The 72089-nt window shown below is 39.5% G+C and overlaps 2 protein-coding genes and 1 pseudogene across 4 annotated transcripts; 2 read left to right on the top strand and 1 right to left on the bottom strand.

Moving 5' to 3' along the window:
* The first annotated feature begins 4315 nt into the window (after window positions 1-4315).
* Window positions 4316-6399, top strand: LOC119523313 (annotated as a pseudogene).
* A 43982-nt stretch (window positions 6400-50381) lies between these two features.
* LOC119522798 (ADP/ATP translocase 2-like) lies at window positions 50382-51599 on the bottom strand. Its single transcript, XM_037821441.1, has one exon. It carries the CDS (start codon window positions 51526-51528, stop codon window positions 50584-50586), a length of 945 nt encoding a protein of 314 aa, XP_037677369.1. The 5' UTR covers window positions 51529-51599; the 3' UTR covers window positions 50382-50583.
* Window positions 51600-59460: 7861 nt separating this feature from the next.
* ARMCX2 (armadillo repeat containing X-linked 2) lies at window positions 59461-63949 on the top strand. 3 transcript variants are annotated; one of them, XM_037821348.1, is made up of 5 exons: window positions 59461-59543; window positions 59802-60213; window positions 60772-60835; window positions 61122-61190; window positions 61568-63949. In XM_037821348.1, exon 5 carries the CDS (start codon window positions 61701-61703, stop codon window positions 63543-63545), a length of 1845 nt encoding a protein of 614 aa, XP_037677276.1. In that variant the 5' UTR covers window positions 59461-59543; window positions 59802-60213; window positions 60772-60835; window positions 61122-61190; window positions 61568-61700; the 3' UTR covers window positions 63546-63949. The 3 variants fall into 3 exon arrangements, with proteins under 3 accessions (XP_037677276.1, XP_037677274.1, XP_037677275.1); XM_037821346.1 differs by having other exon boundaries at window positions 59802-60835; XM_037821347.1 differs by having other exon boundaries at window positions 59802-60835; window positions 61122-61194.
* The last annotated feature ends 8140 nt before the right edge of the window (window positions 63950-72089 follow it).

Raw genomic sequence — 72089 nt, 5'->3', positions numbered from 1 at the left:
TGTCATTCTAATTCACATCACCCTGCCACTTTCCAGTCCTGAATCAGCTTTCCCTCTGCTGCACCAAAGGGTTCTCAGTCTCTGCTTCTAGTGCTGTTGCTGCCACTGGACAATATCCTGATGACAGGATGGTCAGGGCTTCATTTACACTTTTATGAACCCCAGGCTCAGCTGGATTCTCTGTCCCACTCTGCAACCCTTTCACTTAGTCCAGTAAACTCCCTATGCTGTGATCTATGGAAGAATAGGACACTCGAGTTTTCACAAATTAAAAAAAAATTCCCTAATGGCCTCATGATTGATTTGAATAGCCTGATCAAAGGACCGTACTACTGAATTAGATCCCCTCTCACTAATGTTAAAAACACATACATAATTTGGCATCCTTTCTTCTACCTTAGCCATGTGTGAAACAATATTTTTGAGATACTGACCTATAACCTTGTTGCTTCTCAGATATTTTACCCTTTAGCCTTCCTGCCATTCAATCAGATATCCGTGCTTCAGTGAAGGCTTGTAACAGGACTTCCTGGTTTTTGTGTTCCTATAAAAATCTGGTTCCATTATTTTAGGAGCTCTGAGGCAAACAACAAGAATAATAGGGAAACAGATTTCCCATAGATTAGAGAAAATGCCTAATGGAGAGGGGAGGGAAAGAAAGGAAGTGATGAAAGCAGAGATTCCAGAGACAAAATGAATGCAAGTTGTGCCAAGGTGGATGAGGCTCTAGACAGCCTTACAGGGTTTCTGTACCTCAGCATGAAGAAGTAGCTGAAAGAGATTTTGGAGCTGAAGAGGTCATCAGACAAGAATAAGGGACTTTCAGTAGCAATCTCCATGGACCATGAACCGAGACCTTGGTGATCAATGACTCAAAGACCAAATGGTCTATCTCCAACCAATATCTTGGTTCCCGTCCTCTGTTTGCACTAGAATTTAGACACAATCTTGCTTAAAGGGGAGGACCCCTCAATTTATGGAAATTAAATTTCTTCCACCTCAGGGGAATGATAGGCTCAAAATTAGGTTGAATTAGTAAAAATCAGGTTGTATCAGTAAAAAAGTGTTATTTCTTGCTCATGAAATTAAATTCTTAAAAAAATAAAGATAATATTTGCATACCTAAGTTTATGAATGCTGCTTCTATTTTTTTTTTTTTTTTTTACTTTTCCCGAGTCCCTCATGGGAGCTATGCAAATACATTTTAATTCTCTGCCCAAATTACTTTGGGAGGTATTGAGATTTCACGCTAACCTTTACAACCCAACCAGATCTCATTCCCTATTCAAAGTTCCATGTAATTATGGTGCTTCAATAAATTATTTAGTATGCTACAGAAAATATAGGTTTTGCATTGAATAAACATCTCTTCCTTTGGTCTCACACAGAAGTTGAAGTTTTAAAACACCATCAATATCTTCCTTAGTCCTAACCAAGTCCATTTCATTCATATCTCTAATTGAAGTCAGGTCTCTTTTTCAGCCTCTTTAACATTTGCTGTATGGGGTAATGCTGACATTCATACTGCTCAACTCTGGCTCTGAGGCTCAGGTATCACACAGATACTCAAAAAGTTCCAGGGACCAACCAGGTTATACACAAAGAGCTCAGCATCTCAGAATTTAGAGATAACCATTACAACTCAGGAATAGATGTGACTGCTGTAAGAGTTTACAATCTAGGGACCTTTTCAGTAAGCCTTTCCCTGATAGCCTGTGCTCTAAAATTCAATTCTCAGAGTTTGCACATTATAGTTAGTCTGTATTAGTGAGATGTTATAATGTTTGTCTTTTTGTTTCTGGCTTATTTCACTCAAAATGTTGTCCTCAAGATCCATTCACCTAGTTGCATGCCTCACAACTTCATTCTTTCTTGCAGCTGCTCAATATTCTATCGTATGCACACACCACAGTTTACCATCCTGTTCATCAGTTGATGTACCCTTAGGCCACCTCCATCCATTGCAAATCATGAATACTGCTGCCATAAACACCAATGTGCAAATGTCCATTCATGTCCCTGCTCTGTTCTTCCAAGTATATACCCAAAAATGAGGTTGCAGGACCTTATGAGTACCCCATACTTAGCTTCTCGTGGAATCACCACACTGTCCTTCAGATGAGCTATACCATTCTGCTTCCCCACCAGCAGGGAATAGGTACATTCCTTTCTCCATGTTTTCTCCAGCAGTTGTATCTCTCAGTTTATTTTTTTTGCCTGCACCTTTTTAGAAATATATTCACATACCATACAACCATCCATTGTGTACAATCAATTGTTCGCAGTGTCATCATAAAGTTGTGCATTCAGCACCACAATCAGCCCTTGAACACATTCATTACTCAAAAAAAATTCAAATAAGAATTATAAAAAGGATAAAATAAAAAATAAAAATAGAGTAAAATAAAATACAATAAAACGGTCAGAAAACAACACCACCAAGAATCCCATACCCCTCCCTCATATTCCCGTTATACACATTTAGCTTTGGTATATTGCCTTTGTTACAATTAATGGAAGCATATTACAATGTTACTGTTAACTATGAACTCTAGTTAATGCAGATTGTACTTTTTCCACAATACCATCTATGCTGGTTTGGATGTATTATGTCCCCCCAAATGCCACATTCTTTAATGAAATCTTGTGGGGGCAGATGTATTTAGTGTTGATTAAATTGTAATTCTTTGAGCATTTCCATGGAGATGCAACCCACCCAACTGTGGGTGATAACTCTGTATAATTTCCATGGAGGTGTGGCCCCGCCCATTCAGCATGGGCCTTGATTAGTTTACTAGAGCACTATATAAGCTCAGACAGAAGGAGCGAGCTTGCTACAGCCAACAGGGACACTTTGAAGAACACACAGGAGCTGAGAGAGGAGCTTCAGCTTACAAAGACATTTTGGAGATGGCCTTTGAAAGCATATTTTTGCTCCAGAGAAGCTAAGAGAGGAAAAATGCCCCAAGAGCAACTAAGAGTGATATTTTTGAGAAGCTGAAGCCTAGGGAGGAATGTCCTTAGAGAAAGCCATTTTGAAACCAGAACTCCAGAGCAGAAGCCAGCTACATGCCTTCCCAGCTAACAGAGGTTTTCCAGATGCCAATGGCCATCCTCCCGCAAAGGTACCCAATTGTTGTTGCATTACCTTAGACACTTTATGGCCTTAAGACTGTAACTGTATAACCAAATAAATCCCCTTTTATAAAAGCCAATCCATTTCTGGTGTTTTGCATTCCGGCAGCATTAGAAAACCAGAACACCATCCCATTTTCACACCTTGAAAAATTGACACTCATTTGTTCTCCCACATGTACAAACATCTTTATGTATGTACATTTAATCACCATCATTGATCACTAAGGTATCACTAAGTTATACAGTCCAAGTCTTTATCTTCTAGCTTTCCTTCCAGTGTCACACATGTCCCGAGCCTTCCTGTTTCAACTTTACCCATAGTCACATTTGTTCCATGTGCTTACAATATTGTACTACCATAACACAATATTGTGTTATCCATTTCTGGATCTATACAATCAATGCTGTTGAACATTCTGTGCTCCTTCAGCAATCAAATGCCTGAATTTTCCTTTCTTTCTATCTCTTGATAACCTGTGTTCTGTTTTAACTCTCAACATTGCTCATTAATGTTAGTTCATATTAGCGAGACCATACAGAATTTGTCCTTTTGTTTCTGGCTAATTTCATTCAACATAATGTCCTCAAGGTTCATCCATGTTGTTATATGCTCTGCGACATTATTCTGTCTTACACCTGCATAATATTCCATCATATGTATATACCACGGTTTGTTTATTCACTCATCTGTTGATGGACATTTGGGCTGTTTCCATCTCTTGACAATCATGAATAATGCAACTATAAACATCAGTTTACAAATATCTGTTTATGTTTCAGTTTCAGTACCACTGAGTATATACCTAGTAATGGAATTGCTGGATCACATGGCAATTCTATACTTAGCTTCCTGAGGAACTGCCACACTGCCTTCCAGAGTGGCTGCACCAGTCTACATTCCCAACAACAGTGAATAAATGTACCTCTCTCGGGAGCCAGAGGAGGAAGGCAGCCGAGACGAGGAAGAGGACGCAGTTTCGGGCATGAACGTTGGGGTGACGGGTGGCTTGTTGGGCGCGCCGGGGCCTCAGGAGCCCAGAGGCCCCCCTCGGTGATCCAAACCAGAATATCACATTGCGTTTAGCCTGCCTTGTTTTTAACTGCAGTTCATGAACATGTGGTGCCAACAGGAAGTTCCTCATCCAGAGTCATAGTACACATGAATCTGGATTGCTTTTATGCACAAGTAGAGATGATCTCAAATCCAGAACTAAAGGGCAAACCTTTAGGAGTTCAGCAGAAGTATTTGGTGGTTAACTGCAACTATGAAGCCATGAAACTTGGAGTTAAGAAGCTTATGAATGTCAGAGATGCAAAAGAAAAGTGTCCACAGATGGTATTAGTTAATGGAGAAGATTTGACCCGTTACAGAGAGCTGTCATATAAGGTTACAGAGTTATCAGAAGAATTTAGCCCGGTTGTTGAGAGACTTGGATTTGATGAAAATTTTGTGGATCTAAGTGAGATGGTTAAAAAGAGACTTCAACAGCTTCAAAATGATGACCATTCTGCAGTCACTGTATCAGGTTGCATATATAACAGTCTATATACCTATATGACATCTTGCACGTCAGACTACTTATTGGATCTCAGATTGCAGCAGAGATGCGGGAAGTTATATATGATCAATTGGGTCTCACTGGCTGTGCTGGAGTGGCTTCTAATAAACTATTGGCAAAGTTGGTTTCTTGCATCTTTAAACCAAACCAACAAACAGTCTTATTTCCTGAAAGTTGTCAAGATCTCATTCATAGTTTGAACCACATAAAAGAAATGCCTGGTATTGGCTATAAAACAACCAAACGTCTTGAAGCACTGGGTATCAGTAGTGTGCATGATCTCCAAACCTTTTCATCCAAAATATTAGAGAAGGAATTAGGAATTTCAGTTGCTCAGCATATCCAGAAGTTCAGTTTTGGAGAGGATAACTCTCCTGTAACACCCTCAGGACTACCTCAGTCTTTTAGTGAAGAAGATTCATTTAAAAAGTGTTCATCAGAAGTTGAAGCTAAAAAAAGATTGAAGAACTACTTGCTAGTCTTTTGAACAGAGTATGCCAAGATGGAAGAAAGCCCTATACTATAAGATTAATAATCTGTAGGTATTCATCTGAGAAGCACTAAAGTCATGAGAGTCATCAGTGCCCTATTCCATTCCATGTGATTCAGAAGTTAGGGACAGGGAATTATGATGTGATGACCCCAATAGTTGATATACTCATGAAGCTTTTTTGAAATATGGTGAATGTGAAGATGCCATTTCACCTTACCCTTCTACGTGTGTGTTTCTGCAATCTTAAAGCACTTAATACTGCTAAGAAAGGACCTATTGATTATTACTTAACACCATCATTATCAACAACTTCATGCTTTGGCAAGCGCAGTTTTAAAATGAAAGACCCTCATATGGAAGGTTATTCAAAAGACAAAGAAACAAACTGGGATTTTCTACCAAGTGGAAGAATTGAAAGTCCAAGGACTGGGGAGTCTCAACTAGATACTACAAATTTTTCTAAAGAAAAAGGCATTAATGAGTTCTTACTCCATTCACTTCTGGAGAGTATTAACCAAGAAGTCTTTAAGCAGCTTCCAGGAGATATTCAAGGAGAAATCCTTTCAGGAAAATCTAGAGAAAATTTCAAGGGAAAGGAAGTTTGAGTTGTCCGTTACATGCCTCCAGGGGAGTATTACCTTTCTTTTCTAAAAAACAGATGCAAGATAGTCCCTCAGGAGATATTCAAGAAGAAATCCTTTCAGGAAAATCTAGAGAAATTTTCAAAGGAAAGGAAGCTTGAGTCCTCCGTTACATGCCTTCAGGGGAATATTATCTTTCTTTTCTACAAAACAGATGCAAGATAGTCCCTCAAATCCCAGAGACCATTTACCCAGTAGTAAACAGGTATCCTCTGTATCTCACTGTGAACCAGGAACATCAGGCTTGAGTAGCAGTAGGTCCTCTTATCTGTCTAGCCACAAGGATTATCAACATTTAGACAGTGGAGTAAAAGATAAACGAATGAGTCAAGGACCTAAAGAATCTCAAGGATTCCATTTTTCAAATACAAACCCTTCTGTGTCTATTTTCCATTCATTTCCAAATTTGCAAAGTGAGCAACTTTTCCAAAAAAATTGCACTACAGATAGCCATAAGCACCCCATAGCAACAGGCTTTCATCATGAAGCACTTACAGAAAATAAAGAGCAAGGTTCTGTGGAGGAGAAAATTACTTTTCCTTCTGACATTGATCCTGAAGTTTTCTGAGTTACCAGTAGAGGTACAAAAAGAAATGTTGAGACTGAGTGGAAGAGAACAGGATCTTATTTCCAAATTTTACATAAATAGGCATGTTCAAAAAAAAGAAAGGTTTAAAAAGCAAGGGAAATGCCTTTGTTCTTCTAAGATTAGCAGTTTACTAAGATTTTCTAAATTAAACCTTATCAGATATTCAATAATGTAGAAATCTAATGTAAAATGTTTCCAATAAAGCAAGAAAACTTAGGGGAAGTAAACTCCTGAACAAAGCATAAAAATAGTCATAACAGAAGAAATAGTGTAAAATATTATCTTCCTCTCATTTCTAAAGCTATTTTATGTTGCTTTTCAATAAAAAGAATGTCATGGTTAAAAAAAAAAAAATGTACCTCTCTCTCCACACCCTCTCCAGCACTTGAAATTTTCTGTTTTTTAAATTTTATAATGGCCAGTCTACTAAGTGTGAGATGATATTTCATTGTGGTTTTGATTTGTATTTCCCTAATAGCCAGTGATATTGAGAATTTTTTCATAGTTTTTGAGCCATTTGTATATCCTCTTCAGAAAAGGATCTGCCCATGTCTTTTGCCTATTTTTTTTGCATCTTTAAAAACGTACATTATATATTTTTTTCTTTTTTTTTCTTTTTAATTTTTATTGGGATTGTTCAGATACCATACAATTATCCAAAGATCCAAAGTGTACAATCAGTTGCCCCTGGTACCCTCATACAGCTGTGCATCCATCACTGCACTTAATTTTTGTTCAATTTTTAGAAACTTTTCATTACTCCAGACAAGAAACAAAGTGAAAGATGAAAAAAGAAAAAAAAAAAAAAAAAAGAAAAGGAAACTCAAATCCTCCCATATCCCTAACCAACGCCCCTCGATTGTTGACTCATAGTGTTGGTATAGTACATTTGTTACTGTTTATGAAAGAATGTTGAAATACTTCTAACTGTCGTATATAGTTTGCAATAGGCATATATTTCTTCCCTGTATGCCCCTCTATTATTAACTTCTAGTTGTATTGCCATACATTTGTTCTGGTTCATGGAAGAGTTTTCTAATATTTGTACAGTTAATCATGGACATTGCCCACCATAGGATTCAGTTTTATACAGTCCCATCTTTTGACTTCCAACTTTCCTTCTGGTTACATATATGACTCTGAGCTTCCCCTCATTCACGCACCATTCGGCACTGTTAGTTATTCTCACATCTTGCTACCGCACCTCTGTTCATTTCCAAACATTTAAGTTCATCCTACTTGAACATTCTGCTCATACTAAGCAACTGCTCCCCATTCTTAAGGCTCATCCTATATTTTGGTACCTTATATTTCATGTCTATGAGTTTACATATTATAATTAGTTCTTATCAGTGAGACCCTGCAATATTTGTCCTTATGTGTCTGGCTTATTTCACTCAGTATATTGCCCTTGAGGTTTTCTCATCAACCCATTTTTTTTTTTTAATATGGTTTTGTTCACACACCATACATTCCATCCTAAGTAAACAATCGATGGTTCTCTGTAAGGTCACATATTTATGCGTTCACCACCTTCACCACTATCTATATAAGTGCATCTACATTTCTTCCACAAGGCAGGAGGGAGAGTCAAAGAAGGTAGAGAGGCAAAAGAAAGAGGAAAAAAAATGACAGCTAGGAAGCAGCAAAAGGAAAAATAACCTTAAATCAAAGTAGAGTAAAGAATCAGACAATACCACCAATGTCAAGTGTCTAACATGCCTCCCCTATCCCCCCCTCTTATCTGCATTTACCTTGGTATATCGCCTTTGTTACATTAAAGGAAGCATAATACAATGATTCTGTTAGATACAGTCTCTAGTTTACATTGATTGCATCCCTCCCTCAATGACTCCCCTTTTTTAACACCTTGCAAGGTTGACATTTGCTTGTTCTCCCTCGTAAAATAACATATCTATACATTTTATCACAATTGTTGAACACTCTAGATTTCACCAAGTTATACAGTCCCTTTCTTCTGGTGTCTCACATGCTCCCAACCTTCCTCTCTCAACCGTATTCATAATTATCTTTGTTCATTATACTTACATTGCTGTGCTACCATCTCCCAAAACTGTGTTCCAAACCACGCACTCCTGTCTTCTCTTATCACTCTGTAGTGCTCCTTTAGTATTTCCTGTAAGGCGGGTATCTTGTTCACAAAGTCTCTCATTGTCTGTTTGTTGGAAAATATTCGAAGGACAGCTTTGCTGGATATAGGATTCTTGGTTGGCAGTTTTTCTCTTTCAGTATCTTAAATATATCACACCACTTCCTTCTTGCCTCCATGGTTTCTGCTGAGAGATCCACAGTCTTATTAAGCTTCCTTTGTATGTGATGGATTGCTTTTCTCCTGCTGCTTTCAGGATTCTCTTTGTCTTTGACATTTGATAATCTGATTATTAAGTGTCTTGGTGTAGGCCTATTCAGATCTATTCTGTTTGGAGTAAACTGCGCTTCTTGGATCTGTAATTTTACGTCTTTTGTAAGAGATGGGAAATTTTCATTAATTATTTCCTCTATTATTGCTTGTGCCCCTTTTCCTTTCTCTTCTCCTTCTGGGACACCAATGATACGTACATTCTTGTACTTTGTTTCATCCTTAAGTTCCCGGAGACGTTGCTCATATTTTTTCATTCTTTCCTCCATCTGCTCCTTTGTGTGTAGGCTTTCAGGTGTTTTGTTCTCCAGTTCCTGAGTGTTTTCTTCTGCCTCTTGTGATCTGCTGTTGTATGTTTCCATTGTGTCTTTCATATCTTGTGTTGTGCCTTTCATTTCCATAGATTCTGCTAGTTGTTTTTTTGAACTTTCAATTTCTGCCTTATGTATGCCCAGTGTTTTCTTTACAGCCTCTATCTCTTTTGTGAAATATTCTCTAAACTTTTTGAATTGATTTAGCATTAGTTGTTTAAATTCCTGTATCTCAGTTGAAGTGTATGTTTGCTCCTTTGACTGGGCCATAGCTTCGTTTTTCTTAGTGTAGGTTGTAGTTTTCTGTTGTCTTGGCATCTGACCTCCTAGGCCATCCCAATCAGGTTTTCCCAGATGAGAACAGGCTCAGGTCACAAAAGGAGGAAATATTCTGTATCTGGTTTTCCTGATGGTTTTTCTTAGAGGATTGATACACCTGTGCTTTTCTGCCTGACAGGTGCACTTGTCAGCCTGTCACCGGCTGGTCTAAGAAGGTGTGGCCTGTGGCTCTCCTCCCCCAGGCTTTGGGGTCTGGTTCTGGAAAGGTGGGCGGTAGAGCTGGGCCCCTCCCTTTCCTCTTGGGAAGCTATGCCCCCTCCAGAGAGGTCATCTGAATATCATTAAGTTCTTTGTTTCTCTGACTCTGCTGATCAAAGTGTTTTGATTTTAAAGTGGCTGAGGCTGTCTTTACTGCAAAGCACTGTGGTCTGTAAATGGCTGAGGTTTCCTCTACAGAGAAAGAAAGGAAAAGAAAAGCTCCCAGGTTCACCTGTCAGCCAGAGATAGCACCCAATCCTCTGGGCTCCCAGTCCTGAGACAGATATGTCCCTCGACTCTCCCAGGGTCAGTTGTCACCAAAAGCCTCTGTCTGCTTGTTGAGGATTTGCTGTCTATATTGAGCGGTTAACATTAAAACTGCAGTTGGAGCTGGGCTGAGAGAGTGCTGCTCTCTAGCACCAAGAGGCTTCCATAAGGGAGGGTCTCTCGGCTCTTGGCTCTCGGCATGGATCTGCAGTTTAACTTACAGATTTTATGCTGTGATCTTGGGCATTCCTCCCAATTCAGGTTGGTGGATGATGAATGGACAGTCACGTTTGTCTCCCCACAGTTATTCCAGGTTACTTACTAGTTTTTTGGTCACTTATGGATTGTTCCAGGGGGGGACTAACAGTCTTCTACTCCTCTCTGTGCTGCCATCTTAGCTCCTCTCTTTTGCCCATTTTTAATTGGGTTATTTATTTTTTTGTTGTTGAGTTGTAGGATCTCATTACCTATTCTGGATATTAAACCCTTATCTGATATGTGGTTTCCAAATATTGTCTCCCATTGCATAGGATGCCTTTTTACTTTTCTGACAAAGTCATTTGATGTACAAAAGTGTTTAATTTTGAGGTGATCCCATGTTTTTATTTCTTCTTTCAGTGGACATGCTTTGGGAGTAAGGTCTAGGAAACCACCACCTATCACAAGATCTTTAAGATATTTCCCTGCATTTTCTTCTAAAATTTTATGGTTTTAGCTCTAATGTTTGGGTCTTTGATCCATTTTGAGTTAATTTTTGTATAAGGTGTGAGATAAGAGTCCTCTTTCATTCTTTTGGATATTGATATACAGTTCTCCAAGCACCATTTATTGAAGAGGCTGCTCTGTCCCAGTTGCCTTGGCTTGACTGCCTTATCAAAGATCACTTGTCCCTAGATGTGAGGGTCTATTTCTGAACACTCAATTCAGTTTCCCTAGTCAGTATATCTATCCTTATGCCAGTACCATGCTGTTTTGACCACTGTAGCTTTGTAATATGCTTCAAAGTTAGGTAGTGTGAGACCTCCTACTTAATTCCTCTTTTTCAAGATATTTTTGGCTATTTGGGGCACCTTGCCCTTCCAAATAAATTTGTTTATTGATTTTTCTATTTCTGCAAAGTAAGTTTATGGAACTTTAATTGGTAGTGCATTGAATCTATAAATCAATTTGGGTAGAATTGACATCTTAATTATATTTGGTTTTCTAATCCATGCACATAGTATGTCCTTCCATTTATTTAGGTCTTCCTTGATTTCTTTTAGCAATTTCTTTAGTTTTCTGGGCATAAGTCTTTTGTGGCCTTGGTCAAGTTTATTCCTAAATTCTTGATTCATTTGGTTGCTTTTTATATGCAATTTTTACTTGATTTCCTTCTCATGTTGCTCATTACTGGTGTATAGGAACACTACTGATTTTTGCATATTGATCTTGTACCCTGCCACTTTACTGTATTCACTTTTTGGCCCAAATTGCTTTGCTGTAGATTTTTCCAGATTTTCTACATATAGGATAATGTCGTCTGCAAACAGTGAAAGTTTTTCTTCTTCTTCTCCAATTTGGATGCCTTTTATTTCTTTTTATTGCCTAATTGCTCTAGCTAGAACTTCCAGCACAATGTTGAATAACAATGGTGACAGTGGGCTTCCCTGTCTTGTTCCTGATCTTAGAGGAAAAGCTTTCAGTCTTTCCCCATTGAGTATGATATTAACTGTGGGTTTTTCATATATTGCCTTTATCATATTGAGAAGGTTCCCTTCTATTCCTATCCTTTGAAGTGTTTTCATCAAGAAAGGATGCTGAATTTTGTCAAATGCCTTTTCTGCATTGATCGAGATGACCGTGTCATTTTTCCACTTTGATTGATTGATGTGGTGTATTACATTAATTTATTTTCTTGTGTTGAACCAGCCTTGCATACCTGGAATAAATCCCACTTGGTCATGGTGTATAATTCTTTTAATGTGCCGCTAGATGTGATTTGTGAGTATTTTGTTGAAGATTTTTGCATCTATATTCATTAAAGAGGTTGGTTTGTAATCGTCTTTTTTGTAGTATCTTTGTCTGACTTTGGTATTTGAGTGATGTTAGCTTCATAGAATGAGTTAGGTAGCTTTCCCTCCTCTTCAATTTTTTGAAGAGTTTGAGCAGGATTGGTACTAATTCTTTCTTGAATGCTTGGTAGAATTCACATGTGAGGCCATCTGGTCCTGGACTTTCCTTTTTTGGGAGCTTTTTGATGACTGACTCAATCTCTTTAATTGTGATTGGTTTGTTGTGGTCATCTATTTCTTCTCGAGTGAATGTTGGTTATTAATGCTTTACTAGGAAGTTTCCCATTTTGTCTAAGTTGTCTAGTTTATTAGCATATAGATGCTTGTAGTATCCTCTGATTATCTCCTTTATTTCTGTGGGGTCAGTAGTTATGTCCCCTTTACCATTTCTAATTTTATTTATTTGCATCTGTTTTCTTATTTTTTGTTGTTGTTGTTGTTGTTAGCCTAGCTAAGGGTCCATTGATTTTACTGATTTTCTCAAGGAACCAACTTCTGGTTTTATTGATTTGCTCTATTGTTTTTCATGTTCTTGATTTCATTTGTTTCTGCTCTAATCTTTGTTATTTATTTCCCACTGTTTGCTTTGGGGTTAGTTTGCTGTTCTTTCTCTAGTTCCTCCAGGTGAACAGTTAATTCCTCAAATTTTGCTCTCTGTTCTCTTTTAATATAGGCATTTAGGGCAATAAATTTTCCTCTCAGCACTGCCTTTGCTGCATCCCATATGTTTTGATATGCTGTGTTTTCAGTTTCATTTGCCTCAAGCTATTTACTAATTTCTCTTGTAATTTCTTCCTTGACCCATTGGTTGTTTAAGAGTGTGTTGTTTAGCCTCCATACATTTGTGACTTTTCTGAACTTCTGCCTGTTATTGATTCCCAACTTCATTCCATTATGATCCAAGAAAGTGTTTTTTATATTACAAAATTTTAAATTTGTTGAGACTTGCTTGTGACCCAACATGTGGTCTATCCTAGAGAATGATCCATGACCACTTGAGAAAAAATGTTTATCCTGCTGTTGTGTGAGGTAGTGTTCTATAAATGTCTGTCAAGTCTAGATCATTTATCACACAATTCAACATCTCTGTTGAATATTGCTTCTTGAAAGAGCTTTCTCCTCCTTTGTAACATTGCTACTACAATAGTAACAGTTTATAAAACAGTGGCTTTCAAAGTTTTTTCTGCTAAGTCCTAGGTGTCAAGCAAGTTTCTCATGGGGATCTTGATAGAGATTGAGAGGATAACAAGTTGGCAGGAATCTGGGCATCACCTAGCACAGCTTTCTCTAGAGTACTTTCTCTTTTATCTATTTAATATATTGATGGTTATCATAACATTACCATTAAATAGAATATTCAGTTACTCAAGATGTTGGGAGGCCATTTATGTAAAGGGTAAAAAAATTCATAGCCATACTATGAAATATGTCCACACAGGCATGACAATGGTTTGCCTAAATGAATTTCAAAACAGTTCCGAAAACATTTCCCTAATGTTTTAAGCAATAACAACAAAAATGTAGAGCTTCTTACAGAGGTGACTATTTTGAAGCTTAGTATTTGTTTGCATTTTAAGTTCTCAAGTTTGTTAAAGAAGAAAGTCATTCTTTTGACTTCATTGTCACATGTCACATTTTCACTGACAATACGGCTCTGGTGAAACAGGATTAATGCTTCTCTTCTTTAAAATGCAAAGGCAAATGAGATCTCTGTCTTGAGGCTTGCTCTTATGAAGCTTGTTACTGCAAAGAAGAGGATAAACCTACTTATAATTGTGCCTAAGAGTCTCCCCCTGAGTACCTCTTTGTTGCTCAGATGTGGCCCTCTCTCTCTAGCTAAGCCAACTTGGTGGGTGAACTCACTGCCCTCCCCCCTACGTGGGACCTGACTCCCAGAGGTGTAAATCTCCCTAGAAATGTGGGATATGACTCCCAGGGATGAATATAGACCCAAGATTGTGTGATTGAGAACATCTTCTTGACCAAAAGGGGGATGTAAAATGAAACAAAACAAAGTTTCAGTGGCTGAGAGATTCCAAATGCAGTCGAGAGGTCACTCTGGTGGACGTTTTTACTTACTATGTAGATAACCCTTTTTAGGTTTTACTGTATTGGAATAGCTAGAAGTAAATACCTGAACCTATCAAGCTGCAACCCAGTAGCCTTAACATTTGAAGATGATTGTATAACTATGTCACTTACATGGGGTGATGGTGTGATTGTGAAAACCTTGTGGTTCACACTCCCTTTATGTATTGTATGGATGGATGAGTAGAAAATGGGGATAAAAACTAAATGAAAAATAGGGTGAGATGGGGGGATGATTTGGGTGTTCTTTTTTACTTTTATTTTTTATTCTTATTCTGATTCTTTCTGGTGTAAGGAAAATGTTCAAAAATAGATTGGGGTGATGAATGCACAACTATATGTTGGTACTGTGAACAGTTGATTGTACACCATGGATGACTGTATGGTATGTGACTATATCTCAATAAAACTGAATTTTAGGAGGCGGGGCAAGATGGCAGACTGGTGAGCTGTATGTTTTAGTTACTCCTCCAGGAAAGTAGGTAAAAAGCCAGGAACTGCGTGGACTGGACACCACAGAGCAATCTGTCTTTGGGCATACTTCATACAACACTCATGAAAACGTGGAACTGCTGAGATCAGCGAAATCTGTAAGTTTTTGCGGCCAGGGGACCCGCGCCCCTCCCTGCCAGGCTCAGTCCCGGGGGAGGAGGGGCTGTCAGCTCCGGGAAGGAGAAGGGAGAATTGCAGTGGCTGCTCTTATCGGAAACTCATTCTACTGATTCAAACTCCAACCATAGATAGACTGAGACCAGACACCAGAGACTCTGAGAGCAGCCAGCCCAGCAGAGAGGAGACAGGCATAGAAAAAAAACAACACGAAAAACTCCAAAATAAAAGCAGAGGATTTTTGGAGTTCTGGTGAACACAGAAAGGGGAAGGGCGGAGATCAGGCCTTGAGGCGCATATGCAAATCCCGAAGCAAAGCTGATCTCTCTGCCCTGTGCACCTTTCCTTAATGGCCCTGGTTGCTTTGTCTATTAGCATTTCAATAACCCATTAGATCTCTGAGGAGGGCCGTTTTTTTTTTTTTTTTTTTTTTTAAATCCATTTTGCTTTTTCTAAAACAATTACTCTAAGAAGCTCAATACAGAAAGCTTCAAAGAATTGAAATTTGGGCACGTCAAGTCAAGAGCAGAACTAAGAGAGCTCTGAGACAAAAGGCAATAATCCAGTGGCTGAGAAAATTCACTAAACAACACAACTTCCCAAGAAAAGGGGGGTGTCCGCTCACAGCCACCATCCTGGTGGACAGGAAACACTCCTGCCCATCGCCAGCCCCATAGCCCAGAGCTGCCCCAGACAACCCAGTGTGACGGAAGTGCTTCAAATAACAGGCACACAACACAAAACTGGGCGTGGACATTAGCCTTCCCTGCAACCTCAGCTGAATGTCCCAGAGCTGGGAAGGGGGAGCAGTGTGAATTAACAGAGCCCCATTCAGCCATCATTTGAGCAGACTGGGAGCCTCCCAACACAGCCCAGCAGCCCAGAACTGCCCTGGGGGGACGGCACTCACCTGTGACATAGCACAGTCATCCCTCAACAGAGGACCCGGGGTGCACAGCCTGGAAGAGGGGCCCACTTGCAAGTCTCAGGAGCCATACGCCAATACCAAAGACTTGTGGGTCAGTGGCAGAGACAAACTGTGGCAGGACTGAACTGAAGGATTAGACTATTGCAGCAGCTTTAAAACTCTAGGATCATCAGGGAGATTTGATTGTTAGGGCCACCCCCCCTCCCCGACTGCCCAGAAACACGCCCCACATACAGGGCAGGCAACACCAACTACACACGCAAGCTTGGTACACCAATTGGGCCCCACAAGACTCACTCCCCCACTCACCAAAAAGGCTAAGCAGGGGAGATCTGGCTTGTTGAGAACAGGTGGCTCGTGGACGCCACCTGCTGGTTAGTTAGAGAAAGTGTACTCCACGAAGCTGTAGATCTGATAAATTAGAGATAAGGACTTCAACTGGTCTACAAACCCTAAAAGAACCCTATCAAGTTCAGCAAATGCCACGAGGCCAAAAACAACAGAAAATTATAAAGCATATGAAAAAACCAGACGATATGGATAACCCAAGCCCAAGCACCCAAATCAAAAGACCAGAAGAGACACAGCACCTAGAGCAGCTACTCAAAGAACTAAAGATGAACAATGAGACCATAGTACGGGATATGAAGGAAATCAAGAAGACCCTAGAAGAGCATAAAGAAGACATTGCAAGACTAAATAAAAAAATGGATGATCTTATGGAAATTAAAGAAACTGTTGACCAAATTAAAAAGATTCTGGACACTCATAGTACAAGACTAGAGGAAGTTGAACAACGAATCAGTGACCTGGAAGATGACAGAATGGAAAATGAAAGCATAAAAGAAAGAATGGGGAAAAAAATTGAAAACTCAAAATGGACCTCAGGGATATGATAGATAATATGAAACGTCCGAATATAAGACTCATTGGTGTCCCAGAAGGGGAAGAAAAGGGTAAAGGTCTAGGAAGGGTATTCAAAGAAATTGTTGGGGAAAACTTCCCAAATCTTCTAAACAACATAAATACACAAATCATAAATGCTCAGCGAACTCCAAATAGAATAAATCCAAAAAAACCCACTCCGAGACATATACTGATCACACTGTCAAACATAGAAGAGAAGGAGCAAGTTCTGAAAGCAGCAAGAGAAAAGCAATTCACCACATACAAAGGAAACAGCATAAGACTAAGTAGTGACTACTCAGCAGCCACCATGGAGGCAAGAAGGCAGTGGCACGATATATTTAAAATTCTGAGTGAGAGGAATTTCCAGCCAAGAATACTTTATCCAGCAAAGCTCTCCTTCAAATTTGAGGGAGAGCTTAAATTTTTCACAGACAAACAAATGCTGAGAGAATTTGCTAACAAGAGACCTGCCCTACTGGAGATACTAAAGAGAGCCCTACAGACAGAGAAACAAAGACAGGACAGAGAGACCTGGAGAAAGGTTCAGTACTAAAGAGATTCGGTATGGGTACAAAAAGGATATTAATAGAGAGAGGGAAAAATATGGCAAACATAATCCAAAGGATAAGATGGCCGATTCAAGAAATGCCTTCACGGTTTGAACGTTGAATGTAAATGGATTAAACTCCCCAATTAAAAGATATAGATTCGCAGAATGGATCAAAAAAAATGAACCATCAATATGTTGCATACAAGAGACTCATCTTAGACACAGGGACACAAAGAAACTGAAAGTGAAAGGATGGAAAAAAATATTTCATGCAAGCTACAGCCAAAAGAAAGCAGGTGTAGCAATATTAATCTCAGATAAAATAGACTTCAAATGCAGGGATGTTTTGAGAGACAAAGAAGGCCACTACATACTAATAAAAGGGGCAATTCAGCAAGAAGAAATAACAATCGTAAATGTCTATGCACCCAATCAAGGTGCCACAAAATACATGAGAGAAACATTGGCAAAACTAAAGGAAGCAATTGATGTTTCCACAATAATTGTGGGAGACTTCAACACATCACTCTCTCCTATAGATAGATCAACCAGACAGAAGACCAATAAGGAAATTGAAAACCTAAACAATCTGATAAATGAATTAGATTTAACAGACATATACAGGACATTACATCCCAAATCACCAGGATACACATACTTTTCTAGTGCTCACGGAACTTTCTCCAGAATAGATCATATGCTGGGACATAAAACAAGCCTCAATACATTTAAAAAGATTGAAATTATTCAAAGCACATTCTCTGACCACAATGGAATACAATTAGAAGTCAATAACCATCAGAGACTTAGAAAATTCACAAATACCTGTAGGTTAAACAACACACTCCTAAACAATCAGTGGGTTAAAGAAGAAATAGCAAGAGAAATTGCTAAATATATAGAGACGAATGAAAATGAGAACACAACATACCAAAACCTATGGGATGCAGCAAAAGCAGTGCTAAGGGGGAAATTTATAGCACTAAACGCATATATTAAAAAGGAAGAAAGAGCCAAAATCAAAGAACTAATGGATCAACTGAAGAAGCTAGAAAATGAACAGCAAACCAACCCTAAACCAAGTACAAGAAAAGAAATAAAAAGGATTAAAGCAGAAATAAATGACATAGAGAACAAAAAAACAATAGAGAAGATAAATATCACCAAAAGTTGGTTCTTTGAGAAGATCAACAAGATTGACAAGCCCCTAGCTAGACTGACAAAATCAAAAAGAGAGAAGACCCATATAAACAAAATAATGAATGAAAAAGGTGACATAACTGCAGATCCTGAAGAAATTAAAAAAATTGTAAGAGGATATTATGAACAACTGTATGGCAACAAACTGGATAATGTAGAAGAAATGGACAATTTCCTGGAAACATATGAACAACCTAGACTGACCAGAGAAGAAATAGAAGACCTCAACCAACCCATCACAAGCAAAGAGATCCAATCAGTCATCAAAAATCTTCCCACAAATAAATGCCCAGGGCCAGATGGCTTCACAGGGGAATTCTACCAAACTTTCCAGAAAGAACTGACACCAATCTTACTCAAACTCTTTCAAAACATTGAAAAAAATGGAACACTACCTAACTCATTTTATGAAGCTAACATCAATCTAATACCAAAACCAGGCAAAGATGCTACAAAAAAAGGAAAACTACCGGCCAATCTCCCTAATGAATATAGATGCAAAAATCCTCAACAAAATACTTGCAAATCGAATCCAAAGACACATTAAAAAAATCATATACCATGACCAAGTGGGGTTCATTCCAGGCATGCAAGGATGGTTCAACATAAGAAAAACAATCAATGTATTACAACACATTAAAAACTCGAAAGGGAAAAATCAATTGATCATCTCAATAGATGCTGAAAAAGCATTTGACAAAATCCAACATCCGTTTTTGATAAAAACACTTCAAAAGGTAGGAATTGAAGGAAACTTCCTCAACATGATAAAGAGCATATATGAAAAACCCACAGCCAGCATAGTACTCAATGGTGAGAGACTGAAAGCCTTCCCTCTAAGATCAGGAACAAGACAAGGATGCCCGCTGTCACCACTCTTATTCAACATTGTGCTGGAAGTGCTAGCCAGGGCAATCCGGCAAGACAGAGAAATAAAAGGCATCCAAATTGGAAAAGAAGAAGTAAAACTGTCATTGTTTGCAGATGGTATGATCTTATATCTAGAAAACCCTGAGAAATCGACGATACAGCTACTAGAGCTAATAAACAAATTTAGCAAAGTAGCGGGATACAAGATTAATGCACATAAGTCAGTAATGTTTCTATATGCTAGAAATGAACAAACTGAAGAGACACTCAAGAAAAAGATACCATTTTCAATAGCAACTAAAAAAATCAAGTACCTAGGAATCAACTTAACCAAAGATGTAAAAGACCTATACAAAGAAAACTACATAACTCTACTAAAAGAAATAGAAGGGGACCTTAAAAGATGGAAAAATATTCCATGTTCATGGATAGGAAGGCTAAATGTCATTAAGATGTCAATTCTACCCAAACTCATCTACAGATTCAATGCAATCCCAATGAAAATTCCAACAACCTACTTTGCAGACTTGGAAAAGCTAGTTATCAAATTTATTTGGAAAGGGAAGATGCCTCGAATTGCTAAAGACACTCTAAAAAAGAAAAACGAAGTGGGAGGACTTACACTCCCTGACTTTGAAGCTTATTATAAAGCCACAGTTGCCAAAACAGCATGGTACTGGCACAAAGATAGACATATAGATCAATGGAATCGAATTGAGAATTCAGAGATAGACCCTCAGATCTATGGCCGACTGATCTTTGATAAGGCCCCCAAAGTCACCGAACTGAGCCATAATGGTCTTTTCAACAAATGGGGCTGGGAGAGTTGGATATCCATATCCAAAAGAATGAAAGAGGACCCCTACCTCACCCCCTACACAAAAATTAACTCAAAATGGACCAAAGATCTCAATATAAAAGAAAGTACCATAAAACTCCTAGAAGATAATGTAGGAAAACATCTTCAAGACCTTGTATTAGGAGGCCACTTCCTAGACTTTACACCCAAAGCACAAGCAACAAAAGAAAAAATAGATAAATGGGAACTCCTCAAGCTTAGAAGTTTCTGCACCTCAAAGGAATTTCTCAAAAAGGTAAAGAGGCAGCCAACTCAATGGGAAAAAATTTTTGGAAACCATGTATCTGACAAAAGACTGATATCTTGCATATACAAAGAAATCCTACAACTCAATGACAATAGTACAGACAGCCCAATTATAAAATGGGCAAAAGATATGAAAAGACAGTTCTCTGAAGAGGAAATACAAATGGCCAAGAAACACATGAAAAATGTTCAGCTTCACTAGCTATTAGAGAGATGCAAATTAAGACCACAATGAGATACCATCTAACACCGGTTAGAATGGCTGCCATTAAACAAACAGGACACTACAAATGCTGGAGGGGATGTGGAGAAATTGGAACTCTTATTCATTGTTGGTGGGACTATATAATGGTTCAGCCACTCTGGAAGTCAGTCTGGCAGTTCCTTAGAAAACTAGATATAGAGCTACCATTCGATCCAGCGATTGCACTTCTCGGTATATACCCGGAAGATCGGAAAGCAGTGACACGAACAGATATCTGCACGCCAATGTTCATAGCAGCATTATTCACAATTGCCAAGAGATGGAAACAACCCAAATGTCCTTCAACAGATGAGTGGATAAATAAAATGTGGTATATACACACGATGGAATACTACGCGGCAGTAAGAAGGAACGATCTGGTGAAACATATGACAACATGGATGAACCTTGAAGACATAATGCTGAGCGAAATAAGCCAGGCACAAAAAGAGAAATATTATATGCTACCACTAATGTGAACTTTGAAAAATGTAAAACAAATGGTTTATAATGTAGAATGTAGGGGAACTAGCAGTAGAGAGCAATTAAGGAAGGGGGAACAATAATCCAAGAAGAACAGATAAGCTATTTAACATTCTGGGGATGCCCAGAAATGACTATGGTCTTTTAATTTCTGATGGATGTAGTAGGAACAAGTTCACTGAAATGTTGCTATATTATGTAACTTTCTTGGGGTAAAGTAGGAACATGTTGGAAGTTAAACAGTTATCTTAGGTTAGTTGTCTTTTTCTTACTCCCTTGTTATGGTCTCTTTGAAATGTTCTTTTATTGTATGTTTGTTTTCTTTTTAACTTTTTTTTTCATACAGTTGATTTAAAAAAGAAGGGAAAGTTAAAAAAAAGAAAAAAAGAAAAAGAAAAAAGACAAACAACGAAAAAAAAAAAAAAGATGTAGTGCCCCCTTGAGGAGCCTGTGGAGAATGCAGGGGTATTCGCCTACCCCACCTCCATGGTTGCTAACATGACCACAGACATAGGGGACTGGTGGTTTGATGGGTTGAGCCCTCTACCATAAGTTTTACCCTTGGGAAGACGGTTGCTGCAAAGGAGAGGCTAGGCCTCCCTGTATTTGTGCCTAAGAGTCTCCTCCTGAATGCCTCTTTGTTGCCCAGATGTGGCCCTCTCTCTCTGGCTAAGCCAACTTGAAAGGTGAAATCACTGCCCTCCCCCCTACGTGGGATCAGACACCCAGGGAAGTGAATCTCCCTGGCAACGTGGAATATGACTCCCGGGGAGGAATGTAGACCCGGCATCGTGGGATGGAGAACATCTTCTTGACCAAAAGGGGGATGTGAAAGGAAATGAAATAAGCTTCAGTGGCAGAGAGACTCCAAAACGAGCCGAGAGATCACTCTGGTGGGCACTCTTACGCACACTTTAGACAACCTTTTTTAGGTTCTAAAGAATTGGGGTAGCTGGTGGTGGATACCTGAAACTATTAAACTACAACCCAGAACCCATGAGTCTCGAAGACAGTTGTATAAAAATGTAGCTTATGAGGGGTGACAGTGGGATTGGGAATGCCATAAGGACCAAACTCCACTTTGTCTAGTTTATGGATGGATGTGTAGAAAAGTAGGGGAAGCAAACAAACAGACAAAGGTACCCAGTGTTCTTTTTTACTTCAATTGCTCTTTTTCACTCTAATTATTATTCTTGTTATTTTTGTGTGTGTGCTAATGAAGGTGTCAGGGATTGATTTAGGTGATGAATGTACAACTATGTAATGGTACTGTAAACAATCGAAAGTACAATTTGTTTTGTATGACTGCGTGGTATGTGAATATATCTCAATAAAATGATGATAAAAAAAAACTGAATTTTAAAAAAAATGCAAGGGCAAAGCTGTGAATAAGCTATGTTTTAGTACGGATCAACTGAAATATTCTGTGCTACTTGAGTTTATTATCTCCACTGCAATAATCATTTCCATTTCATAATTGAGTGACAGCCCATACTGTAACAGGACAGGAAGTGGCTCTTTCCAAGGTTCAAGGAAGACGACTTGGAAATTAATAATAGTTTTTCCAACTCTGCCCCCCCACCATTCCAATGCTAACGTATTGGATATTTCTTCCTTTCTGAGACCATTCAGAAAGTTACCCAGGGAAATTCTGTGAGCTCGAAGTTTAGCCAGAGTCTCCTAGACAGAGAAACAGCTGCGGAGAAGAAATGATCTTTGTCCAGGTCATTGATTATTACCTTGCTTTCATTTGGGCACCACAGTCTGAGAGCATCTAGTTTTAGTTTGCTGTTAAAGGGTTCGGCACACATAACAGGTTGTCGCTGCATCCTTGGAAGATTCCAAAGTGTTCTTTTACTTCATGAAACCCTTGATACTGACTAATCTAGTAAAGAGGAAAGGCAGGAAGCCTCTAGGAAGAGGTGTGTGTAGGATTTCATTCGGAATACCCTGCTGACAATTAGTGGACAGAACAGATCTGAACTGATCATTGGACACTAGAAATAATCTGAGGCAGTTAATGTCTCTAAGAGCAAGATCTAGGTGTTTTAATGAAGACTAAGGTCATCTCGAGTCTCTGTTACTCTGTTTCTCAGCAAGTTACGGCCTCTAAACACCTATTTCTCATGAGGGATTTTATTTTTCAATACGTTTTGAAACTTAATTGATTTACAAATTAAATGAAGAGAAGTACTCATTTTAGACTTCTATGGATGGAACTGAGACAATAATTGAAAAGTACATGGAAATTGTTTGAACCCAATGGTTTCAATAATTCAATTAAGTATAAAAGTCTGGGAGGATAACATATTCAACATTCTTAGACTGAACGTTAGAAACTCACAGCAGTTTATGTAAACCTGAATTTCTATCTTGCACAGGAATAATAAAGTTACAAATAAACAAAAGATCAGTTAAAAGTTGTGAGTAAATATCTCTAACTTCCCAATCAAATGCTGTTACTACTAAATATAAACATTTTTTCTTTTTTTTTTTAATTCAGTTTTATTGAGATATATTCACATAGCATACAATCATCCATGGTGTACAATCAACTGTTCACAGTACCATCATATAGTTGTGCATTCATCACCCCAATCTGTTTTTGAACATTTTCCTTAAACCAGAAAGAATCGAAATAAGAATAAAAAATAAAAATAAAAAAGAACACCCAAATCATTACCCCCATCTCACCCTATTATAATTTAGTTTTTGTCCCCATTTATCTTGTGTAAGTACTTTTTTTTATCTTCATTTTATTGAGATTTATTCACATACCACGCAATCATACAAAACAAATCGTACTTTCGATTGTTCACAGTACCATTACATAGTTGTACATTCATCACCTAAATCAATCCCTGACACCTTCATTAGCACACACACAAAAATAACAAGAATAATAATTAGAGTGAAAAAGAGCAATTGAAGTAAAAAAGAACACTGCTTACCTTTGTCTGTTTGTTTCCTTCCCCTATTTTTCTACTCATCCATCCATAAACTAGACAAAGTGGAGTGTGGTCCTTATGGCTTTCCCAATCCCATTGTCACCCCTCATAAGCTACATTTTTATACAACTGTCTTCGAGATTCATGGGTTCTGGGTTGTAGTTTGATAGTTTCAGGTATCCACCACCAGCTACCCCACTTCTTTAGAACCTAAAACGGGTTGTCTAAAGTGTGCGTAAGAGTGCCCACCAGAGTGACCTCTCGGCTCCTTTTGGAATCTCTCTTCCACTGAAGCTTATTTCATTTCCTTTCACATCCCCCTTTTGGTCAAGAAGATGTTCTCCGTCCCACGATGCCAGGTCTACATTCCTCCCCGGGAGTCATATTCCACGTTGCCAGGGAGATTCACTCCCCTGGGTGTCTGATCCCACGTAGGGGGGAGGGCAGTGATTTCACCTTTCAAGTTGGCTTAGCCAGAGAGAGAGGGCCACATCTGAGCAACAAAGAGGCATTTGGGAGGAGGCTCTTAGGCACAACCATAGGGAGGCCTAGCCTCTCCTTTGCAGCAACCGTCTTCCCAAGGGTAAAACCTATGGTACAGGGCTAAACCCATCAAACCACCAGTCCCCTATGTCTGTGGTCATGTTAGCAACCATCGAGGTGGGGTAGGCGAATACACCTGCAATCTCCACAGGCTCCTCAAGGGGGCACTACATCTTTTTTTCCTTGTTTTTCTTTTTTTTTTTTAACTTTCCCTTCTTTTTTAAATCAACTGTATGAAAAAAAAGTTAAAAAGAAAACAAACATACAATAAAAGAACATTTCAAAGAGACCATAACAAGGGAGTAAGAAAAAGACAACTAACCTAAGATAACTGCTTAACTTCCAACATGTTCCTACTTTACCACAAGAAAGTTACCTAATATAGCAACATTTCTGTGAACTTGTTCCTACTATACCCATCAGAAATTAACAGACCATAGTCATTCCTGGGCATCCCCAGAACGTTAAATAGCTTATCTGTTCTTCTTGGATTATTGTTCCCCCTTCCTTAATTGCTCTCTATTGCTAGTTCCCCTACATTCTACATTACAAGCCATTTGTTTTACATTTTTCAAAGTTCACATTAGTGGTAGCATATAATATTTCTCTTTTTGTGCCTGGCTTATTTCGCTCCGCATTATGTCTTCAAGGTTCATCCATGTTGTCATATGTTTCACGAGATCGTTCCTTCTTACTGTTGCGTAGTATTCCATCGTGCGTATATACCACATTTTATTTATCCACTCATCTGTTGAAGGACATTTGGGTTCTTTCCATCTCTTGGCAATTATGAATAATGCTGCTATGAACATTGCCGTGCAGATATCTGTTCGTGTCACTGCTTTCCGATCTTCCAGGTATATACCGAGAAGTGCAATTGCTGAATCAAATGGTAACTCTATATCTAGTTTTCTAAGAAACTGCCAGACTGGCTTCCAGAGTGGCTGAACCATTATACAGTCCCACCAACAATGAATAAGAGTTCCAATTTCTCCACATCCCCTCCAGCATTTGTAGTTTCCTGTTTGTTTAATGGCAGCCATTCTAATCGGTGTGAGATGGTATCTCATTGTGGTCTTAATTTGCATCTCTCTAATAGCTAGTGAAGCTGAACATTTTTTCATGTGTTTCTTGGCCATTTGTATTTCCTCTTCAGAGAACTGTCTTTTCATATCTTTTGCCCATTTTATAATTGGGCTGTCTGTACTATTGTCATTGAGTTGTAGGATTTCTTTATATATGCAAGATATCAGTCTTTTGTCAGATACATGGTTTCCAAAAATTTTTTCCCATTGAGTTGGCTGCCTCTTTACCTTTTTGAGAAATTCCTTTGAGGTGCAGAAACTTCTAAGCTTGAGGAGTTCCCATTTATCTATTTTTTCCTTTGTTGCTTGTGCTTTGGGTGTAAAGTCTAGGCAGTAGCCGCCTAATACAAGGTCTTGAAGATGTTTTCCTACATTATCTTCTAGGAGTTTTATGGTACTTTCTTTTATATTGAGATCTTTCATCCATTTTAAGTTAATTTTTGTGTAGGGGGTGAGGTAGGGGTCCTCTCTCATTCTTTTGGATATGGATATCCAACTCTCCCAGCCCCATTTGTTGAAAAGACCATTATGACTCAGTTCAGTGACTTTGGGGGCCTTATCAAAGATCAGTCGGCCATAGATCTGAGGGTCTATCTCTGAATTCTCAATTCGATTCCATTGATCTATATGTCTATCTTTGTGCCAGTACCATGCTGTTTTGGCAACTGTGGCTTTATAATAAGCTTCAAAGTCAGGGAGTGTAAGTCCTCCCACTTCGTTTTTCTTTTTTAGAGTGTCTTTAGCAATTCGAGGCATCTTCCCTTTCCAAATAAATTTGATAACTAGCTTTTCCAAGTCTGCAAAGTAGGTTGTTGGAATTTTCATTGGGATTGCATTGAATCTGTAGATGAGTTTGGGTAGAATTGACATCTTAATGACATTTAGTCTTCCTATCCATGAACATGGAATATTTTTCCATCTTTTAAGGTCCCCTTCTATTTCTTTTAGTAGAGTAATGTAGTTTTCTTTGTATAGGTCTTTTACATCTTTGGTTAAGTTGATTCCTAGGTACTTGATTTTTTTAGTTGCTATTGAAAATGGTATCTTTTTCTTGAGTGTCTCTTCAGTTTGTTCATTTCTAGCATATAGAAACATTACTGACTTATGTGCATTAATCTTGTATCCCGCTACTTTGCTAAATTTGTTTATTAGCTCTAGTAGCTGTATCGTCGATTTCTCAGGGTTTTCTAGATATAAGATCATACCATCTGCAAACAATGACAGTTTTACTTCTTCTTTTCCAATTTGGATGCCTTTATTTCTCTGTCTTGCCGGATTGCCCTGGCTAGCACTTCCAGCACAATGTTGAATAAGAGTGGTGACAGCGGGCATCCTTGTCTTGTTCCTGATCTTAGAGGGAAGGCTTTCAGTCTCTCACCATTGAGTACTATGCTGGCTGTGGGTTTTTCATATATGCTCTTTATCATGTTGAGGAAGTTTCCTTCAATTCCTACCTTTTGAAGTGTTTTTATCAAAAACGGATGTTGGATTTTGTCAAATGCTTTTTCAGCATCTATTGAGATGATCGACTGATTTTTCCCTTTTGACTTGTTAATGTGTTGTAATACATTGATTGATTTTCTGATGTTGAACCATCCTTGCATGCCTGGAATAAACCCCACTTGGTCATGGTGTATGATTTTTTTAATGTGTCTTTGGATTCGATTTGCAAGTATTTTGTTGAGGATTTTTGCATCTATATTCATTAGGGAGATTGGGTGGTAGTTTTCCTTTTTTGTAGCATCTTTGCCTGGTTTTGGTATTAGATTGATGTTAGCTTCACAAAATGAGTTAGGTAGTGTTCCATTTTCTTCAATGTTTTGAAAGAGTTTGAGTAAGATTGGTGTCAGTTCTTTCTGGAAAGTTTGGTAGAATTCCCCTGTGAAGCCATCTGGCCCTGGGCATTTATTTGTGGGAAGATTTTTGAGGACTGATTGGATCTCTTTGCTTGTGATGGGTTGGTTGAGGACTTCTATTTCTTCTCTGGTCAGTCTAGGTTGTTCATATGTTTCCAGGAAATTGTCCATTTCTTCTACATTATCCAGTTTGTTGCCATACAGTTGTTCATAATATCCTCTTATAATGTTTTTAATTTCTTCAGGATCTGCAGTTATGTCACCTTTTTCATTCATTATTTTGTTTATATGGGTCTTCTCTCTTTTTGATTTTGTCAGTCTAGCTAGGAGCTTGTCAATCTTGTTGATCTTCTCAAAGAACCAACTTTTGGTGATATTTATCCTCTCTATTGTTTTTTTGTTCTCTATGTCATTTATTTCTGCTTTAATCCTTGTTATTTCTTTCCTTATACTTGGTTTAGGATTTGTTTGCTGTTCATTTTCTAGCTTCTTCAGTTGATCCATTAGTTCTTTGATTTTGGCTCTTTCTTCCCTTTTAATGTATGTGTTTAGTGCTACAAATTTCCCCCTTAGCACTGCTTTTGCGGCGTCCCATAAGTTATGGTATGTTGTGTCCTCATTTTCATTCGTCTCTATATATTTAGCCATTTCTCTTGCTATTTCTTCGTTAACCCAATGATTGTTTAGGAGTGTGTTGTTTAACCTCCAGGTATTTGTGAATTTTCTAAGTCTCTGATGATTATTGACTTCTAATTGTATTCCATTGTGGTCAGAGAATGTGCTTTGAATAATTTCAATCTTTTTAAATTTATTGAGGCTTGTTTTATGTCCCAGCATATGATCTGTTCTGGAGAAAGTTCCATGAGCACTAGAAAAGTATGTGTATCCTGGTGATTTGGGATATAATGTCCTGTATATGTCTGTTAAATCTAATTCATTTATCAGATTGTTTAGGTTTTCAATTTCCTTATTGGTCTTCTGTCTGGTTGATCTATCTATAGGAGAGAGTGATGTGTTGAAGTCTCCCACAATTATTGTGGAAACATCAATTGCTTCCTTTAGTTTTTGCCAGTGTTTCTCTCATGTATTTTGTGGCACCTTGATTGGGTGCATAGACATTTACGATTGTTATTTCTTCTTGTTGAATTGCCCCTTTTATTAGTATGTAGTGGCCTTCTTTGTCTCTCAAAACATCCCTGCATTTAAAGTCTATTTTATCTGAGATTAATATTGCTACACCTGCTTTCTTTTGGCTGTAGCTTGCATGAAATATCTTTTTCCATCCTTTCACTTTCAGTTTCTTTGTGTCCCTGTGTCTAAGATGAGTCTCTTGTATGCAACATATTGATGGTTCATTTTTTTTTATCCATTCTGCGAATCTATATCTTTTAATTGGGGAGTTTAATACATTTACATTCAATGTTATAACCGTGAAGGCATTTCTTGAATCAGCCATCTTATCCTTTGGTTTATGTTTGTCATATTTTTCCCCTCTCTCTATTAATATCCTTTATTGTACCCATACTGAATCTCTTTTGTACTGAACCTTTCTCCAAGTCTCTCTGTCCTTTCTTTATTTCTCTGTCTGTAGGGCTCCCTTTAGTATCTCCAGTAGGGAAGGTCTCTTGTTAGCAAATTCTCTCAGCATTTGTTTGTCTGTGAAAAATTTAAGCTCTCCCTCAAATTTGAAGGAGAGCTTTGCTGGATAAAGTATTCTTGGCTGGAAATTTTTCTCACTCAGAATTTTAAATATATCGTGCCAGTGCCTTCTCGCCTCCATGGTGGCTGCTGAGTAGTCACTACTTAGTCTTATGCTGTTTCCTTTGTATGTGGTGAATTGCTTTTCTCTTGCTGCTTTCAGAACTTGCTCCTTATCTTCTGTGTTTGACAGTGTGATCAGAATATGTCTCGGAGTGGGTTTATTTGGATTTATTCTATTTGGAGTTCGCTGAGCATTTATGATTTGTGTATTTATGTTGTTTAGAAGATTTGGTAAGTTTTCCCCAACAATTTCTTTGAATACTCTTCCTAGACCTTTACCCTTTTCTTCCCCTTCTGGAACACCAATGAGTCTTATATTCGGACGTTTCATATTATCTATCATATCCCTGAGGTCCGTTTCGATTTTTTCATTTTTTTTCCCCATTCTTTCTTTTATGCTTTCATTTTCCATTCTGTCATCTTCCAGATCACTGATTCATTGTTCAACTTCCTCTAGTCTTGTACTATGAGTGTCCAGAATCTTTTTAATTTGGTCAACAGTTTCTTTAATTTCCATAAGATCATCCATTTTTTTATTTAGTCTTGCAATGTCTTCTTTATGCTCTTCTAGGGTCTTCTTGATTTCCTTTGTATCCCGTACTATGGTCTCATTGTTCATCTTTAGTTCTTTGAGTAGCTGCTCTAGGTGCTGTGTCTCTTCTGGTCTTTTGATTTGGGTGCTTGGGCTTGGGTTATCCATATCGTCTGGTTTTTTCATATGCTTTATAATTTTCTGTTGTTTTTGGCCTCTTGGCGTTTGCTGAACTTGATAGGGGTCTTTTAGGATTTGTAGACCAATTGAAGTCCTCATCTCTAATTTATCAGATCTACAGCTTCGTGCAGTACACTTTCTCTAACTAACAAGCAGGTGGCGTCCACGAGCCACCTGTTCTCCACAAGCCAGTTCTCCCCTGCTTAGCCTTTTTGGTGAGTGGGGGAGTGAGTCTTGTGGGGTCCAATTGGTGTACCAAGCTTGCGTGTGTAGTTGGTGTTGCCTGCCCTGTATATGGGGCTTGTTTCTGGGCAGTCAGGGAGGGGGGGTGGTTCTAACAATCAAATCTCCCTAGTGATCCTAGAGTTTTAAAGCTGCTGCAATAGTCTAATCCTTCAGTTCAGTCCTGCCACAGTTTGTCTCTGCCACTGACCCACAAGTCCTTGGTATTGGCGTATGGCTCCTGAGACTTGCAAATGGGCCCCTCTTCCAGGCCGTGCACCCCCTGGTCCTCTGTTGAGGGATGACTGTGCTATGTCACAGGTGAGTGCCATCCCCCCAGGGCAGTTCTGGGCTGCTGGGCTGTGTAGGGAGGCTCCCAGTCTGCTGAAATGATGGCTGAATGGGGCTTTGTTAATTCACACTGCTCTACCTTCCCAACTCTGGGACAATCAGCTGAGGTTGCAGGGAAGGCTAATGTCCACGCCCAGTTTTGTGGTGTGTGCCTGTTATTTGAAGCACTTCCGTCACACTGGGTTGTCTGGGGCAGCTCTGGGCTATGGGGCTTGCGATGGTCAGGAGTGTTTCCTGTCCACCAGGATGATGGCTGTGAGTGGACACCCCCCTTTTCTTGGGAAGTTGTGGTGTTTAGTGAATTTTCTCAGCCACTGGATTATTGCCTTTTGTCTCAGAGCTCTCTTAGTTCTGCTCTTGTCTTGACCTGCCCAAATTGCAAGTCTTTGAAGCTTTCTGTATTGGGCTTCTTAGATTAATTGTTTTAGAAAAAGAAAAAAGGGTTAAAAAAAAGGGCCCTCCTCAGAGATCTAATGGGCTATTGAAATGCTAAGAGACAAAGCAATTAGGGCCATTAAGGAAAGGTCCACAGGGCAGAGAGATCAGCTTTTCTTCGGGATTTGCATATGAGCCTCAGGGCCTGAGCTCTGCCCTTCCCCTTTCTATGTTCACCAGAACTCCAAAAATCCTCCGCTTTTATTTTGGAGTTTTTCATGCTGTTGTTTTCTATGCCTGTCTCCTCTCTGCTGGGCTGGCTGCTCTCAGATTCTCTGGTGTCTGGTCTCAGTCTATCTATGGTTGGAGTTTGGATCAGTAGAATGAGTTTCTGATAAGGGCTGCCACTGCAGTTCTCCCTTCTCCTTCCCGGAGCTGACAGCCCCTCCTCCCAAGGGACTGAGCCTGGTAGGGAGGGGTGCGGGTCCCCTGGCCACAAATACTTACAGATTTCGCTGATCTCAGCAGTTCCACGTTTTCATGAGTGTTGTATGAAGTATGCCCAAAGTCAGATTGCTCTGTGGTGTCCGGTCCACGCAGTTCCTGGCTTTCTACCTACTTTTCTGGAGGAGTAACTAAAACATACAGCTCACCAGTCCGCCATCTTGCCCCGCCTCCCAAACTTTTTTTACAAGCATGTATAATTTTTATCTCAGAAATTTACAGTTGTACAATAGAGTATTTTGTAAATATCCCCTCTCAATATAAAATTATTTTTAAAAAGTTAATCAGTATTAGAACAATAATCTGTGGCTGAAAACACATCTTTGATCTTTGGGGAAAAAAATCCTCTGATTCTTGTTAGGATACAAAATGTATCACTCATTAACATTTCTGTCATTCTTCCAAGAGTCACAAAGTTAGGGGGACAGATGACTTATAAACATTTTAATATTAAGTAACCCCTCTATGAAAAAATCTTTCCCTTATGTAACCCCAATCACTCAGGAAAAAATGATCTCAACTTCTTTAAATTAGGTTCATACATTCTACTTTATTACTATCCTTTCATTACTTCAGTGGAGCAGGAAAGAAAGGAAGAAAGGAAGGCACATTTTTTTTTCTTAAATTAACTTAATGGTGTCATATAGGTCTTACCATTGTCCCTGTTTTAAAAGAAAATGAGCACAATCTTCTAACCTCATAAAACAAATCATACATGACACTGAAGATTGTTCTTTCCACCACTGCTCTTATCACATTATTCAAGATGGTAATGTTTTCTCAGTTACGCGATCAATGGAGTTTCCCATGAAAGCAGACATTTACCTATGAAAATATGCATTGGATCATACAATCTTCCCTCCCTGTTACTCAGTTAGGTTTGCCAGATTTAGCAAATAAAGGTACAGACACCCAGTTAAATCTGAAGTTCGGGTAAACAACAAATCATTTCATAGTATAAGTATGTCTCATGCAATATTTGGGATCCTTTATTTTATCTGGCAAACCTATCAGCTACCAAATTCTCTTCCTCCTTTTATTGAAGTATCTTTCATTTCCATAACCACTCCCCCCACCACCAAATTCCCACAGCTTCCTCCTAATATTAGGTTTTATTCATCTCATGCTTGTAACATTATAACTTCCAGACTCTTTTTCCTTTCTCCAGCCTCTCCCCTCTGCACATCACTGTCAGAAGTCTTTTATTATGCCACTTCCTAGATTAAAACTTTAAATGGTTCTTGTTCTGGTTTGCTAATGCTGCCAGAATGCAAAACACCAGAGACGGATTGGCTTTTATAAAAGGGGTTTTATTTGGTTACACAGTTACAGTCTTAAGGCCATAAAGTGTCCAAGGTAACACATCAACAATCAGGTACCTTCACTGGAGGATGGCCAATGGCATCCAGAAAACCTCTGTTAGCTGGGAAGGTATGTGGCTGGCGTCTGCTCCAAAGTTCTGGTTTCAAAATGGCTTTCTCCAAGGATGTTCCTCTCTAAGCTGCAGTTCCTCAAAAATGTCACTCTTAGTTGCTCTTGGGGTGTTTGTCCTCTCTTAGCTTCTCTGGAGCAGGAGTCTGCTTTCAACAGCCATCTTCAAACTGTCTCTCATCTGCAGCTACTCTCTCAGCTTCTGTGCATTCTTCAAAGTGTCCCTGTTGGCTGTAGCAAACTCGCTCCTTCCGTCTGAGCTTATATAGTGCTCCAGTAATTTAATTCAGACACCCTGAATGGGCAGGGCAGCACCTCCATGGAAATCATCCAACCAAAGTCATCACCTACAGTTGGGTGGGGCGCACCACCACAGAAACACTCAAAGAATTACAATCTAATTAACACTGATACATCTGCCCACACAAGGTTACATCAAAGATAATGGCATTTGGTGGGACATAATACATTCAAACTGGCACAGTTCTTTAAGAAGCAGCTAATCTCATGTTATTTAAACCATTCTAGACCATAAAGAAATAAGGAAAGTATAAAGATTCCTTTTTATAAAACTAGCAGTAACTGTAGAAGAAACTATAAATATATCTTTCCAATAAATCTCCCCAAAATTGAACACTTGGTCTCCTTAGAAAATAACTATGCAAAAATTTCAAATAAAATATTAGCAAATAGCATCCAACATTACAGTAAAAATAATACTCTTTCATGGGTTTCATTTCAGTACTCTAAATATGAGCAATATTTTAAAATAAATTCCAATAATTAATCAAATCAATAGTTAAAAAAGGAAACACATATGATCATCCTTATAGGTACAGAAAAGGAATGTGCCAATATTTACCACTTAATCCTGATTTTTAAAAACCATTTATAAAATTGAGAAATATATCTTAAGTCCAAAGCCAGAATCATTTTAGGGAAAACATTATAGGAGCATTTTTAGCAAAATCAGGAACAAATTGAAAGTGCTATTACCACTATACTTTAAGCTGGTTCTGGGAGTACTAGCCCAATGTACTTAGATATGAGAAAGAAATAAGGGGCATAAATGCAGGAAAGGAGGACACAAATTTTAGCTTTATTTTTAAGTGATATGATAGAAATCTTAGATAATCCAAGAAAAAGAACTGAAAAACCATTAGAAACTATACTGTTCATAAATGGCCAATTACAAGAATAATGTATAAAAATTAATAGCTTTATTATGACTAAATAAAAACCAGATAGAAAAAAGGGCAAGGAGATTTTGCTTTATTACTGCATTTCCAGAGAAGGCCACTAGGGCTCCATGACTTAAATATGTGAAAATCAGTAATTTACTTGAGAGCTAAGTAGCAATAATGTATCCTGATGCATTGACCTGGCATCAAGCTGAGGCTCAATAAAAGTTATTTCCTTTCTTCTGGAAGATCGGTCTTCACCGGAGGGTGAAGCTCCACTGAATTGGAGCTTATCCCTGACCTATGAACCCAGGAGGAGCTGCAGTAGGTCTCTGATGGGACAGGGGTCTTGGTGCCTGTGGATGAATGAACTGTTAAGGGTATGGCTGCAATTGGGACCCATCAGAATTAAACCTCCTCAGCCACTCACTGACAGCAGTCCCTGAAATTAGTGTTGCTGTCTACATGCCCAAACCAGAAACAGTGAAAAAATCAGCCTGGAATACTGATCTCAATGCTCATAATTCCAGATGTTGGTTAGTGGTTTAAAAATATTTATCACCTCACTATTACTCATCTTGTGACTTCCTTTCCTATATTCCCCACTGAAACACACACACCGATGAAGCTATGAATAGCTGAAGGGGAAATAACTAGTCTCCACTCTTCCCAGCCAGATGCCCAGAAAGTTTCCAGTTAAAGATCTGAGACTGTTTATACAAAATGTTTTCAACTATGTTAAAAAGGTACCTAGAAAAAAGATAGCAGCAGACTGTACTGGTTTGGATGTATTATGTCCTGCAAAAAGCCATTATCTTTGATGCAGTCATGTGGGCAGGAAATGTATTGGTATTGATTGGGTTGGAGACTTTTGATTGGATGTTTCTGTGGAGATGTGACTCATCCAACTGTAAGTGATAGCTCTGATTAGATAATTTCTATGTTGGTGTGGCCCCGCCCATTCAGCATGGGCCTTGATTAGTTTACTGGATCACTATATAAGTTCAGTCAGAAGGAGCAAGCTTGCTACAGCCAAGAGGGACACTGAAGAATGCACAAGAGCTGAGAGAGGAGCTGCAGATGAGAGACAGTTTGAAGATGGCCATTGAAAGCAGACTCTTGCTCTGGAGAAGCTAAGGGAGGACAAACACACCAAGAACAACTAAGAGTGACATTTTTGAGGAACTGCAGCCTAGAGAGGAACATCCTGGGGGAAAGCCATTTTGAAACCAGAACTCTGCAGCAGATGCCAGCCTCATGCCTTCCCAGCTAACAGAGGTTTTCCAGACACCATTGGCCATCCTCCAGTGAAGGACACTTTATGGCCTTAAGACTGTAACTTTTGTAACCAAATAAAACCCCTTTTTAAAAGCTGATCCATTTCTGGTGTTTTGCAATCTGGCAGTATTAGCAAACCAGAACACAGACTAATTTGGAATTAATTTCTTCTTTATATTTAGCTACACCTTTTAAACTGCCTTGGTATCATATTGCATTTGGTTGGGTAATTGAGGTTGATCTCTAAGCAAATGGGAACCAGAATAGATCCAAATACTCAGTTCAAAGTTGAAGGTATAAAGAAAAACAAACAGAAATCCTGGAGCATATCTGTGAGACTCTCCTTAAAGCAAGATGGAAGGGTGCGGGAGCCTAAGATGGAGGAACAAATCTGGTGCTCTTGGATAGAGAGAAAGCTGTTGAGAAGATGGCTGGACTCTGCTATCTGGGGCTGATAACTAGTAATCCTCTTGAAAGATATGAAAATTTTCAATGTCCTGATAGACAAGCAGAGGACCTTGTTCTCAGACAAAACTCAAACATCTGTATTCACTTTCCTTTGAATCTCTGGCCTTATCTTCTCTCCTCCCCAGTCCCTTACCCATAGTTTGGGGATTCAGTCCAAATTTAGGGCCCTTGTGGGACTTGTAGTCAGTTATAATAAGAAGACGGAGTTTGGTACTCAATGAGTACACAAGTACTCAACCAGCCAGCCCCAGGACACACGTCTTAAATATTTCTTGATTCAGGACTATGCTTGTCAAACACTTCCCACTTCAAAGTCCACCCACTGTAACCACGATACCCACTCCAGGCTTCCCTGCTACCAGCCACTTCACTTGAAAGTCTTTAAAACATTTCAATTTAGAAGTTTTTGGAAGATAATCAGGGTATGTAACTAGGTATTCACAAGGCACAGGCCCAAATTTTAGGATAAAGAAATTATACAGCATTATATTCTCCCTCCCTGCCCCCGGCCCATCTCCTCTCCCTCTCTCAATTTTAAGTTTCTTCTTGGTGAATATGCTCTCAGCCTTCCATAAACCTGAAAGAAGCAGTGTGATTGATTACCTAAGGTGCATTCTGAAGCCAAGGCTTCCTGGTTTCCACAGAATTCTGACATCCTGAGTCACAAGGATAAGAGGAGTAATTTACATGTCCATACTTCCAATGCTTTTGCCTGTGGCCCACCTTCATCCACCCCCTCCTGTGGGCTGACTGCCAAGAGAGGCTTCTTGATGATGTGGATATTCTAACTCAATTAGCAGAAATGAAAGGAACAAAGGAAACCTATTTTGCAGTTGGCTGGTCATTCAAAGCCATCCTACCTTAAAGTGTCAGCTAATTGAGAGATGTGGGAGAGAGGGATTTTGCTTGAGTGCTTAGATCTTATTATCAGAACTCTTTGTGATAATTAATGTTGTATTTCAACAAAATAAATGAGAAACATATTATATGCCCAATTTTATTTGAAGAGTGAATTTCTATCACTTTCACTCTAACCAGACATTAGTTCATAATGTCTAAAATCATGGGAACAATTAAATCCCAAATTAGTGTTCTCTCAATTAATCACTGACCAATTATCCTTAATTTCCTTGTGATCTTTAAAGCTGTAATAATCCTTAAATAGATTCTAACTCTCAATTTGTAAATAGGTGGGAAGCTGAGAGAATTAGGTATGTTTGAAAAAACACAATTGGAAGATAGCCAATGATTACAGATTTTTAAATGCAGAGAAAGTAGCTGTTCTGTTTTCTGGAAGAAAAGGCATAAACAAGCAAAAGCAGCACTCACCATGACAGCATTGGTTAAAATTTACTGAACACTTACTATGTGCCAGGCACTTCTTAAAGCATTGTACACTGATTATATCTTATATACCTCACAGTCACAAAGGGATGCTTGCTATCCAAATTTTTCACATGAGAAAAAATGCACAAAGAGGTTAAATGGCTGGCTCAAAGTCGTACAAATAAAAACAGAACCAGAATTTCTTCTTAAACAGTCTCACTAGGGAGCCCAAATCTATAACTATTATGCAACTCTTACAAGAAATATAAGACCACAAATATCCTTGGGCATCAATAAATACCAGTAATGAGAAAACACACTAGATGATTAAAGGAATGCAAAGAGACTAGGCGATAACTCAGTCTCTAGGAATAAATTATGAAACCATTCTGTCACCAGATTGAAGGCACAGATCATTCATATATAGCCTATTTTTAAAGAACTAAAAGGAGAGGTATAATTTTGGTAGATAGGAACTACAGTGAGGTAAACACACACACAAACAAGGGTTTGGAAATAAGGCTTCCCTCTGAAAACTAACCAAGTAAAAGCCAGCCACATGGATATGGAGTAGGCTGAAAGGCACAAAGGACTGTCGTCCAGGTATGACAACAGAATATGCACACACCCAACATGCCAATCAATGTTGAATGGAGACCAGCCAGGGGAAGGGGAAGAAAGAGTGTGTTCCAGGCAGAAGGGACAATGTGTGCAAAGGCTAGGAGGTGAGAAAGTGCACAATGTGGTCAGAGAACTTTAAAAAGTTCAATATGACCAAGGCAGGCTGTTGAATGGCCTTTTCTGACATGCTGACTTTGGATTTTATCCCAAATGCAGTGGGAAGGCAGCTATTGAAGTGTCTTAAGGCAGATGTGAGAGGACTCACAGTTTAGGAAGATCTCTTTGACTGCAGAGTGAATTGGAGCTGTCCCCACCCTCACTCGCAACCCTACAGCAGAGGCAAGAAGACCATTTAGGAGGCTGCTGCAGTTACACAGGAGGGAGACAGCCTGGGCAAGGTTGGCAGAAGCAGCAACAAGGAGGAGTGAACTGATGAGAGATACTTCAGAGGTAGAATGGGGGTGAGGCACATGGGGGTGAGGCAGAAGAGGGAGTGTGGCTTGGGCAATGGAGTGGATTGCTGATGGCCTTCACTCCTCTTAGTAGAGGAGGAGGAACAGGGTTGAGGAGAAAGTTGAGGAGCACAGTTTGAGAAACGTTGAGTTAGAGAAGCCAGTGAGTTCAAATGGAACTCGTCAGTGAGCAGTTGATTGTTTGGGTCTGGAGTTCAGATGAGAAGTCTGTACTGGGAAATAAAGATATGAGTGCCATCTTTCTACAGAAGTTCAAGGGCAGATCAACTAGCTAGAGGAAGCCAAACCTTTAAAATGTAGGTGGGATCTTTGTTGCTCAGATGTGGCCCTCTCTCTTTAGCTAAGCCAACTTGGCAGATGAAATTACTGCCCTCCCCCAACATGGGATCTGACACCCAGGGGAGTGAATCTCCCTGGCAATGTGGAATATGACTCCCAGGGAGGAATCTGGACCTGGCATCCTGGGATGGAGAACATCTTCTTGACCAAAAGGGGGATGTGAAAGGAAATGAAATAAGCTTCAGTGGCAGAGAGATTCCAAAAGGAGCTGAGAGGTCACTCTGGTGGGCACTCTTATGCACAATATAGATAACCCTTTTTAGGTTCTAATGAATTGGAATAGCTAGCGATAAATACCTGAAACTATCAAACTACAACCCAGAACCCTTGAATCTTGAAGACAATTGTATAAAAATGTAGGTTATGAGGGGTGACAGTGTGATTGGGAAAGCCATAAGGACCACACTCCCCTTTGTCCAGTGTATGGGTGGATGAGTAGAAAAATGGGGGCAAAAAAAAAAGTCACCTGGTGTTCTTTTTTACTTTAATTGTTCTTTTTCACTTTAATTTTTATTCTTATTATTTTTGTGTGTGTGGTAATGAAAATGTTCAAAAATTAATTTTGGTGATGAATGCACAGCTATATAATGGTACTGTGAACAATTGAATGTACACTTTGTATGACTGCATGGTATGTGAATATATCTCAGTAAAATTGAATTTTAAAAAAGACCATATTAGAAATTGAAACTGAAAAAAAAAATGTAGGTGGGAAACAGGAGAAAATTGGCAGGTTCAGACAGCAGAGGCCAAATGTGTATTATATGGTGTGGAAAAGGAGGAAGACTTTTTAATGCTCCAAAGTAAACATTATTTCTTTCCTTACTATGTGGTTTCCTATTTACTGTGTCCCTGTGTTTCCAAGGATGTGGTGGGTTGGATGGCTGTCATTCTTTTACTATTTCTCTATCCTTTGGGCCTTTGAGGATTCTTGGTGCTCCTACCTCCTTTGGGGAAAATTGTTTTCTTTTCCTTTTTTTTTTCCTTTTCCAGGCTGTCTGTGCAGTTCTGTCTGCCAGAGCCTACCAGTGGGGACTTCCTAGACATGAACATTAAGAGGCAGCATAATATAGTGATGAAAAGCATGGGTTTTGGAGACAATACAGACGCTACCTCCACTAATTTCTAACTGTGTGCACTTTGGCAAAGTTGCTGAACTTCTGTGAATCTCTGTTTCCTCATCTCTAAACTAATACCTATCCCCAATTAGATTTTGTGAAGATTGAAATAGATGACACATAGAAAGTTTCATCACATTTGTTTTTGTTATTATTGCTATTATTTTAATTTTTATTATTTCTGCTCCAGGACAAGATGTTGCCTGCTACTCTAGGCTTTATGACAGGTATCAGGAGGAAGAAAGAGTACCTGAGAAGCATACTGTCTCCATGATCTTTGTACTTTCTGTACAAGGAAGAAGCCACAAGGCTCGTCTCAGCCTGATGGAGCAGTTGTCTACTACAACATATGATATTGGAAATTCACACATTTCGGCAGATTGGTTTGGAGTCCCAGAATCCTTCTTGATGAAATTTTGATTATATTGTCAGCCAATGAACCAGTTATAGACTCACACTGTAAAGTAAAATTAAAATAGATGAAAGACATTTTATGGAGTTTCAGGGCCCCTGAGACCCTAGATCCAAATAACAGAAAGACACTTCTCCACATAGTAGTCATGATTGTCATGGTTACCTAATGGTTCAGATGATTCACAAGTGCACTCTGATCTCTTATAAAACAGTGTTTGCATTTCAAACAAATACACATTTTTCAAAATTCCCTTCTAAAAACATTTGATTCAAATGGGGAAAGTGGAATTGAAGTCTAGGGAAGTTGATACTTGGAATAACTAACTGATTTTGCTGCAGGAATTTCAATAAGAAATATTTTACTAGAGCTGTAAGTGTACAGCTATAAAACCTAAACTTCAACAAACAAATTCAGGGTTTGATTACATGGAGCATTTTTTTAGGAATAATGGCTTTTCATTTTCTTATTACCACCAGCTCTATCACTGGCCCAAATCTACCTACATATTCTTCTTAAGTTTTATCACCTTTATCACCAACTATTAGGATAAACAAAGCTTAAAAGCATTCCAACCAAGTGGTATGTTCTTAGCTGCAGCATAACAGCACTCTTTTTATTAGAGAAGTTACAGGTTTACAGAAAAATCATGCAGAAAATAGAGAGCTCCTATATACCCCTCCTATTATTAACATTTGCATAATGTGGTATATTTGCTACACATGATGAAATAATATTATTATAATTGTACTATTTTTTAAATACTTTATTTATGAAAAAACAAAAAATGTTTCTAGACAAAACAAAAGAAGGAATAGGAAAAACAAATATAATTGTACTATTAACTATAGTCCTTCTTTTACATTAGGGTTTTCTGTTGGAATTGTACAGTCCTATGGTCCTTTTTTTTTTTGTTTTACATTTTTGTTCTAGTAACATATATACAACCTAAAATTTCCCCTTTTAACCGCATTCAAATATATAATACAGTACAGACCATAACATTCACAATGTTGAGCTACCATCATCACTATCCCTTACCAAAACTTTCCATTACCACAAATAGAAACATTAAGTCCCGATTCCCTAACCCCACCCCAGCACCTGATAGCCTATATTCTGTTTCTGACTCTATGAATTTGCTTATTCTAATTATTTCATAACAGTGAGATCATAAAATATTTTTATCTTTTTGGGTCTGGTTTATTTCATTCAACATGATGTCTTCAAGATTCGTCCATATTGTCAAAAGTATCAGAACTTTATTCCTATATACAGCTGAATAATATTCCAACATTTATACCACACTTTGTTTATCCATTCATTGACTGATGGACACTTGGTTTGCTTTGATCTTTAGAAAATAATGAATAACGCTGCTATGAACATAGTATGCAAATACCTGTTGGAGTGTCTGTTTTCATTCTTTTGGGTATACACCTAGAAGTGGGATTGCTGGGTCATATGGTAATTCTATATTTAACTTTCTGTGTAATCACCAAATGGTTTTCTACAGTGGTTGCACAATTTTACATTCCCACCAACAAAGAATAAGTGTTACTATTTCTGGACCTCTCTGACACTTGTAATTTTCCATTTATTTAATAGTGGCCATTCTAATGAGTGTGAAATGGTATCTCATTTTGGTTTTGATTTACATTTTCCTAATGTCTCATAACTGAGCCTCATTGCATGGGCTTTTAGGCCATTTGTATTTCTTCTTTGGAGAAATGTCTATTCAAGTCTTTTGCCCATTTCTTAATTGGGTTGTTTGTCTCCTTGTTGGGTTATAGGATTTCTTTATATATACTTGATACTAAAGGCTTATCAGATATGTAGCTTCCAAATATTTTCTCCCATTCAGTATACTGTCCTTTTACTCTCATGATAAAGTCCTTTGATGCACAAAAGTTTTTAACTTGTATGAGATCCCATTTATCTATTTTTTCTTTTGTTGCTCATGCTTTGGGTGTAAGGTCTAAGAAACCATTGCCTAACACAAGGTTTTGAAGGTGCTTCCCTATGTTTTCTTCCCTCTCTTTCTTATACTTTTGGTTCTTATATTTAGAATCATGATCCATTTTCAGTTGATTTTTGTATATGGTGTTAGGTAGAGTTCCACATTCATTCTTTTGCATATGGACATCTGGTTTTCCCAGCACTAGTTGTTGAAGAGACTATTCTTTCCCAATTGAGCGAACCTGGCAGCCTTGTCCAAGATCATCTGACCATAGATGTGAGGATTGAGTTCTGAAATCTCAAGTTCAATCCATTACTCTATATTTCTGTGCTTGTGCCAGCACCATGCTGTTTTGTGTAATAAGTTTTAAGAATTGGAAATGTGAGTCTTCCAACTTCATTCTTCTTTTTCAAGATGGATATGGCCATGTGGAACCACTTACACTTCCATATAAATTCGATGATTGGCTTTTCCATTTCTGTGACGAAAGCTTTTGTTATTTTGATTGGGATTGCATTGAATCTGTAAACTCCTTTGGGTTGAAATGACTTCTTTTTTTTTTTTTTTTATCTTCTAGGAGTTTTATGGTACTTTCTTTTATATTGAGATCTTTGGTCCATTTTGAGTTAATTTTTGTGTAGGGGGTGAGGTAGGGGTCCTCTCTCATTCTTTTGGATATGGATATCCAACTCTCCCAGCCCCATTTGTTGAAAAGACCATTATGACTCAGTTCAGTGACTTTGGGGGCCTTATCAAAGATCAGTCGGCCATAGATCTGAGGGTCTATCTCTGAATTCTCAATTCGATTCCATTGATCTATATGTCTATCTTTGTGCCAGTACCATGCTGTTTTGGCAACTGTGGCTTTATAATAAGCTTCAAAGTCAGGGAGTGTAAGTCCTCCCACTTCGTTTTTCTTTTTTAGAGTGTCTTTAGCAATTCGAGGCATTTTCCCGTTCCAAATAAATTTGATAACTAGCTTTTCCAAGTCTGCAAAGTAGGTTGTTGGAATTTTCATTGGGATTGCACTGAATCTGTAGATGAGTTTGGGTAGAATTGACATCTTAATGACATTTAGTCTTCCTATCCATGAACATGGAATATTTTTCCATCTTTTAAGGTCCCCTTCTATTTCTTTTAGTAGAGTTATGTAGTTTTCTTTGTATAGGTCTTTTACATCTTTAGTTAAGTTTATTCCTAGGTACTTGATTTTTTTAGTTGCTATTGAAAATGGTATCTTTTTCTTGAGTGTCTCTTCAGTTTGTTCATTTCTAGCATATAGAAGCATTACTGACGTATGTGCATTAATCTTGTATCCCGCTACTTTGCTAAATTTGTTTATTAGCTCTAGTAGCTGTATCGTCGATTTCTCAGGGTTTTCTAGATATAAGATCATATCATCTGCAAACAATGACAGTTTTACTTCTTCTTTTCCAATTTGGATGCCTTTTATTTCTCTGTCTTGCCAGATTGCCCTGGCTAGCACTTCCAGCACAATGTTGAATAACAGTGGTGACAGCGGGCATCCTTGTTTGTTCCTGATCTTAGAGGGAAGGCTTTCAGTCTCTCACCATTGAGTACTATGCTGGCTGTGGGTTTTTCATATATGCTCTTTATCATGTTGAGGAAGTTTCCTTCAATTCCTACCTTTTGAAGTGTTTTTATCAAAAACGGATGTTGGATTTTGTCAAATGCTTTTTCAGCATCTATTGAGATGATCAATTGATTTTTCCCTTTTGACTTGTTAATGTGTTGTAATACATTGATTGATTTTCTTATGTTGAACCATCCTTGCATGCCTGGAATGAACCCCACTTGGTCATGGTGTATGATTTTTTTAATGTGTCTTTGGATTCGATTTGCAAGTATTTTGTTGAGGATTTTTGCATCTATATTCATTAGGGAGATTGGCCGGTAGTTTTCCTTTTTTGTAGCATCTTTGCTTGCTTTTGGTATTAGATTGATGTTAGCTTCACAAAATGAGTTAGGTAGTGTTCCATTTTCTTCAATGTTTTGAAAGAGTTTGAGTAAGACTGGTGTCAGTTCTTTCTGGAAAGTTTGGTAGAATTCCCCTGTGAAGCCATCTGGCCCTGGGCATTTATTTGTGGGAAGATTTTTGATGATTGATTGGATCTCTTTGCTTGTGATGGTTTGGTTGAGGTCTTCTATTTCCTCTCTGGTCAGTCTAGGTTGTTCATATGTTTCCAGGAAACTGTCCATTTCCTCTACATTATCCAGTTTGTTGCCATACAGTTGTTCATAGTATCCTCTTATAATTTTTTTAATTTCTTCACGATCTGCAGTTATGTCACCTTTTTCATTCATTATTTTGTTTATATGGGTCTTCTCTCTTTTTGATTTTGTCAGTCTAGCTAGGGGCTTGTCAATCTTGTTGATCTTCTCAAAGAACCAACTTTTGGTGATATTTATCCTCTCTATTATTTTTTTGTTCTCTATGTCATTTATTTCTGCTTTAATCCTTGTTATTTCTTTTCTTCTACTTGGTTTAGGATTGGTTTGCTGTTCATTTTCTAGCTTCTTCAGCTGATCCATTAGTTCTTTCATTTTGGCTCTTTCTTCCTTTTTAATATATGCGTTTAGTGCTATAAATTTCCCCCTTAGCACTGCTTTTGCTGCATCCCATAGGTTTTGGTATGTTGTGTTCTCATTTTCATTCATCTCTATATATTTAGTAATTTCTCTTGCTATTTCTTCTTTAACCCACTGATTGTTTAGGAGTGTGTTGTTTAACCTCCAGGTATTTGTGAATTTTCTAAGTCTCTGATGGTTATTGACTTCTAATTGTATTCCATTGTGGTCAGAGAATGTGCTTTGAATAATTTCAATCTTTTTAAATTTATTGAGGCTTGTTTTATGTCCCAGCATATGATCTATTCTGGAGAAAGTTCCGTGAGCACTAGAAAAGTATGTGTATCCTGGTGATTTGGGATGTAATGTCCTGTATATGTCTGTTAAATCTAATTCATTTATCAGATTGTTTAGGTTTTCAATTTCCTTATTGGTCTTCTGTCTAGTTGATCTATCTATAGGAGAGAGTGATGTGTTGAAGTCTCCCACAATTATTGTGGAAACATCAATTGCTTCCTTTAGTTTTGCCAGTGTTTCTCTCATGTATTTTGTGACACCTTGATTGGGTGCGTAGACATTTACGATTGTTATTTCTTCTTGTTGAATTGCCCCTTTTATTAGTATGTGGTGGCCTTCTTTGTCTCTCAAAACATCCCTGCATTTGAAGTCTATTTTATCTGAGATTAATATTGCTACCCCTGCTTTCTTTTGGCTGTAGCTTGCATGAAATATTTTTTTCCATCCTTTCACTTTCAGTTTCTTTGTGTCCCTGTGTCTAAGATGAGTCTCTTGTATGCAACATATTGATGGTTCATTTTTTTTGATCCATTCTGCGAATCTATATCTTTTAATTGGGGAGTTTAATCCATTTACATTCAACATTATAACCGTGAAGGCATTTCTTGAATCAGCCATCTTATCCTTTGGTTTATGTTTGTCATATTTTTTCCTTCTGTCTATTAATATCCTTTATTGTACTCATACCGAATCTCTTTAGTACTGAACCTTTCTCCAAGTCTCTCTGTCCTTTCTTTGTTTCTCTGTCTGTAGGGCTCCCTTTAGTATCTCCAGTAGGGAAGGTCTCTTGTTAGCAAATTCTCTCAGCATTTGTTTGTCTGTGAAAAATTTAAGCTCTCCCTCAAATTTGAAGGAGAGCTTTGCTGGATAAAGTATTCTTGGCTGGAAATTTTTCTCACTCAGAATTTTAAATATATCGTGCCACTGCCTTCTTGCCTCCATGGTGGCTGCTGAGTAGTCACTACTTAGTCTTATGCTGTTTCCTTTGTATGTGGTGAATTGCTTTTCTCTTGCTGCTTTCAGAACTTGCTCCTTCTCTTCTGTGTTTGACAGTGTGATCAGTATATGTCTCGCAGTGGGTTTATTTGGATTTATTCTATTTGGAGTTCGCTGAGCATTTATGATTTGTGTATTTATGTTGTTTAGAAGATTTGGGAAGTTTTCCCCAACAATTTCTTTGAATACTCTTCCTAGACCTTTACCCTTTTCTTCCCCTTCTGGGACACCAATGAGTCTCATATTTGGACGTTTCATATTATCTATCATATCCCTGAGGTCCATTTCGATTTTTTCGATTTTTTTCCCCATTCTTTCTTTTATGCTTTCATTTTCCATTCTGTCATCTTCCAGGTCACTGATTCGTTGTTCAACTTCCTCTAGTCTTGTACTATGAGTGTCCAGAATCTTTTTAATTTGGTCAACAGTTTCTTTAATTTCCATAAGATCATCCATTTTTTATTTAGTCTTGCAATGTCTTCTTTATGCTCTTCTAGGGTCTTCTTGATTTCCTTTGTATTCTGTACTATGGTCTCATTGTTCATCTTTAGTTCTTTGAGTAGCTGCTCTAGGTGCTGTGTCTCTTCTGTTCTTCTGATTTGGGTGCTTGGGCCTGGGTTATCCATATCGTCTGGTTTTTTCATATGCTTTATAATTTTCTGTTGTTTTTGGCCTCGTGGCATTTGCTGAACTTGATAGGGTTCTTTTAGGATTTGTAGACCAACTGAAGTCCTTATCTCTAATTTATCAGATCTACAGCTTCGTGGAGTACACTTTCTCTAACTAACCAGCAGGTGGCGTCCACAAGCCACCTGTTCTCCACAAGCCAGTTCTCCCCTGCTTAGCCTTTTTGGTGAGTGGGGGAGTGAGTCTTGTGGGGTCCAATTGTTGTACCAAGCTTGCGTGTATAGTTGGTGTTGCCTGCCCTGTATATGGGGCGTGTTTCTGGGCAGTCAGGGAGGGGGGGTGGCTCTAACAATCAAATCTCCCTGGTGATCCTAGAGTTTTAAAGCTGCTGCAATAGTCTAATCCTTCAGTTCAGTCCTGCCACAGTTTGTCTCTGCCACTGACCCACAAGTCCTTGGTATTGGCGTATGGCTCCTGAGACTTGCAAGTGGGCCCCTTTTCCAGGCTGTGCACCCCGGGTCCTCTGTTGAGGGATGACTGTGCTATGTCACAGGTGAGTGCCGTCCCCCCAGGGCAGTTCTGGGCTGCTGGGCTGTGTAGGGAGGCTCCCAGTCTGCTCAAATGATGGCTGAGTGGGGCTTTGTTAATTCACACTGCTCTACCTTCCCAACTCTGGGACAATCAGCTGAGGTTGCAGGGAAGGCTAATGTCCACGCCCAGTTTTGTGGTGTGTGCCTGTTATTTGAAGCACTTCCGTCACACTGGGTTGTCTGGGGCAGCTCTGGGCTATGGGGCTGGCGATGGGCAGGAGTGTTTCCTGTCCACCAGGATGATGGCTGTGAGCGGACACCCCCCTTTTCTTGGGAAGTTGTGGTGTTTAGTGAATTTTCTCAGCCACTGGATTATTGCCTTTTGTCTCAGAGCTCTCTTAGTTCTGCTCTTGAGTTGACCTGCCCAAATTGCAAGTCTTTGAAGCTTTCTGTATTGGGCTTCTTAGAGTAATTGTTTTAGAAAAAGAAAAAAGGATTAAAAAAAAAAAAAGGGCCATCCTCAGAGATCTAATGGGTTATTGAAATGCTAAGAGACAAAGCAACCAGGGCCATTAAGGAAAGGTCCACAGGGCAGAGAGATCAGCTTTTCTTCGGGATTTGCATATGCGCCTCAGGGCCTGAGCTCTGCCCTTCCCCTTTCTATGTTCACCAGAACTCCAAAAATCCTCCGCTTTTATTTTGGAGTTTTTCGTGTTGTTTTTTTTTCTGTGCCTGTCTCCTCTCTGCTGGGCTGGCTGCTCTCAGATTCTCTGGTGTCTGGTCTCAGTCTATCTATGGTTGGAGTTTGGATCAGTAGAATGAGTTTCTGATAAGGGCTGCCACTGCAGTTCTCCCTTCTCCTTCCTGGAGCTGACAGCCCCTCCTCCCACGGGACTGAGCCTGGCAGGGAGGGGCGCGGGTCCCCTGGCCGCAAAAACTTACAGATTTCGCTGATCTCAGCAGTTCGACGTGTTCATGAGTGTTGTATGTAGTATGCCCAAAGTCAGATTGCTCTGTGGTGTCCAGTCCACGCAGTTCCTGGCTTTCTACCTACTTTCCTGGAGGTGTAACTTCACTGAAGGATGGCCGATGGTGTCCAAAAACCTCTGTTAGCTGGGAAGGCATGTGACTGGCATCTGCTTGCTCCCAGGGTGCATTTCAAAATGGTGTTTTCCAAAATGTCAGTGTCAGCTTCCAATGGCTGTCTTCAAAATGTGTCTCTCAGCTGCAGCTCTCGAATTGACTTCTTAACAATATTTAGTCTTCCAAACCATGAACAGGGAATGTCCTTTCATTTATTTAGGTCCTTTTTTATTTCTTTTAGCAATGTTTTGCAGTTTTTTCATGTACAAGTCCTTTACATCCTTGGTTAGATTTATTCCTAAATATTTTATTCTTTTAGTTGCTATTATAAATGTAACTTTCTCTTTATTTCTTCTTCAGATTGTTCATTATAAGTGTATAGAAACACTACTGATGTTTGCATGTTGATCTTGTACTCTGCCACTTTGCTGAATTCACTTAGTTCTAGTAGTATAGGTGTCGATTTTTCAGGATTGTCTGTGTATAAAATCATGTCACTTGCAAATAGGGAAAATTTTACTTCTTTCTTTCCAATTTGGATGACTTTTATTACCTTTTTTGCCTAATTACTCTTGCCAGAGCTTCTAGTACAATGCTGAATAACAGTGGAGACAATGGGCATCCTTGTCTTCTTCCTGATCTTAGAGGGAAACTTCCACCATTGAGTATGATGTTAGCGGTGGGTTTTTCATATATACCCTTTATCATATTGAGGAAGTTTCCTTCTATTCCCACTTTTCTAAGTGTTTTTTTCAAGAGGGGGTGCTAGAATTTGTCAAATGCCTTTTCTGCATCAATTGAGATGACCGTGTGTTTTTCTTTCCTTCATTGTGTTAATGTGATGTATTACATTAATTGATTTTCTTATGTTGAAACACCCTTAGACACCAGAGATAAATCCCACTTGATCATGGTGTGTAATTATTTTAATGTACTGCTGGTTTCAGTTTGCTCATATTTTGTTGTGGATTTTTTGCATCTATATTCATCAGAAATATTGGTCTGTAATTTTTATCTTGTGATATCTTTTACCAGCTTTAGTATTAGGGTGATGTTTTCCTCATGTAATGATGTAGGGAGTGTTCCCTCCTGTTAAATTTTTTAGAAGAGTTTGAGTAGGATTGATGTTAATTCTTCTTGTAATGTTTGATAAAATTCACATGTGAAGCCATCTGGTTCCAGTCTTTTCTTTTTGGGAGAGGTTTTTTATTACTGATTCAATCTCTTTACTATTAATTGATTTGTTGAGATCTTCTATTTCATCTTGAGTCAGTGTAGATAGACTACATGTTTCTAGGAATTTATCCATTTCATCTAGGTATCCTAATTTGTTGGGCTACATTTGTTCATAGTATCCTCTTATAATCCTTTTTATTTCTATGAGGTCAGTAGTTATGTGCTCTCTTTCATTTCTGATTTTAGTTATTTGTGTCCTCTCTCATTATCTTCATCAGACTAGGTAAAGTTTTGTCAATTTTATTGGCCTTTTCAAAGTACCAACTTTTGGTTTTCCTGATTCTGTCTATTGTTTTTGTATTCTAGATTTTATTTATCTCTTCTATAATCTTTGTTATTTCCTTCCTTCTGCTCACTTTGGGTTTAGCTTACACTTCTTTCTCTAAATCCTTGAGTTGTGAGGTTAGGTCTCTGATTTGAGATATTTCTTCTTTTATAATGCAAGCAGTGAGAGCTATAAATTTGCCTCACTGCACTGCCTTTGTTGCATCCCATAAATTTTGGTATGCTGTATTTCCATTTTTATTCACCTCAAGTTATTTACTAACTTCCTTTGTGACTTCCTCCTTTACCCATTGTTTAAGAGTACCTTGTTTAACTTCCACGTATTTGTACATATTTGTGTTATGCCAGCTCTCCCTCTGTTATTGATTTCTAGCTTCATTCCACTGTGGTCAGAGAAGATACATTGTGTGATTTCAATATTTTTGAATTTATTGAGATTTGATTTGTGACCTAACCTATGTTGTATCCCGGAAATAACCCATGTGCACCAGAGAATGTGTATTCTGCTACTGTTGAATGAAATGTTATATATATGTCTGTTAGGTCTATTAGGTCTTGTTCAAGTCTTCTATTTCTTTATTGATCTTCTATTGATATATTCTATCCACTATTAAAATTTGTGTATTGAAGTCTCCTATCATTAGTGGAGAACTATCTATTTCTGTCTTCAAAGCTTTCAATGTTTGCTTCATATATTTTTGGGGCTCTGCTATTAGGTGCACAAATATTTATAATTGTTGTGTCTTCTTGTTGAATTGACCCCTTTATCAGTATATGGTGACCTTCTTTGTCCCTCATAACAGTTTTTTTTTTTTTGTATTTCAGATATTTTTATTTCTTCAAATTTGTTATTTATGAGGAATGACTGAAATAAAAAATATAATTGAGTCCCACCATCATCATGGAAATGGCTTTAAGAGAAAAAGTGGTCAGATGAATATTATTGCTTCCCATTTTCAACCAGTAAATAGTTGCCATTTGATAAATAGACAGACAACCGTCTGTCGAGAATGCTCAAGATATGTTATATAATACAGCATGCCGGTTCACAGGAGGGGAACACTAGAAAATAACATGTGAACTTCTTGATTTCATCATACAAGACAAGCACAAAAGCACCACCCATGCCCCTGAGAACGTTGGACCACGCGCCCTTGAAGAAAGCTTTGGATCCTTCATCTCGAGCAATCTTCCTCCAGCAGTCAAGTGTGCCTGTGTACATGATTTCAGCTCCTTTACGCCCTGACTGCATCATCATGCGGCGACGAACAGTGTCAAATGGGTAGGAAGTCAACCCGGCAACAGCTGTGACGGACTGTGTGATCATCCAGCTGATGAAGATGTGAGTATTCTTGGGATCTGGAAGCATTCCCTTTGCGGTGTCACAGATACCAAAGTAGGCAGCTCGGTAGATGATGATACCCTGTACTGACATGTTAAAGCCTTGGTACAGGCCCTTAATCCCATCGGATTTGTAGATCTTAACCAGGCAGTCACCGAGGCCTTTGAATTCCCTTTCAGCTCCAGCTTTCCCCACATCAGCTGCTAGACGGGTACGGGCAAAATCAAGAGGGTACACAAAACACAAGGATGTGGCCCCAGCGGCACCACCTGATGCCAGGTTCCCTGCAAAATAGCGCCAAAACTGGGTCCTCTTGTCAACACCACCCAGGAAGATCTGCTTGTATTTACCTTTGAAGGCAAAGTTGAGCGCCTGGGTGGGGAAGTATCTGATGACATTGGCCAGGTTACCACGCCAGAAGGACAGGACTCCCTGCTCCTTGGGGATACGAACCACACAGTCTATAATGCCCTTGTACTGCTTATCTGCCGTGATTTGCTTGCTGGTATGTTGCACCTGCAGCAGCAGCTTGACCCGCTCAATGGGCGCTACCGCGGTCTTGGAGATGGCCGCGGCTACCCCACCTGCCAGGAAGTCCTTGACGAAGGACACAGCGGCATCTGTCATGTTGAGAGGAATGAGGAGGCGGGGTACAGGACGAGACTAGGAACCGGCTTCAACTCCCGGGCTCTGGGCCCTCATAACAGTTTTTAACTTAAAGCCTATTTTATTTGATTCAAGTATAACTAATCCATCTCTCTTTTGGTTGCTATATTCATGGTATATTTTTTTCCATCCTTTTGCTTTCAATCTACTTGTGTCTTTGCATTTAAGGTGAGTTTCTTATAAACAGCATATAGTTGGGTCATGCTTTTTAATCCATTCTGCCAATCTCTGACTTTGGACTGGAGAGTTTAAGTCATTTATATTTAAAGTAACTACTGATAATGTAGGACTTCTGCCATTTTATATTTTGTCTTTGTAAGTCTTATGCTTTTTTGACCCTTGATTCTTCTATTAATGCCTACTTTCATAAATATTTGATTGTTTATATTGTACCACTTTGAGTCCCTTATTACTTGTTTCTGAATGTATTTTTCACATATTTTCTTTGTAGTAACCATGGGGCTAAAATTTAACATCCTAAATCTATAACAATCATGTTTGATTTGATACCAACCTAACTTCCATGCAATACACATACACTTTTCCTATAGCCCTCCATCTCCCCACCTTTTTGTTGTACTTGATACAAATTATATCTTTTTTCATTGTATGAACACAACCATAGATTTTTCATTACTTTAATGTCTTGGCATTTTAGATCCTGTAAGAAGTAAAAAGTGGAGCTATATACCAAAATTACAATACAATAGTACTGGCATTTATAATTTCCAATATGGTTACCTTTACCAGAGGTCATTATATCCTTATATCACTTTGATCCACTGTCTAGTTTCCTTTCCTTGTGGTCTGAAGAACTCCAGTTAGCATTGCTTGTCTAGTGGTAAAAAACTCCCTCAGCTTTTGTTTATCTGGGAATGTCTTCATTTCTCCCTCATTTTTGTAAGAAAGTCTCACCAAATGTAAAATTCTTTACTGGCAATTATTTTCTTTAAGCACTTGAAATATCTCATCCCACTGCCTTCTTGCCTCCATGGTTTCTGATGAGAAATTCACACTTAATCTTATTGGAATTTCCTTGTAAATAACTTGTTGCTTTTTTCTTGCAGCTCTCAGAATTCTCCCTTTGTCCTTGGCATTGGACAGTTTGATATCTATATGTCTGTGTGTTCTCTTTGAATTTATACTGTTTGGAGTTCACGGGTTTCCTCGAATGTGCATATTAATGCCTTTCATTAAATTGTGGAAGTTTTCTGTAATTATTTCTTTGAATATCCCTTCTGTCCCTTTCTCTCTTTCTTCTCCTTTGGGGACTCCCATAATGCATATTTTAGTATGCTTGACTGTATTCCACAGGTCTCTTAGGCTCTGTTCATTTTTTTAAAGTCTTTGTTCTTTTTGCTCCTCAGTCTGAATCAAGTCAATTGTCTTTACTTTTCCATCACTGACTCTTTCTTCTGACAGCTCCTATAAACTGTGGATCCCCTCTAGGAAATTTTTCATTTCAGTTATGGTGGTGTTCAACTCCAATATTTCTGCTTGGCTCCTACCTAGAATCTCAAAGAGATTCTCATATTTTCAACTCATTGTTTTCCTGCTATACTTCAGTTCTTTCTCTGGGTTTTCCTTTATCTCCTTGAACATACTGAGGATTATTTTTTTAAGCTTTTGTCCAGTATTTCCAAAGTCTGGTCCTCTTCAGTGTTGATTTCTGGATTCTTTTCTTGTTCCTATGGATGATCCATTATTTCCTGTTTCTTTGTTTGCTTTGTAATCTTTTGTTGCACACTGTACATTTTAATATTTTAAAGTGTTAACCCTGGAATTTAGTCCCTGAGTTGTCTGTTCCTTATACAGATAGTGATATGACAGAGATTTTCTTAAGTGCCAGGAGTTAACAAAAACAAACCAAAGCAAAAAGCACCTTTCAAAGTCTTTGCAAATTGGCTATGCTTTGGCTTGTGATCTCCTTCAGAGCTTAGCCCTCTACGGAGAAGATCAGCCCAAGGTGAATATGAAGTGCAGGGTCTTCTCTGTCTTATTTGAGCATGTGTGGAGCCATGGGGCCCTGGAACCCTGCTTCTTTTCCTGGGCTTCTGCTTGCTAGTGGCCATATGAATGCCCCTGTTTACAATTTATAGGAGTTCGAATGCTCCCTTCTACTCCCTTTGAAATAGACTTTTACCCACTTCTGGGTGCTCTGTTGTATGATTTAATGCCCGTGGGCCTTTGACCCAGGCCACTTCAATTTAATTGTTTCTCACACTGCTTTTAGCTGTCTGCAAGCTGAATCTCTGCCTTCAGGACAAATTCGGGGAGGGCAAGCCTGAGACAATTTTCTTGGTTCAGTCTTTGGTCTTCCATGGGGTAGATTGGCAGTGACATACAATCATGCCAGTATGCACACAAGGGTTAATCTGCTCCATCTGGGACAAGGCCAGGGACCCATAATGGGAACACAGGGAAAGAGGTGGGAGAAGGGCACCATGAGCTTTACCTACCATTTTTCATGCTGCTTTTTCTTGATTTTGCACTTGCCTAGTTACTGCAACCCTTAACTGTTTTCCAGATTTGAGGAAGATGGCTCTGCCAGTTTTTTCTAGTTGTTTAAAGATTCAGTGGGAGGACAGTACCCTGAAGCATCTTACACTGTCATCTTGGTCAACCAGAAGATAAGAGCTTTTTTTTTAATTTAATTATTTAATACAGGTGATAGTGGCTCCTGATTTTGATGGCATTATTATCAACCACTCTTTGCATAATGCAAACTAGGTTTCCTAATTGACCAATCATATTATATCCAATTTGAATTATGAAAACATGGTTAGGGTAGAAATGTTTGTACTGAATAAAACTAGACCATTAACTGGGATTTGGGAATTCTTGTTATGTAAATATTTTTATAGACTCTCACATAATACCCTATAATGTGCTGTAATGTTTAATTATCCCACAACATTAGAAAGCATAAGTGTTAATTATAAATGAAACTGGTTGGGGAGAGGAGAGTAAATTAAATTATAGTAAAATCTCTCAATATTTAATTATTTTAACTGGATACATGCTATAAAATGAGAAAGGACTTTTTAAATGACCCATTACAATTTATAAGTTCTTGGTTAATTTACATATTTTTTCCTGACTTCTATTGTCAAGTTTCAGCAAGATAACTTGTGGTTTAAAGAGACAGGTATTTCTTCCAGAGTGAAAAAAATTCCTGCGTTCTGAGAATGGGTTAGTACAGATGAAGTAATGGGGGCTCCTGAGCAAGGAAAGACATGTGCCTTGCTCCAATAGCGTCTCAAAGATGTGGATGGCCATCAGATGTGCCAAGGAGGCTGGACCTTAAACCCAGCAACTCCAGTTTTGACAAAGATCTCTGTTCCTCTAGCATAGTGCAGAGGCACCAGAGCCATTGAGCCTGAAATCAGTTTGCAATCTAGAACTATGTGTGCCTCAGTAGTGACACATATGGAGGAGTCTGCCTCCCCGATACACTGGCTCTCAAATTTTGGCAATGCTCTGGGAGTGAGGGAACCACCAAAATAAATGAGGCTGAATTTCCCATATCAGCTCAAAGTTTAAACTCCTCCAAGGAATGTTCTATCCCCAAGAGCTCAGGCCCACTACATGAATGGGAGATTAAAGGCAGCCCATTTATCAGGGTAGTAGGGTCCCCTTGCCTTAATGCCCTCCCATGTCTTCCTGGGTCATCGGAGATTGTCAAAGATTGCCCTTCTTTAGCAACTTCTCCACTAGTTTCAATTTAACACTTGCCAAAATCTGTTCTAAATGGACCAGAGCCACACATTCTGAGTCTAAACTTCCCTCACTCTTTGTACTAGCCACGAATCTCATTAAAGGTAAAACACATTTCCAATAGATAGTAGACTGCATGTCACACAGTATTTCCTCAAACTTCATGCATTGGAGGAGGTAATTGAATTCCGGCAGGTTTGAGAGAGAAAAGTAACCTCTGAGGGAGAGTTTTTCTGAGAAAACCACTAAGAGATTAAATAAGCACAAGCACCTTTTTCTTTTTGTTTTACCTATGAGGAAGCCATACATTTTCTGGTAGACTGCACCTGTGAAGAGACTCCACAGCAAAAAAATGTTGAAGTTAAGGCTTCCTGGGGCTGTGGATGGGAAGCATATTTTCACTACAAGAATGCAGATCGGCTAGTTATATTACATATAGTAGATGCTATTGGTGCTCTGCCAAGATTCCATTTACTGGCCAGTATATCTATCCCCTAGCTGCTAGAAGTGTTGGTTGCTAAAGATTTATAGCTGCATCCTTCTCAGAGTCACTTCATCCCTGACAGCCCAGATAAAATAGAAGGAACTCAATACTGATGGCCACATGACACAGCTAAGAGCCTGGATCATGCCCGAGGCTCCCAGCCTCACTGGATTCCTGTGTCCTCTATCCCAAGAATGGCACAGAAGATACCCAACTGGTCTATTTGAAAGGCTCATGAACACTGGGATGATGAGCATCACAGCTACAACTAGTGTGGAAAGATATCCCCCCATACACTGGTAATTTGTAACCCTAGAACCTTGGCACTACCCCAGTGAGGTGAGCCCACCAAATCACTGTGATAGGATATATGACAATATCTGGGAGAATAACATTCCAGGCAGAGGGACAAGCAAGTAAGTGCAAAGGTTCTGTGAAGGGATCATACCCAGTATATTCTCGGGACATCAAGGAAGCCAGGATGGCTAGAGCATCGTGAGCTAGGAGGAGAGCAGTAGAAGATGAGGTCAGAGAGGTAATAAATTTGAATAGATAGGGCCTTGTATGTTGTAGTCAAGACATTGCATTTACACCAAATAACATGAGAAGTGGCTGAGGAGTTTGAACAAGGGAGCAGCACTACTGTAATCCTGATAGTCCCTAGAGTTTATTCCATAGTCTAATCTACAGACAGGGAGGGAGACTGGTCTACTTATATCATTCATTACAACAACAAATTGAAGGAGGAAATTACCTTACAACCAATGCGTTCTATAAATATAATTAGTTATTCCTAATTTTAGAAAAATACTAATAGTAAAATAGGAATAGGAGGAAACTTTGTTTATGTGGTAAAGAATTGTATATAATTTAACCAGCCATTCTGGTTAAATTCAACTAAATATAAAAGAAAATGTCCTTAACCTAATGAAGAATATATGAGGCTCTTATGATCTGGCAATTTCATCACTCCCTGTAGGGAGAATTTATGGCTAACCTACACTCACTGACATTATTTCTTTGTACTACTTTTTTGCAGTAGTGTTAAACATAAGAGAAAGTAACCTTGAAATAAAAAGAGAATATATCAGAAACAGCAAAAATTACACTAAATGATGAAACCAAAGAGGCATTCCCACTTGCTTCAAGAACAAAATCAGGAGGCTTTCATTCTCCACTATCATTCAACATAGTTCTGGAGGTTCTGGTCAATGTAATACATGCAGCAAAGAAATGAAATAGAAATACATAGATACTGGAAAAGAAGAAATGAAAAGTCATCATTTGCAGATGATCATGCATGTCTAGAAAAAAAAGCAAAGGTATCACCTGAAAACTACTGGAATTAATAAAAGAGATCACAAAAATTGGCAAATACAAAGTAAGTATACAATAGTTGAATATTTTCCCTAAAACAGAAAGTTGCCTATCAGAAATTATAATTGGAAAAGGAATACTATTTCAGCACAAGGACTTCTAAATACCCGAGAAAAACCTAAAAAGGAAAGTGAATGACCTAGCTGAAGAAAGTGATGAAATTTGATTAACAAACATGAAAATAAAACTGAGCAAAATGGAGATGTAACATATTCCTGGATGGAAAGTCTCAACTTTAGGATGCTAATCTTCCTTCAAATTAAACTGCAGATTTCATGCAATTATAGTACAAATCCCAAAATTATTTTTTATTTTGTGTTGCTTGATTTGGAACTTGATTAATAAGCATAAATGCAACTACTAATATGTGCATAAAAGAAAGTTGGAAATAGTGATGGCTGAGAGTGGAAAGGATATTACAGGGCTCATTTCCTTTATACTTTGTATATTTCCATATTTTTTGAATTTTTTTTACCACTGGTACATATTACTTTAATTATCAGAAAAGAAACAAGATTCCTAATCTGGACTATTGTATATACCACAGACCTTCTGGCCATTATATTGGTTATTAATATTTGGGGGAGGGGTCACAGATCCCTTGAGAAACTGAGATCAATAATCCCTCTCCCTGCCAAAAAAAAAAGGCTCTTAATCATACATACACTCAAACAAAACCTTGCATACAATTTCAGGTAGTCCAGACTTGGCCAGTTCAAAATACCTACTCTAGGTTAATCAGTATGATCAATGGGAAGATTTCTTGGGTCTGGGCATAAATTTGGCTGAGGGGGGACCAAGGTGGGTGTGAAATGGCAGACAGTGACCCTGCAGAAGGCTGTGTTCTTCCTCGGTACCATGGAGGTTAAGGAAGTTAGAGGTGAAAGGCCTAGCAGACTGCACCTCTTAGGCCAGATGGGTGGCAGCAGACAGTGTTATGAGCAACTTCCATAAGGGCACCATGAATAAGGGCAGAGTAGACAGGCCTAGGTGCTCTCCCCCAGTCATCACTTCTCCAGGCTTCTTTAAACCTACAACGCAGATGTAGGTGGGAATAAGAATTCTTTTTATGCATCAGCTGAGTTTCCTTTGTGCAAATTTGGGGGTGGGTAGGAGGGAGGAATGAGCAACAGAGTCAGGTGGCTGAATGCAGGAGATGTTCTGGAATATGGGGGTGGGATGGGTATAGGGGCAACACCTTCTCTACCCCTTAACAAGGCAGAGAAGATCTGACCACCTCTGCATCCCTCACACCCTCAGTTTCCTTGGCCTCACAGTTCTTCCCTTTGCCTAAAGCTGAATCACTAGACTGGAACCTAATCCAGGGACAGGTGTTGAAATCTGTCATGATCATATCCATCAAATTACAGGAGGTTCACACAGCAGTCAGCAATGGTTTGGGAACATTAAATAAATGTGTTTCTCTAGCAGAACAAGACAGGGTCATTTATTCATCAACTTAAAATGCTGTCCCAGGAAAAAAAGTAAGGTATAATTTGTCCAAAATAAGTAAGATTGGACAACTGAACCATCTCTCCATGCGTCAATTTACAGATCACATGGAAATGAGCCTATCTTGTTGAGAAAAATTCCATTTTTAGATATTCAAAATACCTTAGCATATTTTGAAAACTATTTCCTATGTGGTCAATTGAATTAATTTCCTGTGAGGTAAAAATTAACCAAAATTAATTGTGCCTTCCAATATAAGTGGGAAATTTTTATAAGACAAGCCCCCCTTTTTTATTGCTGTTTCCCACACTAAATCCTTGTTTTAGTGTATCTTACTGTAAAAATAAGGTGTTGTCATAGTTTTAAAAACAAGAGAGAGGAGTATTACAAAAGTACAGACCCTAATCCCACTCCTTGTCTCCCTTCTGACACCTACCCCTTGCCTATACTGGAGCAGGGACCCGACTGCAAGGGAAATGGTGGTCACTAGTGGCCGAAGGGTTGCAGGTGGAGAGAGGGGAGGGTGCCTAGTAGCCTAGGAAAGGATGAGATAATTCCCCAACAAAGAAATAAAATTGCCCGTAACTCTGAGATGATGCAGCCCCTCCTTGGCTGCAAATTCTAACTACAGAGAGAAGGGGCCACTTTTGGCCTCTGGGACTACAAAAACAAAAACATGAGTGACAGGACCTGATGTGGTGGGGTGAGGTGGGGGTGAGGGTAAAGGAGGTGGCTCGTACTCCTGGTGGGAGTGGAAATTAGGGACCCAAGCTTACTGGCGATGCGGCCCTCACGTGATCAGGAGCTGACGTGGGCAAAGGTACTTAAAGCCCTGACCGCAGTCCTCCGTCCTCCTCTGGGTACCAACTCTCTATTGCGCTACGCACAGCCGTGCGTTTAACCCAGGCGAGGAGGAGAAGGAGAAAATTCCCCCAGATCCGGGCAGGTGGGTGTGAGGGTGGGCACGGCCTGGGACCCCTGAGTAGGGGTAGCCCAGAGATGCGGGAGTCCGAGGCCGCGGGCGCCTCCTCTCGCCCACTTCTGGCCGGCTTTCCAGACAGCCGCGCTCAGTCGCAGATCCTTTCGGTGGGAGGCGGGGAAAGGGGGAGGGGGGGTTCGTAAAGACTTCTATATGCTTTGCGAAGAATCCCCTTATCTCCTCTCCCAGCCAGTGTTTTTGTTTTGTTTTGTTTTTGACACTCAGGCCCCGCAACCCATACCCCGTCCTGTTTTGAGAGGAGGAGGGAAGAGAAATAAACGTAGCAGCGCATACAAGGCCAGTGGGGAAGCTGGGAAACGGTGACCGGAGGGTCGCGCAATTTGGAAATGATCCGGCCTATTCACTTCCACCCTCATTTTGCAGACAGTTACATCGACTACCCCACCCCACTCCCTCCCTTCCCCCGACCCTCTGTCCTTTGCGGTGCCGGGAAATGGGTGTGCTAGCCTCTTTGGGCGAGATGGTGGGTTTGACGCTGTCTGGGTTTCACAAGAGGGGGATACCCTGAGAGAATCTTGTATTAAACCGCCGTATTAACAACCAGTCTGTTTTTTAGACACCTCTGGCTCACACCGCTCTTCACCCCCGTCTTTTCATTCCTGGAAAAGGAGTTCGGGTACACAGGCAGGAGAAATGGCGGTTAACGGGGGATTGGGAGGGGATGGTGGTGGAAGGAGGAGCCCAGAGCTGAGAAACGGTGGAAAATCACGACCCTGAACGCGAAAAGACAGACATTGGGGCCCCTGTTCTGCAAGCTAAAGCTAGGCTTGGGGGCTGCAGAGTGAAGGGCGGGTGATCACAGGAGGGGACGCTAGATTGTTCGGCAGTTATCCTCGTCCCACGTCCCATCCAGCTTTTTGCTGCACCCTCGCCCCGCCCCTCCGCCCCCGCTTCATTGCAGGAGAAGGGGTGTGGCGGTGTGTCCCAGAGAAATGGCGGACGGGGGCGGGGCAACATGCAAGGAGGGGGTGTGTGCCTGAGGAGCCTGCGCAGGAGGGGGGATTGGAATGGGAGGGGAGGAGTGGGCAGAGTTGAGGGAATTAAGAGGTGGAATCGTTTGACATTCGGGTATGCGAATTCTAAAAGGCAGTTGTTGGGCCTCTTGTACTGCGTGCAGATCCATTCATCAGGCCCTCAGTCTCCGACTGAGAGTGTCTATATTTCTGCCCTTCAGTCTGTCCTTAGGATGAAGCTTTAACTGAACTGAAGGAAGGAGAAACAGCCCTGAATTCTGGGAGGTCAGTGCTGGGGGTGGGAACTGTCTGGGAACTCCTGGTGTGGATGTGGCAGAAACCTGAGGAGAGTCTGGGACCAGAGGCTTCTCCTCTTCCACCTCCCGTCCTTTTTGGTGCAGGAAAAAGGGCGTGGCGTCAGCCTTAGGAAGTTGTTTAAGGGAGAAGGGATAGGGAGGGAAAGAGAAGCCCTGAGAGGGGGAATCTTTTGACTCACAGGGATTCAAATCAGGAAAGGGATCGGTGTCTGTTCAACAAAAACTCAAACGCAATTTCGGGTATCTGTCCGCAGGTCTGTCAGTCTTTTGGGCCTGCGGAGCTGAGGGGAGGGAGGCCAGCAAACTACTTCTGATCTCAGCAGGTTGGTATGTGAATGTGTACCACCTGGGGACCCTTGGGGTGGGGGTGGGGGTGGGGGGAGATCAGAACAGATTCTGGGATCTCTATTGCCTTTCCCGCTCTCCACCAGCTTTCCCAACGTTTTTACAGCCTCTCACTACCCGTTTAGGTGCTGGGAAATTGCATATGTTGACATTGAATAGGGCAGGCTAGGGATGAAAATACAGAAAATGTTGGACAACCAGGTCCATGAATCAGCAAACGCAGGCTTTGACACCTGTGTTCTGGGTACTAGCATGCCCACCAATTAAGTGTGTCCCCAGTCTCTCCTCGAAGTAGGCCTTGGTAGGCAAAAAGTGAGCCAGAGCCTAACGCCTCAATTCTATTCTTTACCCCTAGGTCCTGCTCGGCTTGCAGCCTTGGCCGAACTTGGGAGCCTGAGCTGAAGAGTCTCACTCGCCAGGACGTGCACGCACCCCACTTGGGCAAGTCAGCTCTGCATCCTGGATCAGGGAATCAGCCCAGCTGCACCATGAGCCGCGTTCGCGATGCTGGCTGTGTAGCCGCAGGGATAGTGATCGGGGCTGGTGCCTGGTACTGCGTATACAAATACGCCGGGGGAAGAGCCCAAACGAAAAAGAGACTGACCAAGCCGAAGACCAGGGCAGGGGCAGTGGCTGGGACAGGAGCCAGAGCTAGAGCTGGGTTAAGGGCTGGATTCACAATTGACCTTGGGCCCGAATTCAGTCCTCCCGCTCCAGTCCAGGCTGGGGCGGAAAACAGGGCCCAGAATGAAGCCTCTGCTCTGGACACGGCCGGAGCTGAGGCAGTGGTCCCAGCTGCAGCCAGTGCTGACGGTCAGAGTGGGGAAGGAAGTCAGGCCCAGGAGCCTGATGGGGTAGGGGTTGAGACTAAGGCCGAATCTGTAGTAGCGGCTGCAGAGGCTTCTGCAATGGCAGCATCCCTCGGGGCAGAGGCTACTGGGGCTGCAGAGACCACCGCAATGTCAGAGGCTCCCAAAGTGGCAGAAGTCCCCGGGGCAGTGCCTCTGGGGACAGAAGAAGCTCCAGAAGTAACAGAGGCTCCAGGGGCTGTAGCTCCTACCCAGGCTGTGGAGGCTCGTGGCGCTGCAGGGCATACTCGGGCAGCAGAAGCTCCCCGGGTGGTGGTTCCTACCGGTGCTGCAGAGGCTCCTGGGACATCAGGGTCCTCTAGAACAGCAGCAGTTCCTGGAACAGCAGCTGTCAAGAGAGCTACTCCTGGGGCTCACACTGGGGCTATACCTAAGTCTGGGTCATCAACTGGAGCTGTACCCAAAGGTGGGGCCAAGGGTGGAACCAAGGCCCGAACTGGAGGCAAGGGTAAGGGCAAGAAAAGCAAAGTTGAAGTAGATGAATTGGGGATAGGCTTCCGCCCTGGGGATGGGGCTGCAGTAGCTGCTGCAGCCTCTGCTAATGGGGGACAAGCTTTCCTAGCAGAGGTTCCTGATTCTGAGGAAGGGGAGTCCGGGTGGACTGACACAGAGTCCGATTCAGACTCTGAGCCTGAGACTCAGCACAGAGGGAAAGGTAAAAGAACCATTCCCATGCAGAAGCGCCCCTTTCCTTATGAAATTGATGAGATTCTGGGTGCCCGAGACCTCAGGAAAGTCCTTACCTTGCTTCAGAAGTCTGATGATCCTTTCATCCAACAGGTAGCTTTGCTCACCCTGAGCAACAATGCCAATTATTCATGCAACCAAGACACAATTCGCAAATTGGGAGGCCTCCCGATTATTGCAAACATGATCAACAAAACTGATCCCCACATTAAGGAAAAAGCCTTAATGGCCCTGAATAACCTGAGTGAGAATTATGAAAATCAGGGTCGTCTTCAGGTATACATGAATAAAGTGATGGATGATGTCATGGCCTCTAACCTGAATTCAGCAGTACAGGTAGTTGGACTAAAATTTTTAACAAACATGACTATTACTAATGACTACCAGCACCTGCTTGTTAATTCCATTGCAAACTTTTTCCGTTTGTTATCTCAGGGAGGTGGAAAAATCAAGGTTGAGATTTTGAAAATACTTTCAAATTTTGCTGAAAATCCAGATATGTTAAAAAAACTGCTCAGTACCCAAGTGCCGGCATCATTTAGTTCCCTCTATAATTCTTATGTGGAATCAGAAATTCTTATTAATGCCCTTACTCTATTTGAGATCATCTATGACAATCTCAGAGCAGAAGTATTCAACTACAGAGAATTCAATAAAGGTTCCCTTTTTTTCTTATGCACTGCATCTGGAATATGTGTTAAGAAAATTCGAGCCTTAGCAAATCACCATGACCTCCTGGTGAAAGTGAAAGTTATAAAACTAGTGGACAAATTCTGATTGCCTATCTATGTGCCCCCAAAGAGCTTGAAGAAATTTGGTTCTGCAGTCTGGAAGCATTGAAAATTGAAAGTTACTGCTTTTCCACTTTGCTCATATAGTAAAGGAATCCTTTCAGCTGCCGGTTTTGAATAATGTATCATCCAGAATGATGTTAATCGGTGAGTCTCCAGCTTTCAGCTGAACCATTTTATGAATACCAAATAGTCATCTTGTACTGAAAACACATTTGTGACTTTAATCGTGCTGCTTGGATGGGAATACTTTTACTGGTTCCTCTATGTGAATTGAAAGTGAACATGTCCATCATGAATAGCCTACATTTCTATCATTTGTTTTGACTTGAATTTATGCACCAAAGACTTCATTTGTGTATCATCAATAAAGTTATATGTTTCAACTGACATAAGTTGTTCCCTTGCTTGAATTTAAAATACAGCTGGAGAGATAAGGCACATAAACTCAAAAGGATTACTAACAGTACCATGACATATGCTCATTGTCAAGTGTATGCTATTTGGTTAAATGAAGCAGAGGTTGCTGAGAAAGCTTCAAGGAGGAAGGACACACTTAAGCATGAGAAAACATAGAAGGGCATTCCAGGAAGAGAAAATAGTTTGAAGGAAGGCATGGAGGTGGGGAATCTTTTCCTGTAATAGAAAAAACCAGTTTGCCTAGAGTGGAAGCTGTGGAAAGGGGAGTGATAAGAGATAAAAGTGGAAATTTAGGGTGGGTCAAGCTTGGGGAAGGATCCTAAATGCCAACCTGAGATATTTGAATAATGTCCTGTCATATTCTGGGAGTCACTGAACATTCTTAACAAAAGGAAGAATAACCTGGCACTAATGTGTGGAGATGGGATGGGGGAAGGGTGGAGATGGGAAACAAGAACATTAACATAGTTGGCCAAGCATGAGATGATAAAAGGTGAAATAGGGTGGTGAGTATGGGAAACTTAGAGAAGGAAGGTAATAAGAGACTTCCAAAAAAAAGTGCCAGGACCTGCTGCCTGACTTGGCTGTGGGGCAACAGAGAGGGTGGATTGTATGATCAGGTGCGGGTCCTAACAGAGAAAGGCACTATTTGTTGGACAACTCTGGCAACTGCCTAATGCCAAGGTGAGTCGCCTTTTCGAATGAGAAAAAAGCAGTGTAGCAGAAATAATGATGACTTGGTGCCGAGGGTGGTTGGTTTCCAAGGATTAGAGGTCTAAGTCTGCCTTCTACTAGAGGAGGGGCATTGCCAAGGTCCCTCCACCCCTAGAGTTCACTTGAGAGCAGATGTACCTTCCTTCCTCCTCTCCCTATACCATTGAAGCACTGACAGAAGGACATGGAAGGAATTCCAGAGGTTTTCCATTTTCCAAACCATTCCTGACACTCCTCACAAAACCTTCTGTCTTTTTTTGTGGCAAGGATGGGAATAGGAACTCCTGGGAGGGAGGGGGACATATAGAAAAGGAATAGCTTGGTATTATATATTGGTGCCATTTATCTAGAGGGCAATTTGGCAATATGCACAAGAAGCCTTAAAAATGTCATGCACTTTGGCCAAGCATCCCACTTGTAGGATTTTTTTTCTTAAGGAAATAATAAAATAATCATACAAAGAGGAATATACACGGATGCTCATTTCAGCACTGCTTCTAAGACTGAAAAATTGGAAACAAATGTCTAAAACTATGCAATTGGCTAAACAATAGGTGATATGTCCACACAGTACAATACCATGCAACTATTAAAAACTGTGATGTATTTCTATTTTTATTGGCATAAAATGACATTCACATATGTAAGGGCCTGTGACATCAGTCAAACTGGTACATAGAATTGAAACTGGGAGAAAATTCTTTCAAATGTTTATTATACACATCTCTGTGTAGAGGATACACAGAATTGAAATCACACTGTACATCAGTGGTTCTCAAAGTGTGACCCATGGGCCACTGCAGATCCCTGAAAACATAAGGTCAAAACTATTTTCAAAATAATACAAGCACTTTGCTCTTTTCCTTGGGTTGACATTTGCACTGATGGTGCAAAAGCAATGGTGGGTAAAACTGCTGGTGCCTTAGCATAAATAAAGGCAGTGTCCCAAACTGTACTAGTAATATACTAGTGATTGCATCCTTCACATCTGCCCACTCATAATTTTTTAAAATTTGGCATCACTTAAATATTTCCTTAATAAAGTGGTAAAAATTTTAAGTTTCATTAAGTCTTGATGCTTAAGTACACATCTTTTAAATATTTTGTGTGACAAAATAGGAAGCACACACAAAGCACTTCTGCTGCATAGCTTATTGCAAAGAAAAATATTTTCATGATTAAGTTTTACACAACTATTTTCATGGAACCCCATTTTTACTTAAAAGAATGAATAGCAAACAAACTATGGTTTTCAGAGTTGGGTATTTGGCAGACATTTTCTTGAAAATGAATGAAGTGAGACTTCAAGAAAAATGACTGGCAATATGATAAAATTTGAGCTTTCAAGAAAAACTAGAATTTTGAAACTTTCCTCCACAACCATGAGCTTGATATCTTGTAATACTTAAAGTCATTTTGAAGAGATTGGAGGTGATAATATTGAAGGTGACAGCATATCTTCTTTTTCTCCTTCTAGGAGAGCATTTATGGAGGACCCTAAGGCCTTGATGTTGATCCTACTCATTTTTACTATGCCCGTATTACCCATATGACATTGAACTCATAGCCATTTAATAAAAAATGTCATTGCTGTGGTAACAAGGTGACTCCGGATAAGACTAGACCCAAGGTTTTTTGAACCCTTAATAAGGAGACCCTGAAAAGATGTCAGCCCTAGAACAGTAATGACTTCTTTGTAAGGTAGAGGTAGTATCTAAGCTCATATAAGGAAGGTGAATGCATCAGCATCTCTAGGCTTGATCCCAGCTATTATGGTCATCCAACCAGCTTCCTTTGCTCTGATTAACAGTGAATCTTCCATTTCCTTTAGGTGAAACTTATTCCTATGCAGAGATGTGTAGTCTGGCCTTATGGAGGATCACTCAATAGGCAATTATTTCATTTCCTAAAGTCTGGTTTGCTGTGTCTTAATAGGATCATATATGGAAGATAAGCAATATAGTCCAGGTGTGGCTGAAACTTATAAGAGTAGTCATTCTTTGAAAAGGTTAGACTCAGCAAAATAATAAAAATAGGTAACAGGAACATAGAATACTATAGAGTTCTATTATTCTTGAAATATGCCTGTGGAAACATTCCTTGGATATTCTGTACTGTAGTTATTACCTCTTATATTGTATGTCCAGTGCATAGGTGAAATGGGATGGTTGTGCATTTAGAAATTTTAAAACATGCTTCTAAATAATACATGGGTAAAGAAAAAAGAAACAATAATAGAAATTTTAAATGCTGCAAACTGAATAATAATGAAAAAACTAAATATCAAAAATGGTAGTCTTCAGTGAATACTATTCAAATATTCACTATTAGAAGAAAAAGAAAACTAGATCCCTGCCTAACACCAACTATGAATCTGGACTCCAGAGGATGAAAGACCTAAATATAAAAGGTAAAATTATAAAATTAATAGGCGATAATACAGGAGAATAACTTTGTGGCCTAGAAGTGAGTAACAAGTTTTTAAACAAAACCCCAAAAGTACAAACCACAAAGCAAAAAGTTTAGTAAATTTGATTACAGAAAAATTAAGGATTTCTATTCAATAGAAGACACACCATGTATGAAGTTAATAGATGACGGATAGAGAAAAGATATTTTCTATATTTTAAATTATCAAAGATTTAATATCTAGAATATGCAAAGTACTTCTGCAAATATGAAAGCAAAAGACAGGAAGGTCCCCCCAAATTGGCAAAATATCTTAAAATTATACTCAGAGAAGAAGAAAACCAAAAACCTTAGAAATACATGAATAGATGTTCAAATTTATTATTAACCCATTTAATCCATTTAATTGCTCATTAAAATACAATTATAAATCCATTTATACCTATTTGGCTGGCAATGATTAAAAAGCTGGGATATGACGATTGGTTAGTGAGAGTTAGGGTTATAGGAACCCTAGTGCAGCTTATCAGAGTGTAGACTGGAGCTGATATTCCAGAAAGCAATCTGATATAGTTAATCAAATTAATTATACATTTGCCCTATGTCCCAACAATTCCATTACTTTTGTATATATTCAGAGCACTTCTCATGTAGGTCCATAAGGGGCCTGTTTGTCACAGTGTTTGAGGGAGTTGGAGGCAATCTAGATTCCATTTCTAGGAAAACAGAAGTAAATTAAAGTGGATGAACACTGTAGTATACTATGCAATAGTCAGAATCTACAGACTAGATGTACATAGACAAACATAAGTGGATCTTTAAAAAAATAGCAATGAGAGGGAAAAAAATCAGAGTGAGATCCACAGCACATACCACTATTAAATTAAAAATTCCACACATACAAAATAACTTAAGTATTTAAAAAAACTCAGGCAAATGAAAATATACACATCAAGTATGTCAGAATGGTTGTCTCTGGAAAGGAGGGTGAAAGTGAACAATAGAGATGGAAAGAATGAAAGAAAGTAGTATATGAATGAATAAAGAAAAGAGGAAAGAGTTTTTATAAGACCAATACAGAGAATAAACTATGAAGTAAGGAATACGGTTAGTACAATCCTCATCTCCTGAAGTCCAAAAAAAAGGAAGAAATCAATCAATCTTGTGATAGCATAAAAAGCTAAACATTTGTAACAAAAAGACTAAAAAATGGTATGACTTTCAAAACAAAGAAGTTTACTTCTCACTCACAAGAGTCTGAAGCTAATGTTCCAGGTCAGCAGGGAAACTCGGTTGCACATGGCCATTCAGGGTCCCTGGTTCTTCCATCTTGTAGCTCCACCCTCCTCTGGGTAGTGCTCACAGCCCTTTCCATTCAGCAAATATGTGGGAAAAGAGACAACATGGGAAAGTTTTATGAGGGAATGTCTGGAAGTTTTACAGATCACTTCTGCCACAATCCATTAGCCAGAACTTAGTCTTACGACCATACCAATTCTTAAGGGATGTAGACCACTGTAGTCTAGCTAGGTGCCCTGGAGGAAGAAGGAAGTATGGATATTGGGAAGCACTAGCAGCCTCTGACATAATGTGCAAGAGCTCTGTGGAGGAAATTGTACAATGTCACTGAAAGACATTAATCATCCAGGATGCTGCTCTCAGTGCTTGCCTTTCCTGACTCTGGACAATGGTTTCCAAATGTTCTCAACCTCACTGGCACATTTCTCAGGATTGGCCTGATCCCCAGGCCACTCCCTCCATCCCCAATACCCACTGTCAGTTATGTCCTACATTTCCCCTGCAACCATGTCCATCCACCAAAATGTGAAGGGGAGGAAGGGATTGGGGGTAGAAATTGGGCAGAATGTCAGGAATGGGGTCAGGAGTGAACATGAGATTTGTACTTACTTCCTCATATTTTCTAGTTCTATTGCAGCCTTAAAAAATAAACATCAGCAATGAAGTTATTTTCGCTGAAAAATAAACAAGGAATCAATTTGGAAATAAAATCAATTATGAAAAAGATATCCAGCTTAAGGAGGCCTCACTTGATGCAAATGCTTAAGTCCAACTACTTTTTTTATTGTTTCTCTACACAAGAACTATTTCTAAATATGCTAAGGTATTTGATAAGTTTTTAGACTGAATCCTTCTAAACAATGAGATTTAACTCTTGGTAAAGGAAAGGGCTGTGAGACAGAGGCAACTGAGGTTCCCAGGAATGCAGACAGTGGATCCTCCTTATCCTATCAAATGATGGGGAAGGTGCTGCCCCAACCCCCTCCCATATTCCAGAGGCCCTCATTCCCTGCATTCAGGGACCTAACTCTGTTGCTCAATCCAAAAATATGCATAGACTAGTGACCAAAGTAATGACCTGAGTAAACAGCTTTGTCTCTTTCCCTCTGTCCCTCCCTCCCCCAAATTCCCACAGGGATAAGTCAGTCCCAGCATAGATGGGAGTGCTGTTCCAAATACTGGGAACCAGCACAGGATCCTTTCTAGACTCCTGCAGCTGTGGATTTCCAAGAAGCCTTGAGAAGTGACTGCCTGAGGGAGAGGCCCTAGGCCTGCTTGCTCTCTTACCCTATTCACGGTACCTGGGTGGAAGCCTCTTTGTATCCTGTCTGCTGCCTCCCACTGGCTTAGAGGGTACAAACTGCTAAGGTTTTTCATTCCCAAACGCCACATCTCCAGAGCCCCAGGAGTAATGTAGCTTTGCTTCAGGGTTGCTGCCTGCCAATCCATCTCTTTTTGGTTTGCCTCTCAGCCACTTAGGCCACTGTCCAAGGAACTCTCACCCGCTGACCATATTGATTAACCTACACCTGGTGTTCTCAACTGGCCAAGTATATGAGTCCCTGGAAATTGTATGCAAGGTTGTATTTTGGGAGTGAGGGAAGGGTAGTATATACGGATTTTTCAGGAGGCAGAGAACATAGTTATCAACATATACTTAGTGGGAATTGTGACCCAAACAATGTTAAGAACCACTGATCCAGAAAGTTTATGTTTATAATTGGTTTCAAATAGGATTATTTTAATTTTTGATAATGAAATTAATAATCATTCCAAAAATATCCAAACAATCCAGAAATGTATTCCTTTATTCATTTAGTAAGTCTTTATTGAATGCAAATACAAGGCACTGAGAATACAATGATGAGAAAAACAGACTAGGTATTTGCATTCCTGAAGCTCACAGACTAGTGGGGGATATATATTAATCAAATAATCAGACAAATATATCTATAATTATAATTATAGAGTACAAAGAAGGAATGGAACACAGGACTACAAGAGTATATAGAAGAATATCAAGACAAACTCTAAAGGAGTAGAGAGGAGACAGAGAACACTTCCTTAAGGAAGTGGTATTTGAGTGAAATAAGGAGAATTATAGTTAACTAGGCAAAGAGGACAACAAAAGTGTCTTATAATCTCACATCCTACAGAATTCCATGGCTAATACACTTTTATGTATTCTTCCAGCTGTCTTACTATACATAATAAAACACGTGTGCACATATATATGTATTTATGTATAGTTGGAATAAATCTCACTTCACAAACTCAAGTGTTTAAGACATATATTCTATAGCAATACTTATTATTTCCATTTTTCCTCCTATTCCACAGGGGTGGCTGAAGCAGAATCAGTTCAATGTCCACTGTTTTCTTCATGACTGTGTCTAAGTTCAAGGATGCTTACAAAGTGTTTCAGAGTTTTTGGAAGGAAGGGGTCCATGTGGTCCTAGTGTCACTGTTCTAAACAATTCACCACTCTCATTCCTTCTCCATGCTCCCTTCAGATATGATGGTTCTATATTTTGCTTCTGTGTCATCCTTGAGGGATCAAGGCTGTCTCTGTTGTTTTCCTGCCTTTGCCATACTGGGATACAGAAAGCTTGGTAAGACCCTATACTAGCTGTCTGGAAGCAATATAGCAGTTATCGCCCAAGTGTCTCTAAAAAGGCATGACACAAGTCACCTATACAATCCAGTCCAACAAACCTATCTGAAGAACTTCCAATCAACAGCAGACTGAACTGCCTTGAAAAGTTTCCCCCTTCCCACTTCAAACTCATAGAAATGATAGGATATATACCCTCTCTAAAATTGATAATATAGTCAAGCTCATAATCATGAACTAGAAATCCCTAAAAAAAAAAAAAAGAGGAAACTAACAGCCATGAGCATGATTAAATATAAACAAATGGATACTGGCTTTAAAGGCTGGGGACCAGGGTTTTAAAGACACATAGGGACAGGAGAAAATGTCTCTAGGCAGTGGAAGAAGGGAAACTAGCACTGAACACCTGTCTAAATCCAGGCCCCACAGAAGTGCAACCAGTAAATAAAAGGATGACTACCATGATATTTTTCATGTGTTTAGGTTTTGGGAAGCCCCAAAATCAGAAAGACCTTTCATAAACCTTTCCTGAAGCAAGGAATGGGGAAAAGGAAAAGGAGAAAATATCGTGTGAGGGAAAAACAAGAACATAAGTTTATACCTAAAACTGTCAGATATGCACACATGCAGATGTGTATATATTTATAACCTCCAGTGTGATATTAAATCACTATTCTAACAACAAATAAGAAACCATCTTCAAGGAAAAGAGGAAATGGCACTCTCCAGGATTCCAATCAAAAAGTATATGGATATGCTTAAAAGCTTCCTGTGTCTGTCACCCCAACCTTTAGTAAATCATTGTGTATTTTCTTCTAACTAGTCAAAGGTTTCCCTTGGGAAAATAAGCAGGATGATCCCACTGGGAAATGGTATCAGCTGTTGGTCATACCTGTCTCTACCCAGCTTATTTGTTTGCACCTGCTTTCTCCTAGACACTAAATCCTGAGCACAGCTCTTTTAAGCTACAACTAAGGTGATCAACATACAATAATGGTAGCCAAAGCTCTGTGGTAGTTATGTGAAACATTAGAAACATTAGAAACCTGGAAGGGGTTGGAGAAGACACAGTGA

Source organism: Choloepus didactylus, chromosome X, assembly GCF_015220235.1.
Source record: "Choloepus didactylus isolate mChoDid1 chromosome X, mChoDid1.pri, whole genome shotgun sequence".
Taxonomy (NCBI): Eukaryota; Metazoa; Chordata; class Mammalia; order Pilosa; family Megalonychidae; genus Choloepus; species Choloepus didactylus.
The sequence above is the reverse complement of the archived record's forward strand: the minus strand, read 5'-3'. Positions and strand labels throughout refer to the sequence as shown.

Coding starts and splice junctions, on each gene's coding strand:
- ARMCX2 (XM_037821348.1), top strand. CDS start 61,701: ATGAGCCGCGTTCGCGATGCTGGCTGTGTAGCCGCAGGGATAGTGATC.
- LOC119522798 (XM_037821441.1), bottom strand. CDS start 51,528: ATGACAGATGCCGCTGTGTCCTTCGTCAAGGACTTCCTGGCAGGTGGG.